Source organism: Patagioenas fasciata, chromosome 21, assembly GCF_037038585.1.
Source record: "Patagioenas fasciata isolate bPatFas1 chromosome 21, bPatFas1.hap1, whole genome shotgun sequence".
Lineage (NCBI taxonomy): Eukaryota > Metazoa > Chordata > Aves > Columbiformes > Columbidae > Patagioenas > Patagioenas fasciata.
The window spans coordinates 8,860,033-8,931,148 of record NC_092540.1 but is presented as its reverse complement, the minus strand read 5'-3'; the positions used below and the strand labels follow the sequence as shown (position 1 = coordinate 8,931,148).

Genomic DNA, 71,116 nt, shown 5'->3' with positions numbered 1-71,116 from the left:
ATGTGGGGTCCTGGGATGTCACAATGGGCCCCAGTGACAAAGGGGCTCCGCTGAATGTCACAATGGGCCCTGGGGACAAAAGGGGTCCCCAGGATTTCACAATAGCACTAGGGACAAAGGGGGGTCATGGGATGTCACAATGGGCTCCAGTGACAAAGAGGGGCCTCATGGTGCCACAATGGGCCCTGGGGACAAAGGGGGTCCCCTGGATGTCACAATGGGCTCTGGGGACAAGGAGGGTCCCCAGGATGTCACAATGGGCCCTGGGGACAAAGAGCGTCCCCAGCATGTCACAATGGGACCTGGGGACAAAGGGGGTCCCCAGGATGTCACAATGGGCCCTGGGGACAAAAGCGGTCCCCAGGATTTCACAATAGCACTGGGGACAAAGGGGGGTCATGGGATGTCACAATGGGCCCTGGGGACAAGGGAGATCCCCATGGTGTCACAATAAGCCCTGGGGACAAAGTGGGGTCCTGGGATGTCACAATGGGCTCTGGGGACAAAGGGGGGTCCTGGGGTGTCAGAATGGGCTCCAGTGACAAAGAGGGTCCTCATGGTGCCACAATGGGCCCTGGGGACAAAGGGGGTCCCCTGGATGTCACAATGGGCTCTGGGGACAAAGAGGGTCCCCAGGATGTCACAATGGGCCCTGGGGACAAAGAGCGTCCCCAGCATGTCACAATGGGACCTGGGGACAAAGGGGGTCCCCAGGATGTCACAATGGGCCCTGGGGACAAAGGGGGGTCCCCTGAATGTCACAATGGGCCCTGGGGACAATGGGGGGTCCTGGGACGTCACAATGGGCCCTGAGGACAAGGTGGGGTCGCCAGGATGTCACAATGGGCCCTGGGGACAAAGAGGGGTCCCCTGAATGTCACAATGGGCCCTGGGGACAAGGGGGGGTCCCCAGGATGTCACAATGGGCCCTGGGGACAATGGGGGGTCCTGGGACATCACAATGGGCCCTGAGGACAAGGAGGGATCCCCAGGATGTCACAATGGGCCCTGGGGACAATGGGGGGTCCTGGGACGTCACAATGGGCCCTGGGGACAAGGGGGGGTCCCCAGGATGTCACAATGGGCCCTGGGGACACGGGGGTGCCGAGGATGTCACAATGGGCCCTGGGGACAATGGGGGGTCCTGGGACGTCACAATGGGCCCTGGGGACAAGGGGGGGTCCCCAGGATCTCACAATGGGTCCTGGGGACAAAGAGGGGTCCCCTGAATGTCACAATGGGCCCTGGGGACAATGGGGGGTGTCCAGGATGTGAGAATGAGTCCTGAGGACAAGGGGGGGTCCCCATGGTGTAACAATGGGTCCCCAGTGACAAGGAGGGGTCCCCATGGTGTCACAATAGGCCCTGGGGACAAAGTGGGGTCCAAGAATGTCACAATGGGCCCTGGGGACAAAAGGGGTTGCCATGGTGCCACAATGGGCCCTGGGGTCAAAGGGGGTCCCCATGGTGCTACAATGGGCCCTGGGGACAAAGGGGGGTCCTGGGATGTCACAATGGGCCCTGGGGACAAAGGGGGTGTCCCCATGGTGCCACAACGGGCCCTGGGAGCAAGGGGGTGGCCAGGATGTCACAATGGGTCCTGGGGAAAATTGGGGGTGCCCAGGAGGTCAGAATGGACTCTGAGGACAAGCGGGGGTCTCCATGATGTCACAATGGGCCCCAGTGACAAAGGGGGTCCCCTGAATGTCACAATAGGTCCTGGGGACAATGGGGGGTCCAGGGACGTCACAATGGGCACTGGGGACAAGGAGGGATTCCCAGGATGTCACAATGGGCCCTGGGGACAATGGGGGGTCCTGGGACGTCACAACGGGCCCTGGGGACAAGGGGGGGTCCCCAGGATGTCACAATGGGCCCTGGGGACAAGGGGGGGTCCCCAGGATGTCACAATGGGCCCTGGGGACAATGGGGGGTCCTGGGATGTCACAATGGGCCCTGGGGACAAGGGGGGGTCCCCAGGATGTCACAATGGGCCTTGGGAACAAGGGGGTCCCCCAGATATCACAATGGGCCCTGGGGACAATGTAAGGTCCTGGGCTGTCACAATGGACCCTGAGGACAAGGGGGGTCCTCAGGATGTCACAATGAAGTCTTGGGACAAAGGGCGTCCCCAGGATGTCACAATGGGGCCTGGGGACCAGGGGGTGTCCTGGGATGTCACAATGGGCCCCAGTGACAAAGGGGGTCCCTATGGTGCCACAATGGGCCCTGGGGACAAAGGGGGTCCCCTGGATGTCACAATGGGCTCTGGGGACAAGGAGGGTCCCCAGGATGTCACAATGGGCCCTGGGGACAAAGAGCGTCCCCTGAATGTCACAATGGGCCCTGGGGACAATGGGGGGTCCTGGGATGTCACAATGAGCCCTGCAGACAAGGGTGGTACCCACGGTGTCACAATGGGCCCTGGGCACAAGGGGGGGTCCCCATAGTGTCACAATGGGTCCTGGGGACAAGTGGGGTCCCCAGGATGTCACAATGGGCCCTGGGGACAAGGGGGTCCCCAGGATGTCACAATGGGCCCTGGGGACAATGGGGGGTCCTGGGATTTCACAATGGGCCCCAGTGACAAAGGGGGTCCCCTGAATGTCACAATGGTTCCTGGGGACAATGGGGGGTCCTGGGACGTCACAATGGGCCCTGGGGACAAGGAGGGATCCCCAGGATGTCACAATGGGACCTGGGGACAAGGGGGTCTCCAGGAACTCACAATGGGCTCTGGGGACAATGGAGGTTCCCCAGGATGTTCACAATAGGCCCTGAGGACAAGGGGTGGTCCCCATGCTGTCACAATGGGTCTCCAGTGACAAGGGGGTCCCCAAGGTGTCACAATGGGCCCTGGGGACAATGGGGGGTCCTGGGACGTAACAATAGGCCCTGGGGACAAGGGGGTTCCCCACAGTGTCACAATGGGCCCTGGGGACAGAGGGGGATGCCCAGGATGTCACAATGGGCCCTGAGGACAAGGGGGGGTCCCCATGGTGTCACAATGGGTCCCCAGTGACAAGGAGGGTCCCCATGGTGTCATGATGGGTCCTGGGGACAAGGGGGTCCCCAGGATGTAACAATGGACCCTGGGGACAATGGGGGGTCCTGGGACGTCACAATGGGCCCTGGAGGCAAAGGGGGTCTCCAGGATGTCACAATGGGTTCTGGGGACAATGCGGGGTCCTGGGACGTCACAATGGGCCCCAGTAACATGGGGGTCCCCAGGATGTCACAATGGGCCCTGGGGACAATGTGGGGTCCTGGGATGTCACAATGGGCCCCAGTGACAAAGGGGCTCCGCTGAATGTCACAATGGGCCCTGGGGACAATGGGGGTTCCTGGGACGTCACAATGGGCCCTGGGGACAAGGAGGGATCCCCAGGATGTCACAATGGGCCCTGGGGACAATGGGGGGTCCTGGGACGTCACAATGGGCCCTGGGGACAAGAGGGGGTCCCCAGGATGTCACAATGGGCCCTGGGGACAAGGGGGTGCCGAGGATGTCACAATGGGCCCTGGGGACAATGGGGGTCCTGGGACGTCACAATGGGCCCTGGGGACACAGAGGGGCCCTAGGACGTCACAATCAGTCCTGGGGACAAGGTGGGGTCCCCTGAGAGTCACAATGAGCGCTGGGAAGAGAGGGGGCTCCCAAGGACATCACAATGGGCACTGGATGTCACAATGGGGGGTCCTGGGACGTCACAATTGGCCCTGGGGACAAGGGGGGGTACCCATAGTGTCACAATGGGTCCTGGGGAAAATGGGGTCCCCAGGATGTCACAATGGGCTCTGGGGACAATGTGGGGTCCTGGGATGTCACAATGGGCCCCAGTGACAAGGGGGGGTCCCCAGGATGTCACAATGGGCCCTGGGGACAATGGGGGGTCCTGGGACGTCACAATGGGCCCCAGTGACAAGGGGGGGTCCCCAGGATGTCACAATGGGCCCTGGGGACAATGGGAGTCCCCAAGGTGTCAGAACGAGCCCTGGGGACAAAGTGGAATCCTGGAATGTCACAATGGCCCCCAGTGACAAAGGGGTTCCCCATGGTGCCACAATGGGCCCTGGGGACAAAAGGGGTCCCCAGGATTTCACAATAGCACTGGGGACAAAGGGGGGTCATGGGATGTCACAATGGGCCCTGGGGACAAGGGAGATCCCCATGGTGTCACAATAAGCCCTGGGGACAAAGTGGGGTCCTGGGATGTCACAATGGGCCCTGGGGACAAAGGGGGGTCCTGGGATGTCACAATGGGGCCCAGTGACAAAGAGGGTCCTCATGGTGCCACAATGGGCCCTGGGGACAAAGGGGGTCCCCTGGATGTCACAATGGGCTCTGGGGACAAGGAGGGTCCCCAGGATGTCACAATGGGCCCTGGGGACAAAGAGCGTCCCCAGCATGTCACAATGGGCCCTGGGGACAAAGAGGGGTCCCCTGAATGTCACAATGGGCCCTGGGGACAAGGGGGTGCAGTGGATGTCACAATGGGCCCTGGGGACAATAGGGGGTGTCCAGGATGTGAGAATGAGTCCTGAGGACAAGGGGGGGTCCCCATGGTGTCACAATAGGTCCCCAGTGACAAGGAGGTGTCCCCATGGTATCACAATAGGCCCTGGGGACAAAGTGGGGTCCAAGAATGTCACAATGGGCCCTGGGGACAAAAGGGCTTGCCATGGTGCCACAATGGGCCCTGGGGTCAAAGGGGGCGTCCCCATGGTGCCACAACGGGCCCTGGGAGCAAGGGGGTGGCCAGGATGTTACAATGGGTCTTGGGGAAAATGGGGGGTGCCCAGGATGTCACAATGGACCCTGAGGACAATGAGGGTCCCCAGGATGTCACAATGGGCCCTGGGGACAATGGCGGGTGCCCAGGATGTGAGAATGAGTCCTGAGGACAAGGAGGGGTCCCCATGGTGTCACAATAGGCCCTGGGGACAAAGTGGGGTCCTAGAATGTCACAATGGGCCCTGGGGACAAAAGGGGTCCCCATGGTGGTACAATGGGTCCTGGGGACAAAGGGGGGTCCTGGGATGTCACAATGGGCCCTGGGGACAAGGGGGTGTCCCCATGGTGCCACAATGGGCCCTGGGAGCAAGGGGGTGGCCAGGATGTCACAATGGACCCTGAGGACAAGCGGGGGTCTCCATGGTGTCACAATGGGCCCCAGTGACAAAGGGGGTCCCCTGAATGTCACAATAGGTCCTGGGGACAATGGGGGGTCCTGGGACGTCACAATGGGCCCTGGGGACAAGGAGGGATCCCCAGGATGTCACAATGGGCCCTGGGGACAAAGAGGGGTCCCCTGAATGTCACAATGGGCCCTGGGGACAAGGGGGTGCAGAGGATGTCACAATGGGCCCTGGGGACAATGGGGGGTCCTGGGACGTCACAATGGGCCCTGGGGACAAGGAGGGTCCCCAGGATGTCACAATGGGCCCTGGGGACAAGGAGGGTCCCCAGGATGTCACAATGGGCCCTGGGGACAAAGAGCGCCCCCAGGATGTCACAATGGGCCCTGGGGACTAGGGGGGGTCATGGGATGTCACAGTGGGCCCTAGTGACAAAGGGGGTCCCTATGGTGCCACAATGGGCCCTGGGGACAAAGGGGGTCCCCTGGATGTCACAATGGGCTCTGGGGACAAGGAGGGTCCCCAGGATGTCACAATGGGCCCTGGGGACAAAGAGCGTCCCCGGCATGTCACAATGGGCCCTGGGGACAAAGGGGGTCCCCACGGTATCAGAATGGGCCCTGGGGACAAAGGGGGGTCCCCTGAATGTCACAATGGGCCCTGGGGACAATGGGGGGTCCTGGGATGTCACAATGAGCCCTGCAGACAAGGGTGGTACCCACAGTGTCACAATGGGCCCTGGGCACAAGGGGGGGTCCCCATAGTGCCACCATGGGTCCTGGGGACAAGTGGGGTCCCCAGGATGTCACAATGGGCACTGGGGAAAATGGGGGGTCCTGGGACCTCACAATGGGCCCTGAGGACAATGGTGGGTCCCCTGAATGTCAAAATGGGGCCCTGGGGACAATGGGGGGTCCTGGGACGTCACAATGGGCCCTGGGGACAAGGAGGGATCCCCAGGATGTCACAATGGGACCTGGGGACAAGGGGGTCTCCAGGAACTCACAATGGGCTCTGGGGACAATGGAGGTTCCCCAGGATGTTCACAATAGGCCCTGAGGACAAGGGGTGGTCCCCATGCTATCACAATGGGTCTCCAGTGACAAGGGGGTCCCCAAGGTGTCACAATGGGCCCTGGGGACAATGGGGGGTCCTGGGACGTAACAATAGGCCCTGGGGACAAGGGGGTTCCCCACAGTGTCACAATGGGCCCTGGGGACAGAGGGGGTCCGCACGGTGTTACAATGTTCCCAGGGGACAAAGGGGGATGCCCAGGATGTCACAATGGGCCCTAAGGACAAGGGGGGGTCCCCATAGTGTCACAATGGGTCCTGGGGACAAGTGGGGTCCCCAGGATGTGACAATGTGTCCTGGGGACAATGTGGGGTCCTGGGATGTCACAATGGGCCCCAGTGACAAAGGGGCCCCCTGAATGTTCACAATGGGTCCTGGGGACAATGGGGGGTCCTGGGACGTCACAATGGGCCCTGGGGACAAGAAGGGATCCCCAGGATGTCACAATGGGCCCTGGGGACAATGGGGGGTCCTGGGACATCACAATGGGCCCCAGTGACAAGGGGGGGTCCCCAGGATGTCACAGTGTGCCCTGGGTACAAAGAGGGGTCCCCTGAATGTCACAATGGGCCCTGGGGACAAGGGGGTGCCCTGAATGTCACAATGGGCCCTGGGGACAATGGGGGGTCCTAAGACGTCACAATGGTCCCTGGGGACAAGGAGGGATCCCCAGGATGTCACAATGGGCCCTGGGGACAATGGGGGGTCCTGGGACGTCACAATGGGCCCCAGTGACAAGGGGGGGTCCCCAGGATGTCACAATGGGCCCTGGGGACAATGGGAGTCCCCAAGGTGTCAGAACGAGCCCTGGGGACAAAGTGGAATCCTGGAATGTCACAATGGCCCCCAGTGACAAAGGGGTTCCCCATGGTGCCACAATGGGCCCTGGGGACAAAAGGGGTCCCCAGGATTTCACAATAGCACTGGGGACAAAGGGGGGTCATGGGATGTCACAATGGGCCCTGGGGACAAGGGAGATCCCCATGGTGTCACAATAAGCCCTGGGGACAAAGTGGGGTCCTGGGATGTCACAATGGGCCCTGGGGACAAAGGGGGGTCCTGGGATGTCACAATGGGGCCCAGTGACAAAGAGGGTCCTCATGGTGCCACAATGGGCCCTGGGGACAAAGGGGGTCCCCTGGATGTCACAATGGGCTCTGGGGACAAGGAGGGTCCCCAGGATGTCACAATGGGCCCTGGGGACAAAGAGCGTCCCCAGCATGTCACAATGGGCCCTGGGGACAAAGAGGGGTCCCCTGAATGTCACAATGGGCCCTGGGGACAAGGGGGTGCAGTGGATGTCACAATGGGCCCTGGGGACAATAGGGGGTGTCCAGGATGTGAGAATGAGTCCTGAGGACAAGGGGGGGTCCCCATGGTGTCACAATAGGTCCCCAGTGACAAGGAGGTGTCCCCATGGTATCACAATAGGCCCTGGGGACAAAGTGGGGTCCAAGAATGTCACAATGGGCCCTGGGGACAAAAGGGCTTGCCATGGTGCCACAATGGGCCCTGGGGTCAAAGGGGGCGTCCCCATGGTGCCACAACGGGCCCTGGGAGCAAGGGGGTGGCCAGGATGTTACAATGGGTCCTGGGGAAAATGGGGGGTGCCCAGGATGTCACAATGGACCCTGAGGACAATGAGGGTCCCCAGGATGTCACAATGGGCCCTGGGGACAATGGCGGGTGCCCAGGATGTGAGAATGAGTCCTGAGGACAAGGAGGGGTCCCCATGGTGTCACAATAGGCCCTGGGGACAAAGTGGGGTCCTAGAATGTCACAATGGGCCCTGGGGACAAAAGGGGTCCCCATGGTGGTACAATGGGTCCTGGAGACAAAGGGGGGTCCTGGGATGTCACAATGGGCCCTGGGGACAAGGGGGTGTCCCCATGGTGCCACAATGGGCCCTGGGAGCAAGGGGGTGGCCAGGATGTCACAATGGACCCTGAGGACAAGCGGGGGTCTCCATGGTGTCACAATGGGCCCCAGTGAAAAAAGGAGGTCCCCTGAATGTCACAATAGGTCCTGGGGACAATGGGGGGTCCTGGGACGTCACAATGGGCCCTGGGGACAAGGAGGGATCCCCAGGATGTCACAATGGGCCCTGGGGACAAAGAGGGGTCCCCTGAATGTCACAATGGGCCCTGGGGACAAGGGGGTGCAGAGGATGTCACAATGGGCCCTGGGGACAATGGGGGGTCCTGGGACGTCACAATGGGCCCTGGGGACAAGGGGGGTCCCCAGGATGTCACAATGGGCCCTGGGGACAAAGAGCGCCCCCAGGATGTCACAATGGGCCCTGGGGACTAGGGGGGGTCCTGGGATGTCACAGTGGGCCCTAGTGACAAAGGGGGTCCCTATGGTGCCACAATGGGCCCTGGGGACAAGGGGGGTCCCCAGGATGTCACAATGGGCCCTGGGGACAAAGAGCGTCCCCGGCATGTCACAATGGGCCCTGGGGACAAAGGGGGTCCCCACGGTATCAGAATGGGCCCTGGGGACAAAGGGGGGTCCCCTGAATGTCACAATGGGCCCTGGGGACAATGGGGGGTCCTGGGATGTCACAATGAGCCCTGCAGACAAGGGTGGTACCCACGGTGTCACAATGGGCCCTGGGCACAAGGGGGGGTCCCCATAGTGCCACCATGGGTCCTGGGGACAAGTGGGGTCCCCAGGATGTCACAATGGGCCCTGGGGACAATGTGGGGTCCCCTGAATGTCACAATGGGCCCTGGGGACAAGGGGGTGCCGAGGATGTCACAATGGGCCCTGGGGACAATGGGGGGTCCTGGGACCTCACAATGGGCCCTGAGGACAAGGAGGGATCCCCAGGATGTCACAATGGGACCTGGGGACAAGGGGGGGTCCTGGGACGTCACAATGGGCCCTGGGGACAAGGAGGGATCCCCAGGATGTCACAATGGGACCTGGGGACAAGGGGGTCTCCAGGAACTCACAATGGGCTCTGGGGACAATGGAGGTTCCCCAGGATGTTCACAATAGGCCCTGAGGACAAGGGGTGGTCCCCATGCTGTCACAATGGGTCTCCAGTGACAAGGGGGTCCCCAAGGTGTCACAATAGGCCCTGGGGACAATGGGGGGTCCTGGGACGTAACAATAGGCCCTGGGGACAAGGGGGTTCCCCACAGTGTCACAATGGGCCCTGGGGACAAAGGGGGTCCGCACGGTGTTACAATGGTCCCAGGGGACAAAGGGGGATGCCCAGGATGTCACAATGGGCCCTGAGGACAAGGAGGGGTCCCCATGGTGTCACAATGGGTCCCCACTGACAAGGAGGGTCCCCATGGTGTCATGATGGGTCCTGGGGACAAGGGGGTCTCCAGGATGTCACAATGAGTTCTGGGGACAATGCGGGGTCCTGGGACGTCACAATGGTTCCCAGTGACATGGGGGTCCCCAGGATGTCACAATGGGCCCTGGGGACAATGTGGGGTCCTGGGATGTCACAATGGGCCCCAGTGACAAAGGGGTTCCCCATGGTGTCACAATGGGCCCTGGGGACAAAAGGGGTCCCCAGGATTTCACAATAGCACAGGGGACAAAGGGGGGTCATGGGATGTCACAATGGGCCCTGGGGACAAGGGAGATCCCCATGATGTCACAATAAGCCCTGGGGACAAAGTGGGGTCCCGGGGTGTCACAATGGGCTCTGGGGACAAGGAGGGTCCCCAGGATGTCACAATGGGCCCTGGGGACAAAGGGGGGTCCTGGGATGTCACAATGGGGCCCAGTGACAAAGAGGGTCCTCATGGTGCCACAATGGGCCCTGGGGACAAAGGGGGTCCCGGGGTGTCACAATGGGCTCTGGGGACAAGTGGCGTCCCCAGGATGTGACAATGTGTCCTGGGGACAATGTGGGGTCCTGGGATGTCACAATGGGCCCCAGTGACAAAGGGGCCCCCTGAATGTCACAATGGGTCCTGGGGACAATGGGGGGTCCTGGGACGTCTCAATGGGCCCTGGGGACAAGAAGGGATCCCCAGGATGTCACAATGGGCCCTGGGGACAATGGGGGGTCCTGGGACGTCACAATGGGCCCCAGTGACAAGGGGGGGTCCCCAGGATGTCACAGTGTGCCCTGGGTACAAAGAGGGGTCCCCTGAATGTCACAATGGGCCCTGGGGACAAGGGGGTGCCCTGAATGTCACAATGGGCCCTGGGGACAATGGGGGGTCCTAAGACGTCACAATGGTCCCTGGGGACAAGGAGGGATCCCCAGGATGTCACAATGGGCCCTGGGGACAATGGGGGTCCTGGGACGTAACAATAGGCCCTGGGGACAAAGTGGGGTCCTGGGATGTCACAATGGGCCCTGGGGACAATGGGGGTCCTGGGACGTCACAATGGGCCCTGGGGACACAGAGGGGCCCTAGGACGTCACAATCAGTCCTGGGGACAAGGTGGGGTCCCCTGAGAGTCACAATGAGCCCTGGGAAGAGAGGGGGCTCCCAAGGACATCACAATGGGCCCTGGATGTCACAATGGGGGGTCCTGGGACGTCACAATTGGCCCTGGGGACAAGGAAGGGTACCCATAGTGTCACAATGGGTCCTGGGGAAAATGGGGTCCCCAGGATGTCACAATGGGCCCTGGGGACAATGTGGGGTCCTGGGATGTCACAATGGGCCCCAGTGACAAAGGGGGTCCCCTGAATGTTACAATGGGTCCTGAGGACAGTGGGGGGTCCTGGGACGTCACAATGGGCCCTGGGGACAAGGAGGGATCCCCAGGATGTCACAATGGGCCCTGGGGACAAGGGGGGGTCCCCAGGATGTCAAAATGCGCCCTGGGGCCCAGGGGGGTCCTGCGATGTCACAATGGGCCCTGGGGCCAAGCAGGGATCCCCAGGATGTCACAATGGACTCTGGGGACAAAGGGGATCCCCACGGTATCAGAATGGGCCCTGGGGACAAAGGGGGGTCCTCGGATGTCACAATGAGCCCTGCGGACAAGGGTGGTACCCACGGTGTCACAATGGGCCCTGGGCACAAGGGGGGGTCCCCATAGTGTCACAATGGGTCCTGGCGACAAGTGGGGTCCCCAGGACGTGACAATGTGTCCTGGGGACAATGTGGGGTCCTGGGATGTCACAATGGGCCCCAGTGACAAAGGGGCCCCCTGAATGTCACAATGGGCCCTGGGGACAAGGGGGTGCCGAGGATGTCACAATGGGCCCTGGGGACAATGGGGGTCCTGGGACGTCACATTGGGCCTTGGGGACACTGAGGGGCCCTAGGAAGTCACAATCAGCCCTGGGGACAAGGGGGGGTCCCCTGAAAGTCACAATGAGCCCTGGGAACAGAGGGGGCTCCCCAGGACGTCACAATGGGCCCTGGGAACAATGGGGGGTCCTGGGACGTCACAATGGGCCCTGAGGACAAGGGGGGGTCTCCAGGATGTCACAATGGGCCCTGGGGACAAAGAGGCGTCCCCTGAATGTCGCAATGGGCCCTGGGGACAATGGGGGGTCCTAAGACGTCACAATGGGCCCTGGGGCCAAGCAGGGATCCCCAGGATGTCACAATGGGCCCTGGAGACAATGGGGGGTCCTGGGACGACACAATGGGTCCCGGTGACAAGGGGGCATCCCCAGGATGTCAAAATGCGCCCTGGGGCCCAGGGGGGTCCTGCGATGTCACAATGGGCCCTGAGGACAAAGGGGGTCCCCTGGATGTCACAATGGGCTCTGGGGACAAAGGGGATCCCCACGGTGTCAGAATGGGCCCTGGGGACAAAGGGGGTCCCCTGGATGTCACAATGAGCCCTGCGGACAAGGGTGGTACCCATGGTGTCACAATGGGCCCTGGGAACAAGGGGGGGTCCCCATAGTGTCACAATGGGTCCTGGGGACAAGTGGGGTCCCCAGGATGTCACAATGTGTCCTGGGGACAATGTGGGGTCCTGGGATGTCACAATTGGCCCCAGTGACAAAGGGGCCCCCTGAATGTCACAATGGGTCCTGGGGACAATGGGGGGTCCTGGGACGTCACAACGAGCCCTGGGGACAGGGAGGGATCCCCAGGATGTCACAATGGGCCCTGGGGACAGTGAGGGGTCCTGGGACGTCACAATGGGCCCTGGGGACAAGGGGGGGTCCCCAGGATGTCACAATGGGCCCTGGGGACAAAGAGGGGTCCCCTGAATGTCACAATGGGCTCTGGGGACAAGGGGGTGCAGAGGATGTCACAATGGGCCCTGGGGACAATGGGGGGTCCTGGAATGTCACAATGGGCCTTGGGGACAATGGGGGTCCCCCGGATGTCACAATGGGCCCTGGGGACAATGGGGTTGCCCAGGATGTCACAATGGGCCCTGGGGACAATGGGAGTCCCCAAGGTGTCAGAACGAGCCCTGGGGACAAAGTGGAATCCTGGAATGTCACAATGGCCCCCAGTGACAAAGGGGTTCCCCATGGTGTCACAATGGGCCCTGGGGACAAAAGGGGTCCCCAGGATTTCACAATAGCACTGGGGACAAAGGGGGGTCATGGGATGTCACAATGGGCCCTGGGGACAAGGGAGATCCCCATGGTGTCACAATAAGCCCTGGGGACAAAGTGGGGTCCCGGGGTGTCACAATGGGCTCTGGGGACAAGGAGGGTCCCCAGGATGTCACAATGGGCCCTGGGGACAAAGGGGGGTCCTGGGATGTCACAATGGGGCCCAGTGACAAAGAGGGTCCTCATGGTGCCACAATGGGCCCTGGGGACAAAGGGGGTCCCCTGGATGTCACAATGGGCTCTGGGGACAAGGAGGGTCCCCAGGATGTCACAATGGGGCCTGGGGACAATGGGGGGTGCCCAGGATGTGAGAATGAGTCCTGAGGACAAGGCGGGGTCCCCATGGTGTCACAATGGGTCCCCAGTGACAAGGAGGGGTCCCCATGGTGTCACAATAGGCCCTGGGGACAAAGTGGGGTCCAAGAATGTCACAATGGGCCCTGGGGACAAAAGGGGTTGCCATGGTGCCACAATGGGCCCTGGGGTCAAAGGGGGTCCCCATGGTGCTACAATGGGCCCTGGGGACAAAGGGGGGTCCTGGGATGTCACAATGGGCCCTGGGGACAAAGGGGGTGTCCCCATGGTGCCACAACGGGCCCTGGGAGCAACGGGGTGCCCAGGATGTCACAATGGACCCTGAGGACAAGCGGGGGTCTCCATGGTGTCACAATGGGCCCCAGTGACAAAGGGGCTCCCCTGAATGTCACAATAGGTCCTGGGGACTATGGGGGGTCCTGGGACGTCACAATGGGCCCTGGGGACAACGAGGGATCCCCAGGATGTCACAATGGGCCCTGGGGACAAAGAGGGGTCCCCTGAATGTCACAATGGGCCCTGGGGACAAGGGGGTGCCGAGGATGTCACAATGGGCCCTGGGGACAAGGGTGGGTCCCCAGGATGTCACAATGGGCCTTGGGAACAAGGGGTTCCCGCAGATATCACAATGGGCCCTGGGGACAATGTAAGGTCCTGGGCTGTCACAATGGACCCTGAGGACAAGGGGGGTCCCCAGGATGTCACAATGGGGCCTGGGGACCAGGGGGGGTCCTGGGATGTCACAATGGGCCCCAGTGACAAAGGGGGTCCCTATGGTGCCACAATGGGCCCTGGGGACAAAGGGGGTCCCCTGGATGTCACAATGGGCTCTGGGGACAAGGAGGGTCCCCAGGATGTCACAATGGGCCCTGGGGACAAAGAGCATCCCCAGGATGTCACAATGGGCCCTGGGAACTAGGGGGGGTCCTGGGATGTCACAATGGGCCCTAGTGACAAAGGGGGTCCCTATGGTGCCACAATGGGCCCTGGGGACAAAGGGGGTCCCCTGGATGTCACAATGAGCTCTGGGGACAAGGAGGGTCCCCAGGATGTCACAATGGGCCCTGGGGACAAAGGGGGTCCCCTGGATGTCACAATGAGCTCTGGGGACAAGGAGGGTCCCCTGAATGTCACAATGGGCCCTGGGGACAATGGGGGGTCCTGGGATGAAACAATGAGCCCTGCAGACAAGGGTGGTACCCACAGTGTCACAATGGGCCCTGGGCACAAGGGGGGGTCCCCATAGTGTCACAATGGGTCCTGGGGACAAGTGGGGTCCCCAGGATGTCACAATGGGCCCTGGGGACAATGTGGGGTCCCCTGAATGTCACAATGGGCCCTGTGGACAAGGGGGTGCCGAGGATGTCACAATGGGCCCTGGGGACAATGGGGGGTCCCCTGAATGTCAAAATGGGCCCTGGGGACAAGGAGGGATTCCCAGGATGTCACAATGGGCCCTGGAGACAAGGGGGTGTCCCCAGGATGTCACAATGGGCCCTGCGGACAAGGGTGGTACCCACGGTGTCACAATGGTCACTGGGCACAAGGGGGGGTCCCTATAGTGTCACAATGGGTCCTGGGGACAAGTGGGGTCCCCAAGTGGGGTCCCCAGGATGTCACAAGGGGCCTAGGGACAATGTGGGGTCCTGGGATTTCACAATGGGCCCCAGTGACAAAGGGGGTCCCCTGAATGTCACAATGGGTCCTGGGGACAAAGGGGGTCCGCACGGTGTTACAATGGTCCCGGGGGACAAAGGGGGATGCCCAGGATGTCACAATGGGCCCTGAGGACAAGGGGGGTCCCCATGGTGTCACAATGGGTCACTGGGTCCCCATGGTATCACGATGGGTCCTGGGGACAAGGGGGTCCCCAGGATGTAACAATGGACCCTGGGGACAATGGGGGGTCCTGGGACGTCACAATGGGCCCTGGAGACAAAGGGGGTCCCCTGGATGTCACAATGGGCCCTGGGGACAATGTGGGGTCCTGGGATGTCACAATGGGCCCCAGTGACAAAGTGGGTCCCCTGAATGTCACAATGGGCCCTGGGGACAATGGGGGGTCCTGGGACGTCACAATGGGCCCTGGGGACAAGGAGGGATCCCCAGGATGTCACAATGGGCCCTGGAGACAATGGGGGGTCCTGGGACGTCACAATGGGCCCTGGGGACAAGAGGGGGTCCCCAGGATGTCACAATGGGCCCTGGGGACAAAGAGGGGTCCCCTGAATGTCACAATGGGCCCTGGGGACAAGGGGGTGCCGAGGATGTCACAATGGGCCCTGGGGACAATGGGGGTCCTGGGACGTCACAATGGGCCTTGGGGACACAGACGGGCCCTAGGAAGTCACAATCAGCCCTGGGGACAAGGGGGGGTCCCCTGAAAGTCACAATGAGCCCTGGGAACAGAGGGGGCTCCCCAGGACGTCACAATGGGCCCTGGGAACAATGGGGGGTCCTGGGACGTCACAATGGGCCCTGGGGCCAAGCAGGGATCCCCAGGATGTCACAATGGGCCCTGGAGACAATGGGGGGTCCTGGGACGACACAATGGGTCCCGGTGACAAGGGGGCATCCCCAGGATGTCAAAATGCGCCCTGGGGCCCAGGGGGGTCCTGCGATGTCACAATGGGCCCTGAGGACAAAGGGGGTCCCCTGGATGTCACAATGGGCTCTGGGGACAAAGGGGATCCCCACGGTGTCAGAATGGGCCCTGGGGACAAAGGGGGTCCCCTGGATGTCACAATGAGACCTGCGGACAAGGGTGGTACCCATGGTGTCACAATGGGCCCTGGGAACAAGGGGGGGTCCCCATAGTGTCACAATGGGTCCTGGGGACAAGTGGGGTCCCCAGGATGTCACAATGTGTCCTGGGGACAATGTGGGGTCCTGGGATGTCACAATTGGCCCCAGTGACAAAGGGGCCCCCTGAATGTCACAATGGGTCCTGGGGACAATGGGGGGTCCTGGGACGTCACAACGGGCCCTGGGGACAGGGAGGGATCCCCAGGATGTCACAATGGGCCCTGGGGACAAGGGGGGGTCCCCAGGATGTCACAATGGGCCCTGGGGACAGTGGGGGGTCCTGGGACGTCACAATGGGCCCTGGGGACAGGGAGGGATCCCCAGGATGTCACAATGGGCCCTGGGGACAGTGGGGGGTCCTGGGACGTCACAATGGTCCCTGGGGACAAGGGGGGGTCCCCAGGATGTCACAATGGGCCCTGGGGACAAAGAGGGGTCCCCTGAATGTCACAATGGGCCCTGGGGACAAGGGGGTGCAGAGGATGTCACAATGGGCCCTGGGGACAATGGGGGGTCCTGGAATGTCACAATGGGCCTTGGGGACAATGGGGGTCCCCAGGATGTCACAATGGGCCCTGGGGACAATGGGGTTGCCCAGGATGTCACAATGGGCCCTGGGGACAATGGGGTTGACCAGGATGTCACAATGGGCCCTGGGGACAATGGGAGTCCCCAAGGTGTCAGAACGAGCCCTGGGGACAAAGTGGAATCCTGGAATGTCACAATGGCCCCCAGTGACAAAGGGGTTCCCCATGGTGTCACAATGGGCCCTGGGGACAAAAGGGGTCCCCAGGATTTCACAATAGCACTGGGGACAAAGGGGGGTCATGGGATGTCAAAATGGGCCCTGGGGACAAGGGAGATCCCCATGATGTCACAATAAGCCCTGGGGACAAAGTGGGGTCCCGGGGTGTCACAATGGGCTCTGGGGACAAGGAGGGTCCCCAGGATGTCACAATGGGCCCTGGGGACAAAGGGGGGTCCTGGGATGTCACAATGGGGCCCAGTGACAAACAGGGTCCTCATGGTGCCACAATGGGCCCTGGGGACAAAGGGGGTCCCGGGGTGTCACAATGGGCTCTGGGGACAAGTGGCGTCCCCAGGATGTGACAATGTGTCCTGGGGACAATGTGGGGTCCTGGGATGTCACAATGGGCCCCAGTGACAAAGGGGCCCCCTGAATGTCACAATGGGTCCTGGGGACAATGGGGGGTCCTGGGACGTCTCAATGGGCCCTGGGGACAAGAAGGGATCCCCAGGATGTCACAATGGGCCCTGGGGACAATGGGGGGTCCTGGGACGTCACAATGGGCCCCAGTGACAAGGGGGGGTCCCCAGGATGTCACAGTGTGCCCTGGGTACAAAGAGGGGTCCCCTGAATGTCACAATGGGCCCTGGGGACAAGGGGGTGCCCTGAATGTCACAATGGGCCCTGGGGACAATGGGGGGTCCTAAGACGTCACAATGGTCCCTGGGGACAAGGAGGGATCCCCAGGATGTCACAATGGGCCCTGGGGACAATGGGGGTCCTGGGACGTAACAATAGGCCCTGGGGACAAAGTGGGGTCCTGGGATGTCACAATGGGCCCTGGGGACAATGGGGGTCCTGGGACGTCACAATAGGCCCTGGGGACACAGAGGGGCCCTAGGACGTCACAATCAGTCCTGGGGACAAGGTGGGGTCCCCTGAGAGTCACAATGAGCCCTGGGAAGAGAGGGGGCTCCCAAGGACATCACAATGGGCCCTGGATGTCACAATGGGGGGTCCTGGGACGTCACAATTGGCCCTGGGGACAAGGAAGGGTACCCATAGTGTCACAATGGGTCCTGGGGAAAATGGGGTCCCCAGGATGTCACAATGGGCCCTGGGGACAATGTGGGGTCCTGGGATGTCACAATGGGCCCCAGTGACAAAGGGGGTCCCCTGAATGTTACAATGGGTCCTGAGGACAGTGGGGGGTCCTGGGACGTCACAATGGGCCCTGGGGACAAGGAGGGATCCCCAGGATGTCACAATGGGCCCTGGGGACAAGGGGGGGTCCCCAGGATGTCACAATGGGCCCTGGGGACAACGGGGGGTCCTAAGACGTCACAATGGGCCCTGGGGCCAAGCAGGGATCCCCAGGATGTCACAATGGGCCCTGGACACAATGGGGGGTCCTGGGACGTCACAATGGGCCCCGTTGACAAGGGGGCATCCCCAGGATGTCAAAATGCGCCCTGGGGCCCAGGGGGGTCCTGCGATGTCACAATGGGCCCTGGGGACAAAGGGGGTCCCCTGGATGTCACAATGGACTCTGGGGACAAAGGGGATCCCCACGGTATCAGAATGGGCCCTGGGGACAAAGGGGGGTCCTGGGATGTCACAATGAGCCCTGCGGACAAGGGTGGTACCCACGGTGTCACAATGGGCCCTGGGCACAAGGGGGGGTCCCCATAGTGTCACAATGGGTCCTGGGGACAAGTGGGGTCCCCAGGACGTGACAATGTGTCCTGGGGACAATGTGGGGTCCTGGGATGTCACAATGGGCCCCAGTGACAAAGGGGCCCCCTGAATGTCACAATGGGTCCTGGGGACAATGGGGGGTCCTGGGACGTCACAATGGGCCCTGGGGACAAGAAGGGATCCCCAGGATGTCACAATGGGCCCTGGGGACAATGGGGGGTCCTGGGACGTCACAATGGGCCCCAGTGACAAGGGGGGGTCCCCAGGATGTCACAGTGTGCCCTGGGGACAAAGAGGGGTCCCCTGAATGTCACAATGGGCCCTGGGGACAAGGGGGTGCCCTGAATGTCACAATGGGCCCTGGGGACAATGGGGGGTCCTAAGACGTCACAATGGTCCCTGGGGACAAGGAGGGATCCCCAGGATGTCACAATGGGCCCTGGGGACAATGGGGGGTCGTGGGACGTCACAATGGGCCCCAGTGACAAGGGGGGGTCCCCAGGATGTCACAATGGGCCCTGGGGACAATGGGAGTCCCCAAGGTGTCAGAACGAGCCCTGGGGACAAAGTGGAATCCTGGAATGTCACAATGGCCCCCAGTGACAAAGGGGTTCCCCATGGTGTCATAATGGGCCCTGGGGACAAAAGGGGTCCCCAGGATTTCACAATAGCACTGGGGACAAAGGGGGGTCATGGGATGTCACAATGGGCCCTGGGGACAAGGGAGATCCCCATGGTGTCACAATAAGCCCTGGGGACAAAGTGGGGTCCTGGGATGTCACAATGGGCCCTGGGGACAAAGGGGGGTCCTGGGATGTCACAATGGGGCCCAGTGACAAAGAGGGTCCTCATGGTGCCACAATGGGCCCTGGGGACAAAGGGGGTCCCCTGGATGTCACAATGGGCTCTGGGGACAAGGAGGGTCCCCAGGATGTCACAATGGGCCCTGGGGACAAAGAGCATCCCCAGCATGTCACATTGGGCCCTGGGGACAAAGAGGGGTCCCCTGAATGTCACAATGGGCCCTGGGGACAAGGGGGTGCAGTGGATGTCACAATGGGCCCTGGGGACAATGGGGGGTGTCCAGGATGTGAGAATGAGTCCTGAGGACAAGGGGGGGTCCCCATGGTGTCACAATAGGTCCCCAGTGACAAGGAGGTGTCCCCATGGTATCACAATAGGTCCTGGGGACAAAGTGGGGTCCAAGAATGTCACAATGGGCCCTGGGGACAAAAGGGCTTGCCATGGTGCCACAATGGGCCCTGGGGTCAAAGGGGGTGTCCCCATGGTGCCACAACGGGCCCTGGGAGGAAGGGGGTGGCCAGGATGTTACAATGGGTCCTGGGGAAAATGGGGGGTGCCCAGGATGTCACAATGGACCCTGAGGACAATGAGGGTCCCCAGGATGTCACAATGGGCCCTGGGGACAATGGCGGGTGCCCAGGATGTGAGAATGAGTCCTGAGGACAAGGAGGGGTCCCCATGGTGTCACAATAGGCCCTGGGGACAAAGTGGGGTCCTAGAATGTTACAATGGGCCCTGGGGACAAAAGGGGTCCCCATGGTGGTACAATGGGTCCTGGGGACAAAGGGGGGTCCTGGGATGTCAAAATGGGCCCTGGGGACAAGGGTGGGTCCCCAGGATGTCACAATGGGCCTTGGGAAGAAGGGGTTCTCCCAGATATCACAATGGGCCCTGGGGACAATGTAAGGTCCTGGGCTGTCACAATGGACCCTGAGGACAAGGGGGGTCCCCAGGATGTCACAATGAAGTCCTGGGAGAAAGGGGGTCCCCAGGATGTCACAATGGGGCCTGGGGACCAGGGGGGGTCCTGGGATGTCACCAATGGGCCCCAGTGACAAAGGGGGTCCCTATGGTGCCACAATGGGCCCTGGGGACAAAGGGGGTCCCCTGGATGTCACAATGGGCTCTGGGGACAAGTGGGGTCCCCAGGATGTCACAATGGGCCCTGGGGACTAGGGGGGGTCCTGGGATGTCACAATGGGCCCTAGTGACAAAGGGGGTCCCTATGGTGCCACAATGGGCCCTGGGGACAAAGGGGGTGCCCTGGATGTCACAATGGGCTCTGGGGACAAGGAGGGTCCCCAGGATGTCACAATGGGCCCTGGGGACAAAGAGCGTCCCCAGCATGTCACAATGGGCCCTGGGGACAAAGGGGGTCCCCACGGTATCAGAATGGGCCCTGGGGACAAAGGAGGGTCCCCTGAATGTCACAATGGGCCCTGGGGACAATGGGGGGTCCTGGGATGTCACAATGAGCCCTGCAGACAAGGGTGGTACCCACGGTGTCACAATGGGCCCTGGGCACAAGGGGGGGTCCCCATAGTGCCACCATGGGTCCTGGGGACAAGTGGGGTCCCCAGGATGTCACAATGGGCCCTGGGGACAATGTGGGGTCCCCTGAATGTCACAATGGGCCCTGGGGACAAGGGGGGGTCCCCATAGTGTCACAATGGGTCCTGGGGACAAGTGGGTCCCCACAATGTCACAATGGGCCCTGGAGACAATGGGGGGTACCCAGGATGTGAGAATGAGTCCTGAGGACAAGGAGGGGTCCCCATGGTGTCACAATGGGTCCCCAGTGACAAGGAGGGGTCCCCATGGTGTCACAATAGGCCCTGGGGCAAAGTGGGGTCCTAGAATGTCACAATGGGCCCTGGGGACAAAAGGGGTCCCCATGGTGCTACAATGGGTCCTGGGGACAAAGGGGGGTCCTGGGATGTCACAATGGGCCCTGGGGACAAGGGGGTGTCCCCATGGTGCTACAATGGGCCCTGGGAGCAAGGGGGTGGCCAGGATGTCACAATGGGTCCTGGGGAAAATGGGGGGTGCCCAGGATGTCACAATGGACCCTGAGGACAAGCAGGGGTCTCCATGGTGTCACAATGGGCCCCCAGTGATAAGGGGGAGTCCCCATGGTGCCACTATACGCCCTGGGGAGAAACGGGTCCCCAGGATGTCACAATGGGCCCTAGGGACAAAGGGGGGTCCGCCGGATGTCACAATGGGCCCTGGGGACAAGGAGGGATCCCCAGGATGTCACAATGGGCCCTGGAGACAATGGGGGGTCCTGGGACGTCACAATGGGCCCTGGGGACAAGGCGGGGTCTCCAGGATGTCACAATGGGCCCTGGGAACAAGGGGGTCCCCAGATATCACAATGGGCCCTGGGGACTAATGAGGTCACCACGGTGTCACAATATGTCCTGGAGACAAAGGGGGGTCCCAAGGATGTCACAATGGGCCCTTGGGACAATGGGGTTCCTGGGATGTCACAATGGGTCCCCAGTGAAAAAGGGGGTCCCCAGGATGTCTCAATGGACTCTGAGGACAATGGGAGGTCCCCATGGTGTCACAATGGGTCCCCAGTGACAAGGGAGGTCTCCACGGTGCCAGGATGGGTCCTGGGGACAAGGAGGTTCCCAGGATGTCACAATGGGCCCTGGCGACAAAGAGGCTCCCCAGGATGTCACAATGGGACCTGGGGACAAGGGGGTCTCCAGGAACTCACAATGGGCTCTGGGGACAATGGAGGTTCCCCAGGATGTTCACAATAGGCCCTGAGGACAAGGGGTGGTCCCCATGCTGTCACAATGGGTCTCCAGTGACAAGGGGGTCCCCAAGGTGTCACAATGGGCCCTGGGGACAATGGGGGGTCCTGGGACGTAACAATAGGCCCTGGGGACAAGGGGGTTCACCACAATGTCACAATGGGCCCTGGGGACAAAGGGGGTCCGTACGGTGTTACAATGGTCCCGGGGGACAAAGGGGGATGACCAGGATGTCACAATGGGCCCTGAGGACAAGGGGGGGTCCCCATGGTGTCACAATGGGTCACTGGGTCCCCATGGTATCACGATGGGTCCTGGGGACAAGGGGGTCCCCAGGATGTAACAATGGACCCTGGGGACAATGGGGGGTCCTGGGACGTCACAATGGGCCCTGGAGACAAAGGGGGTCCCCTGGATGTCACAATGGGCCCTGGGGACAATGTGGGGTCCTGGGATGTCACAATGGGCCCCAGTGACAAAGTGGGTCCCCTGAATGTCACAATGGGCCCTGGGGACAATGGGGGGTCCTGGGACGTCACAATGGGCCCTGGGGACAAGGAGGGATCCCCAGGATGTCACAATGGGCCCTGGGGACAATGGGGGGTCCTGGGACGTCACAATGGGCCCTGGGGACAAGAGGGGGTCCCCAGGATGTCACAATGGGCCCTGGGGACAAAGAGGGGTCCCCTGAATGTCACAATGGGCCCTGGGGACAAGGGGGTGCCGAGGACGTCACAATGGGCCCTGGGAACAATGGGGGGTCCTGGGACGTCACAATGGGCCCTGGAGACAAGGGGGGGTCTCCAGGATGTCACAATGGGCCCTGGGGACAAAGAGGCGTCCCCTGAATGTCGCAATGGGCCCTGGGGACAATGGGGGGTCCTAAGACGTCACAATGGGCCCTGGGGCCAAGCAGGGATCCCCAGGATGTCACAATGGGCCCTGGAGACAATGGGGGGTCCTGGGACGACACAATGGGTCCCGGTGACAAGGGCGCATCCCCAGGATGTCAAAATGCGCCCTGGGGCCCAGGGGGGTCCTGCGATGTCACAATGGGCCCTGAGGACAAAGGGGGTCCCCTGGATGTCACAATGGGCTCTGGGGACAAAGGGGATCCCCACGGTGTCAGAATGGGCCCTGGGGACAAAGGGGGTCCCCTGGATGTCACAATGAGCCCTGCGGACAAGGGTGGTACCCATGGTGTCACAATGGGCCCTGGGAACAAGGGGGGGTCCCCATAGTGTCACAATGGGTCCTGGGGACAAGTGGGGTCCCCAGGATGTCACAATGTGTCCTGGGGACAATGTGGGGTCCTGGGATGTCACAATGGGCCCCAGTGACAAAGGGGCCCCCTGAATGTCACAATGGGTCCTGGGGACAATGGGGGGTCCTGGGACGTCACAACGGGCCCTGGGGACAGGGAGGGATCCCCAGGATGTCACAATGGGCCCTGGGGACAAGGGGGGGTCCCCAGGATGTCACAATGGGCCCTGGGGACAGTGGGGGGTCCTGGGACGTCACAATGGGCCCTGGGGACAGGGAGGGATCCCCAGGATGTCACAATGGGCCCTGGGGACAGTGGGGGGTCCTGGGACGTCACAATGGTCCCTGGGGACAAGGGGGGGTCCCCAGGATGTCACAATGGGCCCTGGGGACAAAGAGGGGTCCCCTGAATGTCACAATGGGCTCTGGGGACAAGGGGGTGCAGAGGATGTCACAATGGGCCCTGGGGACAATGGGGGGTCCTGGAATGTCACAATGGGCCTTGGGGACAATGGGGGTCCCCAGGATGTCACAATGGGCCCTGGGGACAATGGGGTTGCCCAGGATGTCACAATGGGCCCTGGGGACAATGGGGTTGCCCAGGATGTCACAATGGGCCCTGGGGACAATGGGAGTCCCCAAGGTGTCAGAACGAGCCCTGGGGACAAAGTGGAATCCTGGAATGTCACAATGGCCCCCAGTGACAAAGGGGTTCCCCATGGTGTCACAATGGGCCCTGGGGACAAAAGGGGTCCCCAGGATTTCACAATAGCACTGGGGACAAAGGGGGGTCATGGGATGTCACAATGGGCCCTGGGGACAAGGGAGATCCCCATGGTGTCACAATAAGCCCTGGGGACAAAGTGGGGTCCCGGGGTGTCACAATGGGCTCTGGGGACAAGGAGGGTCCCCAGGATGTCACAATGGGCCCTGGGGACAAAGGGGGGTCCTGGGATGTCACAATGGGGCCCAGTGACAAAGAGGGTCCTCATGGTGCCACAATGGGCCCTGGGGACAAAGGGGGTCCCCTGGATGTCACAATGGGCTCTGGGGACAAGGAGGGTCCCCAGGATGTCACAATGGGGCCTGGGGACAATGGGGGGTGTCCAGGATGTGAGAATGAGTCCTGAGGACAAGGCGGGGTCCCCATGGTGTCACAATGGGTCCCCAGTGACAAGGAGGGGTCCCCATGGTGTCACAATAGGCCCTGGGGACAAAGTGGGGTCCAAGAATGTCACAATGGGCCCTGGGGACAAAAGGGGTTGCCATGGTGCCACAATGGGCCCTGGGGTCAAAGGGGGTCCCCATGGTGCTACAATGGGCCCTGGGGACAAAGGGGGGTCCTGGGATGTCACAATGGGCCCTGGGGACAAAGGGGGTGTCCCCATGGTGCCACAACGGGCCCTGGGAGCAAGGGGGTGGCCAGGATGTCACAATGGGTCCTGGGGAAAATAGGGGGTGCCATGGATGTCACAATGGACCCTGAGGACAAGCGGGGGTCTCCATGGTGTCACAATGGGCCCCAGTGACAAAGGGGCTCCCCTGAATGTCACAATAGGTCCTGGGGACAATGGGGGGTCCTGGGACGTCACAATGGGCCCTGGGGACAACGAGGGATCCCCAGGATGTCACAATGGGCCCTGGGGACAAAGAGGGGTCCCCTGAATGTCACAATGGGCCCTGGGGACAAGGGGGTGCCGAGGATGTCACAATGGGCCCTGGGAACAAGGGTGGGTCCCCAGGATGTCACAATGGGCCTTGGGAACAAGGGGTTCCCGCAGATATCACAATGGGCCCTGGGGACAATGTAAGGTCCTGGGCTATCACAATGGACCCTGAGGACAAGGGGGGTCCCCAGGATGTCACAATGGGGCCTGGGGACCAGGGGGGGTCCTGGGATGTCACAATGGGCCCCAGTGACAAAGGGGGTCCCTATGGTGCCACAATGGGCCCTGGGGACAAAGGGGGTCCCCTGGATGTCACAATGGGCTCTGGGGACAAGGAGGGTCCCCAGGATGTCACAATGGGCCCTGGGGACAAAGAGCATCCCCAGGATGTCACAATGGGCCCTGGGAACTAGGGGGGGTCCTGGGATGTCACAATGGGCCCTAGTGACAAAGGGGGTCCCTATGGTGCCACAATGGGCCCTGGGGACAAAGGGGGTCCCCTGGATGTCACAATGAGCTCTGGGGACAAGGAGGGTCCCCAGGATGTCACAATGGGCCTTGGGGACAAAGGGGGTCCCCTGGATGTCACAATGAGCTCTGGGGACAAGGAGGGTCCCCTGAATGTCACAATGGGCCCTGGGGACAATGGGGGGTCCTGGGATGAAACAATGAGCCCTGCAGACAAGGGTGGTACCCACAGTGTCACAATGGGCCCTGGGCACAAGGGGGGGTCCCCATAGTGTCACAATGGGTCCTGGGGACAAGTGGGGTCCCCAGGATGTCACAATGGGCCCTGGGGACAATGTGGGGTCCCCTGAATGTCACAATGGGCCCTGTGGACAAGGGGGTGCCGAGGATGTCACAATGGGCCCTGGGGACAATGGGGGGTCCCCTGAATGTCAAAATGGGCCCTGGGGACAAGGAGGGATTCCCAGGATGTCACAATGGGCCCTGGAGACAAGGGGGTGTCCCCAGGATGTCACAATGGGCCCTGCGGACAAGGGTGGTACCCACGGTGTCACAATGGTCACTGGGCACAAGGGGGGGTCCCTATAGTGTCACAATGGGTCCTGGGGACAAGTGGGGTCCCCAAGTGGGGTCCCCAGGATGTCACAAGGGCCCTGGGGACAATGTGGGGTCCTGGGATTTCACAATGGGCCCCAGTGACAAAGGGGGTCCCCTGAATGTCACAATGGGTCCTGGGGACAATGGGGGGTCCTGGGACGTCACAATGGGCCCTGGGGACAAGGAGGGATCCCCAGGATGTCACAATGGGTACTGGAGACAAAGGGGGGATCCCCATGGTGTCACAATGGGCCCAAGTGACAAGGAGGGTCCCCACGGTGCCACGATGGGTCCTGGGGACAAGGGCGTCCCCCAGATGTCACAATGGGCCCTGGGGACAATGGGGTTGCCCACGATGTCACAATGGACCCTGGGGACAAAGGGGGGTGCACAGGATGTCACAATGGGCACTGGAGACAAAGGGGGGGTCCCCATGGTGTCACAATGGGCCCAAGTGACAAGGAGGGTCCCCACAGTGCCACGATGGGTCCTGGGGACAAGGGCATTCCCCAGATGTCACAATGGGCCCTGGGGACAATGGGGTTGCCAAGGATGTCACAATGGGCCCTGGGGACAATGGGAGTCCCCAAGGTGTCAGAACGAGCCCTGGGGACAAAGTGGAATCCTGGGATGTCACAATGGCCCCCAGTGACAAAGGGGTTCCCCATGGTGCCACAATGGGCCCTGGGGACAAAAGGGGTCCCCAGGATTTCACAACAGCACTGGGGATAAAGGGGGGTCATGGGATGTCACAATGGGCCCTGGGGACAAGGGAGATCCCCATGGTGTCACAATAAGCCCTGGGGACAAAGTGGGGTCCTGGGATGTCACAATGGGCCCCAGTGACAAAGGGGGTCCCCATGGTGCCACAATGGGCCGTGGGGACAAATGGGGTCCCCAGGATGTCACAATGAACCCTGGGGACAAACGGTGGTCCTGGGACATTTCAATGGGCCCTGGGGACAAAGGGGGTCCCCTGGATGTCACAATGGGCTCTGGGGACAAGGAGGGTCCCCAGGATGTCACAATGGGTCCTGGGGACAAAGGGGGGTGTCGATGGTGTCAAAATGGGCCCTGGGGACAAAGGGCGTCCCCAGGATGTCACAATGGGCCCTGGGGACAAAGAGGGGTCCCGTGAATGTCACAATGGGCCCTAGGGACAAGGGGGTGCCGAGGAGGTCACAATGGGCCCTGGGGACAATGGGGGGTCCTGGGACGTCACAATGGGCCCTGGGGACAAGAGGGGATCCCTAGGATATCACAATGGGCCCTGGGGACTAATGAGGTCCCCACGGTGTCACAATATGTCCTGGAGACAAAGGGGGTTCCCCAGGATGTCACAATGGGCCCTTGGGACAATGGGGTTCCTGGGATGTCACAATGGGTCCCCAGTAACAAAGGGGGTCCCCAGGATGTCTCCATGGGCCCTGAGGACAATGGGAGGTCCCAATGGTGTCACAATGGGTCCCCAGTGACAAGGGAGGTCTCCACGGTGCCAGGATGGGTCCTGGGGACACAGAGGGGCCCTGGGACGTCACAATCAGCCCTGGGGACAAAGTGGGGTCCTGGGATGTCACAATGGGCCCCAGTGACAAAGGGGGTCCCCATGGTGCCACAATGGGCCGTGGGGACAAAAGGGGTGCCCAGGATGTCACAATGGGCCCTAGGGACAAAGGGGGGTCCGCCGGATGTCACAATGGGCCCTGGGGACAAGGAGGGATCCCCAGGATGTCACAATGGGCCCTGGAGACAATGGGGGGTCCTGGGACGTCACAATGGGCCCTGGGGACAAGGCGGGGTCTCCAGGATGTCACAATGGGCCCTGGGAACAAGGGGGTCCCCCAGATATCACAATGGGCCCTGGGGACTAATGAGGTCACCACGGTGTCACAATATGTCCTGGAGACAAAGGGGGGTCCCAAGGATGTCACAATGGGCCCCTGGGACAATGGGGTTCCTGCGATGTCACAATGGGTCCCCAGTGACAAAGGGGGTCCCCAGGATGTCTCAATGGACTCTGAGGACAATGGGAGGTCCCCATGGTGTCACAATGGGTCCCCAGTGACAAGGGAGGTCTCCACGGTGCCAGGATGGGTCCTGGGGACAAGGAGGTTCCCAGGATGTCACAATGGGCCGTGGGGACAAAGAGGCTGCCCAGGATGTCACAATGGGACCTGGGGACAAGGGGGTCTCCAGGAACTCACAATGGGCTCTGGGGACAATGGAGGTTCCCCAGGATGTTCACAATAGGCCCTGAGGACAAGGGGTGGTCCCCATGCTGTCACAATGGGTCTCCAGTGACAAGGGGGTCCCCAAGGTGTCACAATGGGCCCTGGGGACAATGGGGGGTCCTGGGACGTAACAATAGGCCCTGGGGACAAGGGGGTTCCCCACAGTGTCACAATGGGCCCTGGGGACAAAGGGGGTCCGCACGGTGTTACAATGGTCCCGGGGGACAAAGGGGGATGCCCAGGATGTCACAATGGGCCCTGAGGACAAGGGGGGGTCCCCATGGTGTCACAATGGGTCACTGGGTCCCCATGGTGTCACGATGGGTCCTGGGGACAAGGGGGTCCCCAGGATGTAACAATGGACCCTGGGGACAATGGGGGGTCCTGGGACGTCACAATGGGCCCTGGAGACAAAGGGGGTCCCCTGGATGTCACAATGGGCCCTGGGGACAATGTGGGGTCCTGGGATGTCACAATGGGCCCCAGTGACAAAGTGGGTCCCCTGAATGTCACAATGGGCCCTGGGGACAATGGGGGGTCCTGGGACGTCACAATGGGCCCTGGGGACAAGGAGGGATCCCCAGGATGTCACAATGGGCCCTGGGGACAATGGGGGTCCTGGGACGTCACAATGGGCCCTGGGGACAAGAGGGGGTCCCCAGGATGTCACAATGGGCCCTGGGGACAAAGAGGGGTCCCCTGAATGTCACAATGGGCCCTGGGGACAAGGGGGTGCCGAGGATGTCACAATGGGCCCTGGGGACAATGGGGGTCCTGGGACGTCACAATGGGCCTTGGGGACACAGAGGGGCCCTAGGAAGTCACAATCAGCCCTGGGGACAAGGGGGGGTCCCCTGAAAGTCACAATGAGCCCTGGGAACAGAGGGGGCTCCCCAGGACGTCACAATGGGCCCTAGGAACAATGGGGGGTCCTGGGACGTCACAATGGGCCCTGGGGACAAGGGGGGGTCTCCAGGATGTCACAATGGGCCCTGGGGACAAAGAGGCGTCCCCTGAATGTCGCAATGGGCCCTGGGGACAATGGGGGGTCCTAAGACGTCACAATGGGCCCTGGGGCCAAGCAGGGATCCCCAGGATGTCACAATGGGCCCTGGAGACAATGGGGGGTCCTGGGACGACACAATGGGTCCCGGTGACAAGGGGGCATCCCCAGGATGTCAAAATGCGCCCTGGGGCCCAGGGGGGTCCTGCGATGTCACAATGGGCCCTGAGGACAAAGGGGGTCCCCTGGATGTCACAATGGGCTCTGGGGACAAAGGGGATCCCCACGGTGTCAGAATGGGCCCTGGGGACAAAGGGGGTCCCCTGGATGTCACAATGAGCCCTGCGGACAAGGGTGGTACCCATGGTGTCACAATGGGCCCTGGGAACAAGGGGGGGTCCCCATAGTGTCACAATGGGTCCTGGGGACAAGTGGGGTCCCCAGGATGTCACAATGTGTCCTGGGGACAATGTGGGGTCCTGGGATGTCACAATTGGCCCCAGTGACAAAGGGGCCCCCTGAATGTCACAATGGGTCCTGGGGACAATGGGGGGTCCTGGGACGTCACAACGGGCCCTGGGGACAGGGAGGGATCCCCAGGATGTCACAATGGGCCCTGGGGACAGTGGGGGGTCCTGGGACGTCACAATGGGCCCTGGGGACAAGGGGGGGTCCCCAGGATGTCACAATGGGCCCTGGGGACAGTGGGGGGTCCTGGGACGTCACAATGGGCCCTGGGGACAAGGGGGGGTCCCCAGGATGTCACAATGGGCCCTGGGGACAAAGAGGGGTCCCCGAATGTCACAATGGGCTCTGGGGACAAGGGGGTGCAGAGGATGTCACAATGGGCCCTGGGGACAATGGGGGGTCCTGGAATGTCGCAATGGGCCTTGGGGACAATGGAGGTCCCCAGGATGTCACAATGGGCCCTGGGGACAATGGGGTTGCCCAGGATGTCACAATGGGCCCTGGGGACAATGGGAGTCCCCAAGGTGTCAGAACGAGCCCTGGGGACAAAGTGGAATCCTGGAATGTCACAATGGCCCCCAGTGACAAAGGGGTTCCCCATGGTGTCACAATGGGCCCTGGGGACAAAAGGGGTCCCCAGGATTTCACAATAGCACTGGGGACAAAGGGGGGTCATGGGATGTCACAATGGGCCCTGGGGACAAGGGAGATCCCCATGGTGTCACAATAAGCCCTGGGGACAAAGTGGGGTCCCGGGGTGTCACAATGGGCTCTGGGGACAAGGAGGGTCCCCAGGATGTCACAATGGGCCCTGGGGACAAAGGGGGGTCCTGGAATGTCACAATGGGGCCCAGTGACAAAGAGGGTCCTCATGGTGCCACAATGGGCCCTGGGGACAAAGGGGGTCCCCTGGATGTCACAATGGGCTCTGGGGACAAGGAGGGTCCCCAGGATGTCACAATGGGGCCTGGGGACAATGGGGGGTGTCCAGGATGTGAGAATGAGTCCTGAGGACAAGGCGGGGTCCCCATGGTGTCACAATGGGTCCCCAGTGACAAGGAGGGGTCCCCATGGTGTCACAATAGGCCCTGGGGACAAAGTGGGGTCCAAGAATGTCACAATGGGCCCTGGGGACAAAAGGGGTTGCCATGGTGCCACAATGGGCCCTGGGGTCAAAGGGGGTCCCCATGGTGCTACAATGGGCCCTGGGGACAAAGGGGGGTCCTGGGATGTCACAATGGGCCCTGGGGACAAAGGGGGTGTCCCCATGGTGCCACAACGGGCCCTGGGAGCAAGGGGGTGGCCAGGATGTTACAATGGGTCCTGGGGAAAATAGGGGGTGCCCAGGATGTCACAATGGACCCTGAGGACAAGCGGGGGTCTCCATGGTGTCACAATGGGCCCCAGTGACAAAGGGGCTCCCCTGAATGTCACAATAGGTCCTGGGGACAATGGGGGGTCCTGGGACGTCACAATGGGCCCTGGGGACAACGAGGGATCCCCAGGATGTCACAATGGGCCCTGGGGACAAAGAGGGGTTCCCTGAATGTCACAATGGGCCCTGGGGACAAGGGGGTGCCGAGGACGTCACAATGGGCCCTGGGGACAAGGGTGGGTCCCCAGGATGTCACAATGGGCCTTGGGAAGAAGGGGTTCCCCCAGATATCACAATGGGCCCTGGGGACAATGTAAGGTCCTGGGCTGTCACAATGGACCCTGAGGACAAGGGGGGTCCCCAGGATGTCACAATGGGGCCTGGGGACCAGGGGGGGTCCTGGGATGTCACAATGGGCCCCAGTGACAAAGGGGGTCCCTATGGTGCCACAATGGGCCCTGGGGACAAAGGGGGTCCCCTGGATGTCACAATGAGCTCTGGGGACAAGGAGGGTCCCCAGGATGTCACAATGGGCCCTGGGGACAAAGGGGGTCCCCTGGATGTCACAATGAGCTCTGGGGACAAGGAGGGTCCCCTGAATGTCACAATGGGCCCTGGGGACAATGGGGGGTCCAGGGATGAAACAATGAGCCCTGCAGACAAGGGTGGTACCCACAGTGTCACAATGGGCCCTGGGCACAAGGGGGGCTCCCCATAGTGTCACAATGGGTCCTGGGGACAAGTGGGGTCCCCAGGATGTCACAATGGGCCCTGGGGACAATGTGGGGTCCCCTGAATGTCACAATGGGCCCTGTGGACAAGGGGGTGCTGAGGATGTCACAATGGGCCCTGTGGACAAGGGGGTGCCGAGGATGTCACAATGGGCCCTGGGGACAATGGGGGGTCCCCTGAATGTCAAAATGGGCCCTGGGGACAAGGAGGGATTCCCAGGATGTCACAATGGGCCCTGGAGACAAGGGGGTGTCCCCAGGATGTCACAATGGGCCCTGCGGACAAGGGTGGTACCCACGGTGTCACAATGGTCACTGGGCACAAGGGGGGGTCCCTATAGTGTCACAATGGGTCCTGGGGACAAGTGGGGTCCCCAAGTGGGGTCCCCAGGATGTCACAAGGGCCCTGGGGACAATGTGGGGTCCTGGGATTTCACAATGGGCCCCAGTGACAAAGGGGGTCCCCTGAATGTCACAATGGGTCCTGGGGACAATGGGGGGTCCTGGGACGTCACAATGGGCCCTGGGGACAAGGAGGGATCCCCAGGATGTCACAATGGGTACTGGAGACAAAGGGGGGATCCCCATGGTGTCACAATGGGCCCAAGTGACAAGGAGGGTCCCCACGGTGCCACGATGGGTCCTGGGGACAAGGGCGTCCCCCAGATGTCACAATGGGCCCTGGGGACAATGGGGTTGCCCACGATGTCACAATGGACCCTGGGGACAAAGGGGGGTGCACAGGATGTCACAATGGGCACTGGAGACAAAGGGGGGGTCCCCATGGTGTCACAATGGGCCCAAGTGACAAGGAGGGTCCCCACAGTGCCACGATGGGTCCTGGGGACAAGGGCGTTCCCCAGATGTCACAATGGGCCCTGGGGACAATGGGAGTCCCCAAGGTGTCAGAACGAGCCCTGGGGACAAAGTGGAATCCTGGGATGTCACAATGGCCCCCAGTGACAAAGGGGTTCCCCATGGTGCCACAATGGGCCCTGGGGACAAAAGGGGTCCCCAGGATTTCACAATAGCCCTGGGGACAAAGTGGGGTCCTGGGATGTCACAATGGGCCCCAGTGACAAAGGGGGTCCCCATGGTGCCACAATGGGCCGTGGGGACAAATGGGGTCCCCAGGATGTCACAATGAACCCTGGGGACAAACGGTGGTCCTGGGACATTTCAATGGGCCCTGGGGACAAAGGGGGGACCCCAGGATGTCACAATGGGCCCTGGGGACAAAGGGGGTCCCCTGGATGTCACAATGGGCTCTGGGGACAAGGAGGGTCCCCAGGATGTCACAATGGGTCCTGGGGACAAAGGGGGGTGTCGATGGTGTAAAAATGGGCCCTGGGGACAAAGGGCGTCCCCAGGATGTCACAATGGGCCCTGGGGACAAAGGGGGGTCCCGTGAATGTCACAATGGGCCCTAGGGACAAGGGGGTGCCGAGGAGGTCACAATGGGTCCTGGGGACAATGGGGGGTCCTGGGACGTCACAATGGGCCCTGGGGACAAGAGGGGATCCCTAGGATGTCACAGTGGGCCCTGGGGACTAATGAGGTCCCCACGGTGTCACAATATGTCCTGGAGACAAAGGGAGGTCCCCAGGATGTCACAATGGGCCCTTGGGACAATGGGGTTCCTGGGATGTCACAATGGGTCCCCAGTGACAAAGGGGGTCCCCAGGATGTCTCAATGGGCCCTGAGGACAATGGGAGGTCCCCATGGTGTCACAATGGGTCCCCAGTGACAAGGGAGGTCTCCACGGTGCCAGGATGGGTCCTGGGGACAAGGAGGTCCCCAGGATGTCACAATGGGCCGTGGGGACAAAGAGGCTGCCCAGGATGTCACAATGGGACCTGGGGACAAGGGGGTCTCCAGGAACTCACAATGGGCTCTGGGGACAATGGAGGTTCCCCAGGATGTTCACAATAGGCCCTGAGGACAAGGGGTGGTCCCCATGCTGTCACAATGGGTCTCCAGTGACAAGGGGGTCCCCAAGGTGTCACAATGGGCCCTGGGGACAATGGGGGTCCTGGGACGTAACAATAGGCCCTGGGGACAAAGTGGGGTCCTGGGATGTCACAATGGGCCCTGGGGACAATGGGGGTCCTGGGACGTCACAATGGGCCCTGGGGACACAGAGGGGCCCTAGGACGTCACAATCAGTCCTGGGGACAAGGTGGGGTCCCCTGAGAGTCACAATGAGCCCTGGGAAGAGAGGGGGCTCCCAAGGACATCACAATGGGCCCTGGATGTCACAATGGGGGGTCCTGAGACGTCACAATTGGCCCTGGGGACAAGGGGGGGTACCCATAGTGTCACAATGGATCCTGGGGAAAATGGGGTCCCCAGGATGTCACAATGGGCCCTGGGGACAATGTGGGGTCCTGGGATGTCACAATGGGCCCCAGTGACAAAGGGGGTCCCCTGAATGTTACAATGGGTCCTGAGGACAGTGGGGGGTCCTGGGACGTCACAATGGGCCCTGGGGACAAGGGGGGGTCCCCAGGATGTCACAATGGGCCCTGGGGACAAGGGGGGGTCCCCAGGATGTCACAATGGGCCCTGGGGACAACGGGGGGTCCTAAGACGTCACAATGGGCCCTGGGGCCAAGCAGGGATCCCCAGGATGTCACAATGGGCCCTGGACACAATGGGGGGTCCTGGGACGTCACAATGGGCCCCGTTGACAAGGGGGCATCCCCAGGATGTCAAAATGCGCCCTGGGGCCCAGGGGGGTCCTGCGATGTCACAATGGGCCCTGGGGACAAAGGGGGTCCCCTGGATGTCACAATGGACTCTGGGGACAAAGGGGATCCCCACGGTATCAGAATGGGCCCTGGGGACAAAGGGGGGTCCTGGGATGTCACAATGAGCCCTGCGGACAAGGGTGGTACCCACGGTGTCACAATGGGCCCTGGGCACAAGGGGGGGTCCCCATAGTGTCACAATGGGTCCTGGGGACAAGTGGGGTCCCCAGGATGTGACAATGTGTCCTGGGGACAATGTGGGGTCCTGGGATGTCACAATGGGCCCCAGTGACAAAGGGGCCCCCTGAATGTCACAATGGGTCCTGGGGACAATGGGGGGTCCTGGGACGTCACAATGGGCCCTGGGGACAAGAAGGGATCCCCAGGATGTCACAATGGGCCCTGGGGACAATGGGGGGTCCTGGGACGTCACAATGGGCCCCAGTGACAAGGGGGGGTCCCCAGGATGTCACAGTGTGCCCTGGGTACAAAGAGGGGTCCCCTGAATGTCACAATGGGCCCTGGGGACAAGGGGGTGCCCTGAATGTCACAATGGGCACTGGGGACAATGGGGGGTCCTAAGACGTCACAATGGTCCCTGGGGACAAGGAGGGATCCCCAGGATGTCACAATGGGCCCTGGGGACAATGGGGGGTCCTGGGACGTCACAATGGGCCCCAGTGACAAGGGGGGGTCCCCAGGATGTCACAATGGGCCCTGGGGACAATGGGAGTCCCCAAGGTGTCAGAACGAGCCCTGGGGACAAAGTGGAATCCTGGAATGTCACAATGGCCCCCAGTGACAAAGGGGTTCCCCATGGTGTCATAATGGGCCCTGGGGACATAAGGGGTCCCCAGGATTTCACAATAGCACTGGGGACAAAGGGGGGTCATGGGATGTCACAATGGGCCCTGGGGACAAGGGAGATCCCCATGGTGTCACAATAAGCCCTGGGGACAAAGTGGGGTCCTGGGATGTCACAATGGGCCCTGGGGACAAAGGGGGGTCCTGGGATGTCACAATCGGCCCCCATGACAAAGAGGGTCCTCATGGTGCCACAATGGGCCCTGGGGACAAAGGGGGTCCCCTGGATGTCACAATGGGCTCTGGGGACAAGGAGGGTCCCCAGGATGTCACAATGGGCCCTGGGGACAAAGAGCGTCCCCAGCATGTCACAATGGGCCCTGGGGACAAAGAGGGGTCCCCTGAATGTCACAATGGGCCCTGGGGACAAGGGGGTGCAGTGGATGTCACAATGGGCCCTGGGGACAATGGGGGGTGTCCAGGATGTGAGAATGAGTCCTGAGGACAAGGGGGGGTCCCTATGGTGTCACAATGGGTCCCCAGTGACAAGGAGGTGTCCCCATGGTATCACAATAGGCCCTGGGGACAAAGTGGGGTCCAAGAATGTCACTGTGATACACAATGGGCCCTGGGGACAAAAGGGCTTGCCATGGTACCACAATGGGCCCTGGGAGCAAGGGGGTGGCCAGGATGTCACAATGGACCCTGAGGACAATGAGGGTCCCCAGGATGTCACAATGGGCCCTGGGGACAATGGCGGGTGCCCAGGATGTGAGAATGAGTCCTGAGGACAAGGAGGGGTCCGCATGGTGTCACAATAGGCCCTGGGGACAAAGTGGGGTCCTAGAATGTCACAATGGGCCCTGGGGACAAAAGGGGTCCCCATGGTGCTACAATGGGTCCTGGGGACAAAGGGGGGTCCTGGGATGTCACAATGGGCACCGGGGACAAGGGAGTGTCCCCATGGTGCCACAATGGGCCCTGGGAGCAAGGGGGTGGCCAGGATGTCACAATAGGTCCTGGGGACAATGGGGGGTCCTGGGACGTCACAATGGGCCCTGGGGACAAGGAGGGATCCCCAGGATGTCACAATGGGCCCTGGGGACAAAGAGGGGTCCCCTGAATGTCACAATGGGCCCTGGGGACAAGGGGGTGCCGAGGATGTCACAATGGGCCCTGGGGACAATGGGGGGTCCTGGGATGTCACAATGGGCCCTGGGGACAAGGGGGGGTCCCCAGGATGTCACAATGGGCCTTGGGAACAAGGGGTTCCCCCAGATAACACAATGGGCCCTGGGGACAATGTAAGGTCCTGGGCTGTCACAATGGACCCTGAGGACAATGGGGGTCCCCAGGATGTCACAATGGGCCCTGGGGACAAAAGGGGTCCCCTGAATGTCACAATGGGCCCTGGGGACAATGGGGGGTCCTGGGATGTCACAACGAGCCCTGCAGACAAGGGTGGTACCCACGGTGTCACAATGGGCCCTGGGCACAAGGGGGGGTCCCCATAGTGCCACAATGGGTCCTGGAGACAAGTGGGGTCCCCAGGATGTCACAATGGGCCCTGGGGACAATGTGGGGTCCCCTGAATGTCACAATGGGCCCTGGGGACAAGGGGGGGTCCCCATAGTGTCACAATGGGTCCTGGGGACAAGTGGGGTCCCCACGATGTCACAATGGGCCCTGGGGACAATGGGGGGTACCCAGGATGTGAGAATGAGTCCTGAGGACAAGGAGGGGTCCCCATGGTGTCACAATGGGTCCCCAGTGACAAGGAGGGGTCCCCATGGTGTCACAATAGGCCCTGGGGACAAAGTGGGGTCCTAGAATGTCACAATGGGCCCTGGGGACAAGGGGGTATCCCCATGGTGCCACAATGGGCCCTGGGAGCAAGGGGGTGCCCAGGATGTCACAATGGACCCTGAGGACAAGCAGGGGTCTCCATGGTGTCACAATGGACCCCAGTGACAAGGGGGAGTCCCCATGGTGCCACAATACGCCGTGGGGAGAAACGGGTCCCCAGGATGTCACAATGGGCCCTGGGGACAAAGAGGGATCCCCAGGATGTCACAATGGGCCCTGGAGACAATGGGGGGTCCTGGGACGTCACAATGGGCCCTGGGGACAAGGGGGTGTCTCCAGGATGTCACAATGGACCCTGAGGACAAGCAGGGGTCCCCATGGTGTCACAATGGGTCCCCAGTGACAAGGAGGGGTCCCCATGGTGTCACAATAGGCCCTGGGGACAATGGGGGGTCCCCAGGATGTCACAATGGGCCCTGGGGAAAAAGAGGGGTCCCCTGAATGTCACAATGGGCCCTGGGGACAAGGGGGTGCTGAGGATGTCACAATGGGCCCTGGGGACAATGGGGGGTCCTGGGACGTCACAATGGGCCATGAGGACAACGGTGGGTCCCCTGAATGTCACAATGGGCCCTGGGGACAACGGGGGGTCCGCAGGATGTCACAATGGGCACTGGGGACAAAGGGTGGGTCCCCATGGTGTCACAATGGGCCCAAGTGACAAGGAGGGTCCCCACGGTGCCACGATGGGTCCTGGGGACAAGGGCGTCCCCCAGATGTCACAATAAGCCCTGGGGATAAAGTGGGGTCCTGGGATGTCACAATGGGCCCTGGGGACAATGGGAGTCCCCAAGGTGTCAGAACGAGCCCTGGGGACAAAGTGGAATCCTGGAATGTCACAATGGCCCCCAGTGACAAAGGGGTTCCCCATGGTGCCACAATGGGCCCTGGGGACAAAAGGGGTCCCCAGGATTTCACAATGGCCCTGGGGACAAAGGGGGGTCCTGGGATGTCACAATGGGCCCTGGGGACAAAGGGGGTATCCCCATGGTGCCACAATGGGCCCTGAAAGCAAGGGGGTGCCCAGGATGTCACAATGGACCCTGAGGACAAGCGGGGGTCTCCATGGTGTCACAATGGGCCCCAGTGACAAAGGGGCTCCCCTGAATGTCACAATAGGTCCTGGGGACAATGGGGGGTGCTGGGACGTCACAATGGGCCCTGGGGACAACGAGGGATCCCCAGGATGTCACAATAGGCCCTGGGGACAAAGAGGGGTCCCCTGAATGTCACAATGGGCCCTGGGGACAAGGGGGTGCAGAGGATGTCACAATGGGCCCTGGGGACAATGTGGGGTCCTGGGATGTCACAATGGGCCCCAGTGACAAAGGGGGTCCCCTGAATGTCACAATGGGTCCTGGGGACAATGGGGGGTCCTGGGACGTCACAATGGGCCCTGGGGACAAGGAGGGATCCCCAGGATGTCACAATGGGCCCTGGGGACAATGGGGGGTCCTGGGACGTCACAATGGGCCCTGGGGACAAGGAGGGATCCCCAGGATGTCACAATGGGCTCTAGGGACAATGGGGGGTCCTGGGAAGTCACAATGGGCCCTGGGGACAAGGGGGGGGTCCCCTGAATGTCACAATGGGCCCTGGGGAGAAAGGGGGTCCCCAGGATGTCAAAATGGGCCTTGGGGACAAAGTGGGGTTCTTGGATATCACAATGTGACACAGTGACAAAGGGGGTCCCCATGGTGCCACAATGAGCCCTGGGGACAAAGGGAGGTCCCCAGGATGTCTCAATGGGCCCTGAGGACAATGGGAGGTCCCCATGGTGTCACAAAGGGTCCCCAGTGACAAGGGAGGTCCCCATGGTGCCAGGATGGGTCCTGCGGACAAGGAGGTCCCCAGGATGTCACCATGGGCCCTGGGGACAAAGGGGGTCCCCAGGATGTCACAATGGGCCCTGGGGACAAAGAGACTCCCCAGGATGTCACAATGGGACCTGGGGACAATGGAGGTTCCCCAGGATGTTCACAATAGGCCCTGAGGACAAGGGGTGGTCCCCATGCTGTCACAATGGGTCCCCAGTGACAAGGGGGTCCCCAAGGTGTCACAATGGGCCCTGGGAAAAATGGGGGGTCCTGGGATGTAACAATAGGCCCTAGGGACAAAGGGGGTCCCCACGGTGTTACAATGGTCCCGGGTGACAAAGGGGGATGCCCAGGATGTCACAATGGGCCCTGAGGACAAGGAGGGGTCTCCATGGTGTCACAATGGGTCCCCAGTGACAAGGAGGGTCCCCATGGTGTCACAATGGGTCCTGGGGACAAAGGGTGTCTCCAGGATGTCACAATGGGCTCTGGGGACAATGCAGGGTCCTGGGACGTCACAATGGGTCCTTAGGACAAAGAGGGGTCCCCAGGATGTCACAATGGGCCCTGGGGACAATGTGGGGTCCTGGGATGTCACAATGGGCCCCAGTGACAAAGGGGGTCCCCTGAATGTCACAATGGGCCCTGGGGACAATGGGGGGGTCCTGGGACGTCACAATGGGCCCTGGGGACAAGGAGGGATCCCCAGGATGTCACAATGGGCCCTGGGGACAATGGGGGGTCCTGGGACGTCACAATGGGCCCTGGGGACAAGAGGGGGTCCCCAGGATGTCACAATGGGCCCTGGGGACAAAGAGGTGTCCCCTGAATGTCACAATGGGCCCTGGGGACAAGGGGGTGCAGAGGATGTCACAATAGGCCCTGGGGACAATGGGGGGTCCTGGGACGTCACAATGGGCCCTGGGGACAAGGAGGGATCCCCAGGATGTCACAAAGGGCCATGGGGACAATGGGGGGTCCCGGGACATCACAATGGGCCCGGGGAACAAGGGGGTTCCCCAGGATGTCACAATGGGCCCTGGGGACAAAGAGGGGCCCTACAACGTCACAATCAGCCCTGGGTACAAGGGGGGATCCCCTGAAAGTCACAATGAGCCTTGGGAGCAGAGGGGGCTCCCCAGGATGTCACAATGGGCCCTGGGAACAATGGGGGTCCCTTGAAGGTCACAATGGGCCCTGGGGACAATGGTGGGTCCCCTGAATGTCAAAATGGGCCCTGGGGACAAAGCGGGGTCCGCAGGATGTCACAATGGGCACTGGGGACAAAGGGGAGGTCCCCATGGTGTCACAATGGGCCCAAGTGACAAGGAGGGTCCCCACGGTGCCACGATGGGTCCTGGGGACAAGGGGGTCCCCCAGATGTCACAATGGGCCCTGGGGACAATGGGGTTGCCCAGGATGTCACAATGGACCCTGGGGACAAAGGGGGATCCCCAGGATGTCACAATGGGCCCTGGGGACCAGGGGGGTCCTGCGATGTCACAATGGGCCCTGGGGAGAAAGGGGGTCCCCTGGATGCCACAATGGGCTCTGGGGACAAGGAGGGTCCCCAGGATGTCACAATGACCCTTGCGGACAAGGGGGGTGTCGATGGTGTCACAATGGGCCCTGGGAACAAGGGGGGTCCCCATAGTGTCACAATGGGTCCTGGGGACAAGTGGGGTCCCCAGGATGTCACAATAGGTCCTGGGGACAATGTGGGGTCCTGGGATGTCACAATGGGCCCCAGTGACAAAGGGGGTCCCCTGAATGTCACAATGGGTCCTGGGTACAATGTGGGGTCCTGGGACGTCACAATGGGCCCTGGGGACAAGGAGGGATCCCCAGGATGTCACAATGGGCCCTGGGGACAATGGGGGGTCCTGGGACGTCACAATGGGCCCCAGTGACAAGGAGGGGTCCCCAGGATGTCACAATGGGCCCTGGGGACAAGGGCGTGCCGAGGATGTCACAATGGGCCCTGGGGACAATGGGGGGTCCTGGAATGTCACAATGGGCACTGGGGACTATGGGGGTCCCCAGGATGTCACTATGGGCCTTGGGGACAATAGGAGGTTCTGGGATGTCACAATGGGCCCTGGGGACAATGGGGGGTGCCCAGGATGTGAAAATGAGTCCTGAGGACATGGGGGGGTCCCCATGGTGTCACAATGGGTCCCCAGTGACAAGGAGGGGTCCCCATGGTGTCACAATAGGCCCTGGGGACAATGGGGTCCCCTGAATGTCACAATGGGCCCTGGGAACAAAAGTGGTTGCCATGGTGCCACAAGGGGCCCTGGGGTCAAAGGCGGTCCCCATGGTGCTAAAATGGGCCCTGGGAGCAAGGGGGTGGCCAGGATGTCACAATGGGTCCTGGGGACAATGGGGGGTGCCCACGATGTCACAATGGACCCTGAGGACAAGGGGGGGTCTCCATGGTGTCACAATGGGTCCCCAGTAACAAGGGGGGGTACCCATGGTGCCACAATGAGCCCTGGGGACAAAGGGAGGTCCCTACGATGTCACAATGGGCCCTGGGGACTAATGAGGTCCCCACGGTGTCACAATGTGTCCTGGAGGAAAAGGGGGGTCCCCAGGATGTTACAATGGGTTCTTGGCACAATGGGGTTCCTGGGATGTCACAATGGGTCCCCAGTGACAAAGGGGGTCCCCAGGATGTCTCAATGGGCCCTGAGGACAATGGGAGGTCCCCATGGTGTCACAAAGGGTCCCCAGTGACAAGGGAGGTCCCCACGGTGCCACGATGGGTCCTGGGGACAAGGAGGTCCCCAGGATGCCACAATGGGCCCTGGGGACAATGGGGGGTCCTGGGACGTCACAATGGGCCCTGGGGATAAAGGGGGTCCCCAGGATGTCACAATGGGACCTGGGGACAAGGGGCTCCACAGGATCTCACAATGGGCTCTGGGGACAATGGAGGTTCCCCAGGATGTTCACAATAGGCCCTGAGGACAAGGGGTGGTCCCCATGGTGTCACAATGGGTCCCCAGTGACAAGGCGGGTCCCCAAGTGTCACAATGGGCCCTGGGGACAATGGGGGTCCTGGGACGTAACAATAGGCCCTGGGGACAAGGGGGGGGTCCCCTGAATGTCACAATGGCCCCTGGGGAGAAAGGGGGTCCCCAGGATGTCAAAATGGGCCATGGGGACAAAGTGGGGTTCTGGGATATCACAATGTGCCACAGTGACAAAGGGGGTCCCCATGGTGCCACAATGAGCCCTGGGGACAAAGGGAGGTCCCTAGGATGTCACAATGGGCCCTGGGGACTAATGAGGTCCCCACGGTGTCACAATAAGTCCTGGAGACAAAGGGGGGTCCCCTGGATGTCACAATGGGCCCTTGGGACAATGGGGTTCCTGGGATGTCGCAATGGGTCCCCAGTGACAAAGGGGGTCCCCAGGATGTCTCAATGGGCACTGAGGACAATGGGAGATCCCCAGGATGTCACAATGGGCCCTGGCGACAATGGGGGGTCCTGGGACGTCACAATGGGCCCTGGGGACAAAGGGGGTCCCCAGGATGTCACAATGGGCCCTGGGGACAAAGAGGCTCCCCAGGATGTCACAAGGGGACCTGGGGACAAGGGGGTCCCCAGGACTCACAGTGGGCTCTGGGGACAATGGAGGTTCCCCAGGATGTTCACAATAGGCCCTGAGGACAAGGGGTGGTCCCCATGGTGTCACAATGGGTCCCCAGTGACAAGGGGGGTCCCGAAGGTGTCACAATGGGCCCTGGGGACAATGGGGGTCCCGGGACGGAATAATAGGCCCTGGGGACAATGGGGGTCCCCATAGTGTCACAATGGGCCCTGGGGACAAAGGGGGTCCCCACGGTGTTACAATGGTCCCGGGGGACAAAGGGGGATGCCCAGGATGTCACAATGGGCCCTGAGGACAAGGGGAGCTCCCCAGGGTGTCGGAATGGGTCCCCAGTGACAAGGAGGGTCCCCATGGTGTCACGATGGGTCCTGGGGAGAAGGGGGTCCTGGGACATCACAATGGGCCCTGGAGACAAAGGGGGTTCAGGAAGGTAGGGAGGGCAGGATTAGGGGGTGCAAGGTTTCAGTTGTAGGGTTTAGGGGTGCAGACTTTGGTAGGGCCGAATTTGGGGGTGCAGGATCTGGGGTGCAGGGTTTGGGAAGACAGGATCGGGGGTGGAGGATTTGGGGGTGCAGGATTGAGGGGCAGCGTTTTGGTGCAGAGCTTGGGGTCAGGATCTGGGGTGCAGGTTTGGGAAGAGTATTTTGGGGTGCAGGATTTTGGGTGCCGTGTCTGCGGGGCAGGTTTGGGGTGATCACTGCTGATCCGCACACGCTCGCTCTCTCTGGTATTCACCTCCACTCCTGCTCCTCCACCTCCCCACTGTTCTCTCCACCTCCTCTCTTCTCATTCCCACCACACTCTGCACACAGACGCAACCACTGAGAATGTTCCAGAACACGCTGATCCAAACCCCGCTGGGACCTCCGGGCTCCATGGCAATGTGAAAATTGAGTGTGCCACAGAATCCCTTTGGGTGTCAAACACCTTGAAGGTGCTGGAGTCCAAGCACAACCCCCCGGCACTGCCCACGGCCCTCAGGAGCTCCTGTGGAAACCCCTCCAGGGATGGCGGCTCCAGCCCTGCCCTGCCCTGCGCAGCCCGTTCAGTGCCCGACAGCCCTCGCTGGGAGGAACAGCTCCCAGGCTCCAGCCAGAAGCTCACCCGGTACCGCTGGGGCCGTCTCCTCTCCTCCTGCCGCTCGTTCCCGGGCAGAGTCCCCGAAGCCCGCTCTCCGCGCGCTCTGCGGGCGGCTCCTGGCCCGGCCGCCCCCCGCACTTCCGCTCTGGCTCCGCCCCAAGGCTCAGGCGGGAACGGCCGCTGCGTCCCGCCCGGCCAATCGCAGCTCGCCGCCTCAGCCCCGCGCGCCGCCGGCCGGTGGCCCCGCCCCCTCATCCCCCATCCCCTCAGGAGGGGCCGCACCCGCTGGTGTTGAGCGCGGAGCTGCTGGCGCCACTCGGAGAGGCTCCAGGGTACACCCCCAAAGGCGATGGAGCCCTGCCCTGTTGGGCAGAGGGGGAGGACCTGAGACAGCCCCTGCCCTGTCGCTGTCGGGCACCGCTAGGGGACCGAAAAGATGACGAGGGTTGGAGGCGAGTTCCAGTTCGGCGCCACGGGCATCCTGGGAAAAATATGCAGGCTGACCCAGAAAGGTACAGCGACCGAGAAGAGCTTAGCTGAGAGAAAATCACTGAAAGAGACCCGGTCTGGTTTGTGACATAACCAGGACACCCCCAAATTGTGTACTTTGCCCAAAAAATGGGCCCCAAAAATGCTTTTTCCCCATAAAAATGGGTTCCCCGCAAAACTGAGTGTTTTCCCCCAAAAATGGACCTCAAGTATTGGAAGTATTGGTTTTTTTCCCAAAACAATGGGTCTTGTTCCCTCCAGAATGGGTACTACCCCACGAAAAATGGGACTGAAAATGGGTGTTTCATTCCAAAAATGTGTCCAAAAAATGGTGTTTGCCCACAAAATGTGGGCCCAAAAGTTGTTTTTCCCCCCCAAAAAAAATGAGTGCACCCAAAACTGTGTGCACCCTCCAAAAATGGGTCCAAAGATGGGTGTTTCTCCCCAAATATGGCCCTAAAATTGGGGTTTTCTCCAAAATATGCACTTGTTTCTAATAAAAAAATGTGTTTCCTCTGAAAAAATTGATCAAAAAATGAGTGTTTCCCCCAAAAAGGTTATAAATTTTTTTGCAAATTTGCCAAGTTTGGGCAAAATTACGGATTTTCTTGTCAAGATTTGTAGATTTTGGCGCAAAATTGCAAGGTTTTGGGGCAAGATTTGCAATTGGGGGGGAAATTAGTATTTTGAGGCAAGATTTGCGCATTTTTTGGTTAAATTACAAATTTATTTGCGAGAGTTTGGAAGATTTGCAATTTCTTTTTGGCAAAACTACTCAGTTTGGGGGCGTTATTGTGCAAGATGATGAGAGAGGTTCTCCTGCCCCCCTGCTCTGCCCTGGGGAGACCACCCCTGGAATGTTGTGTCCAGTTCTCCCTCAGCTCCAGAAGGACAGGGAACTGCTGCAGGGAGCCCAGCGCAGCCACCAAGATGCTGGAGGGAGTGGAGCATCTGCCGTGTGAGGAAAGGCTGAGGGAGCTGGGGCTCTGGAGCTGGAGAAGAGGAGACTGAGGGGGGACTCATTCCTGGGGATCAATATGGAAAGGGGGGTGTCCCGGAGGCACCCCAGGTTCGTTTAAGGGACAACAGGGTCCAAAACAACTTCTGTTAAACCGGTGAGAAACAGGGTTTTAGCATCCAAAAGTGACTCGAATACAGGTTCGGATACCAGTTGAGGAAAATGATGAAGGGGCAGCAACCAATACGACAGGCGGTGCACAGAGTGCATGCACGTGGCTTCACCAAAACAGTGCCGGAGCCGTCCCTGAGTCCGGGAGGAGTCCGCACTTGCCTGAACACGGTGTGGGGTTATTTTGAAGAGATACACGTACTGTAGTGAGTACGGAAAGTGCACACTCGCGGTTCTGCGAGGGTAAATTTATAATACACTCGCAATCCTGCGAGGGTTAATACACGTGCAGATGTGCACGGAAAGTTACACGTGCTTGTGCGGAAGCAGGGGAGGAAAATACACCCGCGATTGTGCGAGGAAATAATTGATACACGTGCTTGTGTTAAGCACGGAAAGTACGCGTGCAAACGTGCACGGTGTTACAGACGATCACGATAAACAGCACGCACTCGTCGGAATAAATTGCTTAGAATTTATTGCAGCAAGCGGGCAAAAGAGCGCTGGGCGGCCGGGGAGCCTGCGCTGCACCACGGCGCCTTTCCAGGAGCGGCCAGCTTGGTTACATGTGGCAAAGGATTACATATTCATGGTTATTCCAGGAACGCCTATACACATTCATAACTTTTCCTCAACAAGGCCGTTCTTATTAAAATGAGTTCCAAGGAATTATATCTATAGTCTTCAGCTCTGGCTCTTTCCTGTTGCGCCTGCGCAGTGTCTGCGGGTGGTCACGGGCGGGGGTCTTTTGGATGAAGGCTGCGGTCCGTTTCTTTGTGCATTTCTTATCCTTGGCCTAGCACGCTGGGTTTGGCCAGGGCTCCAAGGCCTTGAGCTGGTTTTCCTCCCGCTTTGTGCTGAAGACCCCGTTATCCCGTTCACACAAGGATGCAACTGGGCCCTTCTCTCTGTCAGTCTCTTCCTGAATGTTCTGCAGGGTACGCTAAATTAGGTTTTTACACATATCTGTGGAACAAGTTTTTTACAAAGACTACATACAGGCTGCATTGTTTAATGGCAGCATATACTAATATCACACGCTCAGGTTTCACAGCCACTGATAACATACCCATTTAGACTGGTTTGATTAACAAATATATCGTTAAGTCTATTACAGTCCCTAACCCCAGGAAAAATACATCCATGTGTTTAGAGAGAAATTATCTTACGGATATACGCTTGCCTGAATCTGGCAAGGAATTCTTCAAGAAAATCCACAGGTCCACAAGGCAGAAAGGCCGGGGCACTGCCTGTGCGGCCCCAGGGATGGGTCCCCAGCTTGGTGACCTGCAAACCACGTTTTTGTGCAGACGGGGAGGAATGGGGACTGAATCATTGTCAGGGAGGACGAGACAGGAGGGTGCTGGGGACCCGGAGGGTTCTGAGAAAAGGATTGTCAGCGTTGTGCGATGAGGAACGATTCACACAGACGCAGAGGGGGCGCACAGGCACAGAGTTCTTGTTGGCAGCAAGAGCAGAGCCGGGCAGAGCTGAGCTCTCTTTTATTAACGGTTCTCCATTTATAGTTTTACAGGGATGAGCTTGGGCTAAGAGGTTAGACAAATGACTTTATTCAATAATTGTTATTCTAAACACACCACACTCCTATTGTGACTGGTTTCAGTCACGTTCCCATGCGTATCTTGTGGGCGGCATTCCGACCCACTCGTTCACACGCGCAGGCCCAACATTCACACATCGCACACACGGGGGTGGTTTTCTGACCCGAGATATCGTTCTCACTGGTCTGGGCCATCACGTCTTACACCCATAGAAAACACTTCCGTGTAACCTGTCCAAGGCCCTTTAGCTGGAACCGCACACCCTGCCATTCCCGCAAGAGTCATCGACCCTGAGCCCTTCGACGGCCCGTGGGACCAGGCGGGCGGCCTGGAGCCGGGCGACCTGTGGCACGGAGCGTTAATGAGCCCTAGGGCACCGCGAGTGCTGCTGCATGGACCAGGCCTCTCTCCTGGGAACACCAAGGGAGCAGCGGCCATCCACCACCACCCTGTTTGGTTCGGCAGCCTGAACCCCCTCCCCGAGTTTGGCAACGGCACCCCCCTCAGCACCTTCAGCAAATCAGAGCAGTCCTCTCCATGGCACTGGGAACCGTGAGCAGCGGGAGCTGCAGCGGGACCCGTGTGGGAGCAGGTCCGGTGCTGCCGGGGCCGGTGGGAGAGGGGTGCAGCCGGCTCCAAAGCCGGTGTGAGCAGCCATCGCCTGCCAAAGCTGCGCCAGGCAGGGCAGCCGCGCTCCCCGCTGCAGACACGTTGGGTGAGAGGGGCAGGAAGAAGCGGGGAAGGGTGGAAGGAAGCCCATCGGCCCTTGCAGCCCGGTGTCCCCATGTGGGGACATGGCAGGGGTGGCCTGGGGAAACCCCTCCCACTCAGGAGACAGTGGGTGGGGGCAGCTCCCGGAAGCCCCTGCCCACTGCAGAGCCCCTGGCAGGGCCTGGGGGGCAGGTGTGTGCAGCCCCTCTGTGACACGGTCCGGGGTCACAGTGGGACAGCCACACGTCACAGTGGTGACAGCCCCCCTGTCCCTGTCGTGACCAGCGTCTGCCCCACTCACCCGGTGAGGCCGAGTGGACTCCAAGTGCTGAGAGCTGCTCTCGCACCGCTCTGCTCTGGAGTAGCTGCTCTGCAGTGAGGAGGAGAAGGCGGAGAGAGGGAGCAGGACAGCACCAAGGAGGGTGAAGGGTGGAGAAGGAGAAGGAGGAGGAGGAGGAGAGAAAAAGAAGGAGGAGGAGGAGGAGGAGAAGGAGAAGAAGGATCAGGAGAAGAAGGAGGAGGAGAAGGACGAGGACAAGGAGAAGCAGTAAAGCCATTGTCCAGCCACTCTCTGCAGTTGTTGACTTGAAGCAGGAGTGGAACTAAGATGGCAAGACAGCTCTTCTTGCAGCCTCACCTGAGCCCAACTATTGAGAAGCTGGAGCGTTATGGTAAGGCCTTCAGGCCCAATTTCACATGTGTGTCTGGGTCAAGGACATCTCTGAAATCAGGCATGGAAACCCGAGGACTGTGGGGGGTGGTTGCTCAGGAGTGGTGAGTGCAAGGAGGGACCTGCTTGACCATCCCAAAGGGCTGAGGGGCTGATGTGGCAGCCAGGGCTCCTGGTTCCCTCCCTGACGTGGCCCCTGCCTTCCTGGGGCAGCCCAGGCAGAAGCCCCTGACCCCAAGGGGCTGCCCTTGCCTGGCGCTGGGCATTGCCCACGCTGAGCTCACGTCTGAATGGAAGAGCTGAAGGTGCTCGTGGGCCACGTGGGCTCTGTGTGTTCAGAGATGTGACCCGGCAAAACCGGCCCCTGCTGGGGAGACACCAGGGCCTGCCCTGAGCCTCCGAGAGCCGCGTGGAGCGCAGCCCCGTGCCCCCGCGGGCAGGGCAGAGCACTGCCGGCTTCCCGTGGGAGTGGGTCACACCCTGGAGAGCTGCACCCGCAAGGAAAGGAGCCCCTTGGAGGCAGCAGGAGGTGTCCCTTGGTTCTTGCCGGGCTGGAGAGAGACCACCTGAAATGCCTGAGTGAAAGATGCATCGCTCCTTGGACAGGAGTGGGCCGAATGGTCTTGAGCTTGCTGCCTCAGAGCATGACGGGTCTTTCCCTTGTTCTTCCAGAGTTCGCTAAGATTTGGGCCAGCACATCGTATCACCTCAGCCTGCAGCTGGCTCTCCACCAGGTGGGCCTCGCCTCCTTCTCCCCTCACACCCTGATGAACGCTGATCAAGTCCTGACAGCCCTTTGCCATCGGGTGCAGCTGTTCTTCCCCTGCGTTGAAAGCAGGAGCAACGCCCCAGCACAACACTGCAATGCACACCGTGACATGGACACCTTCTCTGTCCATTCAGATGTACAAGAAGGTCCCCCCGTCAGAGTTGCATGTGAAAACCTGGAAGCCTGGGACACATCTGGATTTATTCCAAGCGTGGGAACCCCCTGCCTTCTATCTGATTGAGCCAGAGGGTGTTTGTCAGCTTTCCCTCACCTATTTGGTTCTTCGTAGCTGAAGGGGGGTGCGAGGGAAAAGCGCAGCCCCTGTTTGTGTTCTCCCAAGGAGCCCATCTTGCTCCTTTGTACCTCAGGCCAGGGCAGGGCACTAAGCACCATCAGCCTCCTCTGACAAGTCACCCGTCTGCCCCTCCAAGGCTTCTTCCCATCCGCCATCTCCTCTGTTCCAGGCTGTCCGCGTTCCCGGAATCGGGACTTTTGCGGTTGTCACGCAGCGAGTAGCCCTCAGCGAGCAGGATCTGGTGATCGTGGAGAGACCCGTGTTCCAACCTGAAAAGGCTGTTGCGCAGGACCGTGAGCTCCGCTGTGCTTGCACAGACTTTCCTGGTGAGCAGCGTGAAAGCGGCGCTGGCCTTGAGCAGGGTGGGAGGGGTGCTGTGCTCTCCAGAGGTGACTGAGGGGAGCACCAACCACCCACCGCGGCCCTGCCAAGAGCTCCACTCGACAAAGCCAGCTGGCTGTGGAAGGACCCTGCCCAGCTGTTTGTTTTAAAGAATCACCAGAGGACAATGCAGCTAAGAGCGCACTCTCTTTGTCCTGCTTCAACAACAGGGTCCCTCACAGCTTCCTTGGTGTGGTGTCTTCTGGTTCCATGATGCTTCAACTCTTGCTCCCCCTTTCCGCTGCTCTAGACCTCGTCCAGGCAAATGCCGGGGCTCTTCCAGCTCCCTCAGCCTCCTTGCACAGGGGAAAAGCAGGGGAAACCCAGGGGGGAAAGACGGTTCCTTCCAAAAGCCACTGGCGGGACACCTGCGCCTTCTGGTCACTGCTGCCTTTGGGGCAGCTGTTGTGGGACCCCGGGGAGCACCAGGAGCTTGGGGCTGTGTTTGGGGTGCGTTTCTCTCTAAAGACAAAGACAGCACCGAGTGTGGGCTGGCACCCTCCAGCTGCCCTGGGACCTGGCGCCTATCTCCCCACTTTGTCCCGCAGTCACTCTTCTTCCCACCAAGTGCCTAAGACTCTTTGTTTCCCTTTCTGTATCAGAGAAGCCACCGCTGTCTGCTCCGCACCTCACTGTCCGCTTTAAGAGGAAGGGACAAGCCGAGCGTCTCCTCAGAGGCGCTGGCCCAGCCAGGCAGCCCAGTACCAAAGTGTTGCCCGAGGGCCTGGAGGCTGCAGACCTTTGATTGTAGCCTGCCCAGCAGGTCTGCAAGCTCATGTGTTCCTCTTCTCTCGTCTTTCAGGCCACCAAGATTTCGAGCAGCTGCCGTATGCTCAGATAGCCTCAGAGAACGCTGTCTCTGAGGGCACCGTGCAGCTCTACATGGAAAGGACCACGCACCTTTTCCATGCCTGCGTAGAGAACGGGCAGAACGTTGCCATCATCTGGAGGGACGTGGGCATGCTGATTGTCCAGGGAAAAGACGTGAAAATGAGATTTTACTTAGACTTTCTGGAAAGGCTGAATGGCGCTGGCAAGATGCTGCAAGCTCTTCTCGAGGTAGGATTTTCACTTTCCCAGCGCCACTCCTGCTGCTTCTGAAATGCTTTCTGGGGGCTGCTTTCCCCTGGCCGGCCATGCCTCGTTCAGCCCCTGGGCTCCTGGAGCTCTAGAGCACAGCAGGCTCTCTGCAGAGCACCTCCCTGGCGTGCAATGGCCCGGCTTTGCAAGAGCCGCCCCCAGAGGAGCTGCCCTTTGCGAGCAAAGGCCGGCGTTGATGGCGGGGAGCGCTGCGTGCCCCACTCTGGGGGCCGGGAGCAGAGGCACAGGCAGGGCAAGGCTTGCTGAGCCCAGAGCCCTTGGGCGGCTCTGGCTCTTTGCTGGCGCTGGGCTGAGGCGGAGCGAGCAGCCGGCCCTTCCCAGCGTCCGCTCCTCCCGTCATCCGCCTCTGTCCTCGTTGCAGATGCCGGAGATGAGGGACTCGGTCATCTCACGCCATGACACCGCTGCTTCCCAGACCTCTTCTGGACGTGTTGTCATCCTGCCATGGTACGTTTGACTTCACTTGGAGGAACGGGGGACAGTGGCACAGCTTCTGCATCTGTCCTGCTGTGGACCTAGAGACGCATTTAGGCAACATTTCCCGCTACGTTTCTCCTGCTCCTTTTCTTTCCTCTCTGGGAGAGACTGCTCTTAGGTCCGGAAACGTTAATCTGCAAGGCTCTACGAGGAACTCGGAGGGCAAGATCAGAATTCAAAGGCATCTTAGAAAACCAGAGCACTAGATAATACTCTGCTCTCCATGTGCGCGATGAGCAGAGTCATTTCCCCAGCAGCAGCAAGGGGGTTTTGTGGGAGGACGGCCATTCTCAGGGAGGGATGGAGAAACGCGGGCACAGGCTGACGGGGCCTCTCCCGGCACTGGAGCTTCTGCTGCGTCCCTCCGGGTTGGGCTGCGGTGGGAAACAACGTGGTGTCCTTTCTTCAGCCTGCTGCCTTCTTCCTCTGCCAGGTACCAACTTGAGACCGTGCCCAAAGTGCCAGCGCTGATAGACCTGAACGGATGTGTGAAGGGAAAAGGTGATGGCCTGTGGTGTGAACCTGCCCCAGCAGCAAATCTGTGTGCGCGGGACCAATGCAGAAACCCCAGAGCCGGGTTCCCTTGAGATAAATGATTCCCCTCCCCAGAATGACTCCTGGACAGCACCAGTATCTGCCATGGAAGCCCCCGTTTCAGCACACGGATGAGAGAAAGCCATGCAAACAGTCTTCCCCAGGGAATAACGGTGCACTGTGGGCATGGGGCGTTGGATGAAAAAACAGTGTCAGAAGAGGCCTAAGACCTCCCAGGAAACATGGCTTTCCCCCAAAGGGATGAAAAGGACCACCTTCCCCAGTGTTACCACAGCCCTGAGCAGACCCGCACGTCACTCTCCTTGGAACTGGCACACGAGTGGCACCCAGTTCCCAGAACAACACCGAGATGCTGTTCTGAAGAACCGTCTCCTTTCCCGTTTCTAGAGGATGCTGCCGGGAAGCGCCTCCTCCGTCGAGCCAGGCTTCCTCCACATCGGTTACCTGCCCTGACTGTGACGCCGGAGCAGGGTCAGAAAGCCGAGGGGAGTGAGCCTCACGCCAGGTGAGACACTCGCACAAACGGGTGAGCGTGGCCCCCTGCTCCGGTCTCTGTGGGAGCGAGACGTTTCTCCCGGAAACACCCCACGTGCGCTTTGCCCACGTCCCACTGACTCACGGTTTCTTGCTCATGGCAGTGTCTGCAGCTTCTTGGCAGACTCTGCTGGCACCACCATTTCTTTCTTCCCTTCCAATGTGCAGATCTCTTGAGTAGCCAAGTGCAAAGGCTCGTTCCAGGAGCAGAAGGTCATTTTGGCGTTCCCTTCAGGTTGAAATGAGCCTGGCCTTTCTGTTTGCTGAGAACAGAGTTCTGCAGTTAGTTACTGCAGAGGATTGCCCTGAGCAACCAGGAGCCTCTTCTGCGCTGACGCCTGTCTTACGGAGAGCTCAGTGGCAGGATGGCTTTTCCGTGGGGTTGTGTCCTCCTCCCTTTGACACTGTGTCCCCAGCGCCCACCCTGCCCGTACAGGGCGTAGCGCTATCTCCGGGCACAGGACCCTGTTCCTCTGGGTGCTCCAGCAAGAGAGGGCCGAGACCTGGGCATCCTGGGTTGCAGGGGGGCTGTTGGGCACATCCGAGGCTGACAGCTTGGGGTCTTCTCTGTGCCTGGGGACTTGATCACAAGGATGTGAGCAGAGCCCGTTCTGCTGCAGAAGCAGGGGCGCCACCTGGAAGCACAGGATGCAGAACCAGCTCCTCCTGCGCTCCTGCCAACACGCCCTGTTGTGTCTTTGCAGGCAGCTACCGGTCATCCAGAGGAGCTGCTTGAAGGAAAAGGAGGAGAAAGGAAAGCTACCGCCTCTGGTTGCACCCAGAGAAGTGGACTTCATAGCCAGAGCCATTGAGAGGAGAGAAAAGGTACCCGACACCGGATGCTGCAGGAGCACATCCTACTGGACTGTAGAGCAGCGTTGCTCCACACATGCCAGTGCTCACAAGATTCTCCACTGGGTGTTCACGGGACCACTGACCGGTTGCTTTGGTGTTTGCTTGGAGAGAGGCGGGTCACTGTCAGTTGAGAATATACTTGTCACTTCCAGCAGCCTGGAAACACCCCCAGAGCCCTCACGTGGGGCTGTTTCTGTCGGCCCGGTGGCTGCAGGGCTGGTCTGGGCTCGCCAGCTGCCGGCTGGTTTGTAGCCCGGTGGTGGCTGATCTCCCTGGTCATCCCAGACGGGCTCCTCGGTGGAGCCTGCGGGAACCTGGGAGCAAACCAGCGTGGACAGCGAGGCAGAAGAGAAGGGAGGGAAGGGAGGGAAACAGCTCAGCCGTGGCAGGACAGACTGATGCTGCCTGCTATTGCATTTCATTCGGCCTCCAGAATAAACGGCAGAAGAAGAAAGAGGAGAAGCTTCCACAGTATATCCAGAAATTCCTGGAAGGAGAGGAAAAGAAGAAAAAAGAGGCGGCGGTAGGGGAAAAAAGTAAACGGCCGTCAGCCGGAGCAATGAAAGCAAAGGCCGAGGCAGAAAAGGAGACACCCGGTGTGGAAGGAGAGGCAGAAAACCCAGAGGAGATGCAGAGGAGCCAGGTACTTGGGATTCCTGCAGAAGAAGAGCACTTTCTCCCGCGGGGCGGCTGAGACCGCAAAGTACCCTGGCACCCAAGCCGTCACAGCAGCGTTGCTGCAGCAGAGCCGGGCGGGTGATGCTGCCCTTCCTGAGCAAGAAGGGGGACACAGAGTTGCAGTGAAACCCTGGTGACACTCAGAGGTCACCCCAGGGCCTGCTGAGCTCCTTCTCCCGGTTCTCCCCGTCCCCTGTGGTCCATCCAGAAGTGTTCTGGGGTCTGCGTGCTGGGAAGCAGCACCCTCCGGGTGCGGGGCTGTTGTGTGAGAGTCTCCTCCTGTGCAGGAATCCAGCTCCCCTGAGTGCTCCTCAGACAGCTCCCCGAGCAGCGTGGAGTCAGACGAGTCCAGCTGTGACCTGCTGGAGATCAGGACCATTATGGAGGACTGGGAAGAGGCCGGAGAAGAGCCCCCCACAGTCCCTGAGGACAACAGCGTCCCCCCGAAGCGGTACGAGTGTGTCCGCTCCAGCCGAGCCCTGGGGCCGTGGGGGGTGAGCCAGAGGTGGTGGGTACAGGGAGCCAACACCTGAGCCACGGGGCTGCACAGGGCGCCCGGGGATTTCTGCAGCCACGGGAACGGGCTGGGTTAGACCCCACGGCAGGGGCCAGAGCAGGGGCTTGAAACCCCTCCTGCCTCCAGGGGGCTGTGGGGCAGAACGGGGCCGCATAGCTGTGGGGTGAGTGTGGGAAGAGGCAGGACGGTCCCAGCTGCAGAGTCAGGGAGACTTTGTCCTTGCTGTTGCAGGAGCCTTTCCCCACGGACAGACCGGGCCCTGCGGGAGGTGGTGACCTGCATCCTGGGGCAGGTGGCCCGCAAGAGGAGAGGGGAGAGGGATGAGCAGCTGGATCTGCAGGACAAGCTCCAGTGGTAAATCTCTCCGGACACGGGCAGCGCTTCCTCTCCCGCAGTCCCTTCCTCCTGCTCCCCGCAGCCCCGCGGGAGAGAGCCGCTTCTCCTGGCACCGGCCTCTCGGCAGAGCCGCTCCTGCGGCCGCGGCTGGCGCCCAGCTGGGAGCCCGGCTGGAGCGCGCTCCTGTGCTCACACCACCTCCTCCCGCTGTGTGTCTGCAGCGAGCTGGCCGTGCTGCGCTGGGAACGGTCGGGGAAAGAGGCAGGCAGCAGCCAACACCTGCGGGAAGCTGCACCCCAGGCTGCACTCCCTGCCAAGGCGGGGGAGAGGAGGGCAGGACCGGTACGTCCCCAAGGCTCGATGTGGTGGCGTTTGTAATGGCGACGGCGCAACGGTGCGGCCAGGCTGGTCTGGGACAGCAAGCAGCCGGGTTGCTTTCAGCCCCGCGCTCCCTTGGCTCAGGGGTCGTTGCAGAAAGGCTCTGCAGTCGGGACCGTGAGCAAAGCAGGGCTGATGGAGAGGCTGAAAAGAAGGGGCAGGAGGGAGGGGGGGCGCTGAAATCCCCCCAGCCCCTGCCAGGGACACCAACACTGCCTGCTGCTGCATTGCCGTGGTCCTGCAGGCGCAGCCCCGCGTGTGCACGGAGGAGGAAACACGCAAGCTCTGGGAGTCCTTGTGCAGCAAGATAGAGCAGAAGCGCAGCAGTGGCACCGCCAAAGGCCTGGAGAAAAGAGCCAGAGCAATGGGAGGCCCAGGTACCGCAGGCCGTGAAAAACAACTGGGGAAAGAGCATTCCCAGTTGAGTGTTTGCCTTTTGGAGTGCTCGCCTCTGAAAAAGGGGCTGTGGGCCAGCTTCAGGCCAGAGCTGGGCAAAGAGGGTGTTTTCCTGACAGCCCTGGGGGCACGGAGAGCAGCAGGGTGGGACTGCACCCCAGGGACCTGAACCTGCTCTCTCCAGACAGCAGCAGATCCCACCACAGGTGTCCTGACCAGACTTGTTGCTCTGCACCTCTGTGCATACAAGACTGCAGAGCTTTGTACTCAACTCCGCAGCTCTGGAGAGCGGATCTGCTCCACGTCGGCCAGTGCCAGGAGACCGTCTCAGGCGCTGAGGCTCGCGAGAGAGACGTCCAGCAAGAGCCTTCTCCGGCGTGACGAGCGCCAGTGCCGGCCAGGCTGCTGGCACCAGCTCTTGCCCCCATCAGTAAAGCCCCCCCTGCAAACCGCTGGGTCTCACGCTGTGGGTGTTTCCTTGGTGGCTGTGAGGCTGCGCTGGGCAGTGGGTGAGCGCTGGGGGGGCAGGGAAAGGCCTGCAGGGAGAGGGCTGGAGCTCCGGCCCTGCTCCAAGGGCAGCCCTCCCCAAGGCTCTGCTGGACCCGCTCGGCTGCGGCCCCGCTCTTGGTGCCCCTGCACCTTGTGGCCCTGGCACTGAGCCTGCTGCAGCTGCACATCCCGGACAGGAGCGGGAGGAGGAGGAGGAGGAGGATGTGAAAAATGCAGTTGTGATTTGTGCTAATGTCAGCAATCAGGACACAGAACCACGGGCACAGTTCCATGCGGTGCTTTATTCCAGCGCTGGGAAACCAGGGGTTCGCACCCAAAGCTTCCAACAGCTGATTCAGACCATACCTTATTATACAAGTCAGCCACATACATATTCATTACACCCCTGACAACCATTAGAATATTCCACACCTGTAATAACACAAACTTCCTATCTAAAAGATGCTACAATTATCAGTTATTTTCTACGGTACCAACTTTAAAAGAATATATCGTAAATCTATGTCCACCTTAAGAATAAGGCTCGGTTACAGTTACCTGCCTTGTAAGAATATACCATAAATCTATGTCAGCTTTAAGAACAGAGTTTGGTTACTGATCACAAGAGTTCTATGGCTACAGGGCTGGTTGCCATCCTAATATTAATCCAACTGTAACAGATCCAGCGATATTCAGGGAAGACCCATCCTGTCCTGTTCCATGGAACAAAACCTCTTGTCAGGTTGATTCCTCTCAGCCGCAGGCCCTGCCGGCCGCCCTCACGCATCCCGGGGGCGCCGGGGGCTCCCGCCCCGCGTTGCCCCGCACGCAGCGCTCCCGCAAGGCCCCGCACACCGAGGGAGCGGGGGGGGGAGGCGGCTGCGGGGGGATTCGAACTCGGCACCCGGAGCACAGGGGGGGCGGGGGGGGAGGAGAGGGACGGAGCCCGCTCGGCTCCGGGGAGGCCGCGCGGTGCAGGGGCGGAGGGGGCGGGGCCAAGGAGAGGGGGGCGGGGTGATGGGGAGGGGGCGTGGCCACGCAGCGGGATCGCCCGAACGCCTGGGTCCTCTCTCCCGAACTCCTGGGTCCCTTGGGGCACTCCTGGGTCCCCCCCCAACTACTGGGTCCTTAGGGGTACCCCTGGGTCCCCTTTCCCGAACTCCTGGGTCCCCTCTCCAGGACTCCTGGGTCCCTTTCCCAAATTCCTGGGTCCCTCCCCAACTACTGGGTCCTTAGGGGTACTCCTGGGTCCCTCCTGAACTAAATCCCCACCTGAACTCCTGGGTCCTCTCTCCCGAACTCCTGGGTCCCTTTCCCGAACTCCTGGGTCCCCTTTCCTGAACGCCTGGGTCCCTTTCCCGAACTCCTGGGTCCCTTTCCCGAACTCCTGGGTCCCTTTCCCGGACGCCTGGGTCCTCTCTCCAGGACTCCTGGGTCCTCTCTCCCAAACTCCTGGGTCCGCATTCCTGAAAACCTGGGTCCCTCCTGAACTGAATCCCCGCCACTGGAGTGCAGCCATCAGACTCACAGAACAGTTTGGGTTGGAAGGGACCTTCACAGTTCATGCAGTCCAACCTCTGCCATGAGCAGGGACATCTTCACCCAGATCAGGTTGCAGTTGGTAGAAATGATGACCTTTCAGAGCGTGCTGGTGGTACTTTGTCCCTTGTGCCCTGCCCTGATGTGCAGAGGAGACAGAAGGGACACTGGGAAGCTTTGGGGAAGACCCCCCGTATGCTGAGGTGTTGCGTCTCCTTCCTCTTCAGCCTCTAAAAGGTATGTGGTAAAGAGTAGAGCTGGAACCGGGGGTTCCCATCATTTGGGATAAACCCTAAAAACTCATTAATCATTTTGGTTGGAAAAGACCCTCAAGATCATGGAACCCAACCATAACCCACCCCTGGCACTGACCCATATCCCTGAGACCCTTGTCTAAGGCTTGACAGGAGCTCCAGCGCAGTTGTCTGCAGCCAGTGCCGGCGAGAAACCTAAAATAGGACATGGGAGAATTTGCATGGGAGCGTTCACCACGCGGAAATATCTCTGCCTTGGGAGGGCTGAGATTGAGTGGGTTGGAGGTTCTTTTTGTTTTCAAGGATGTGATCAAAATCACATGAAATGACACACAACGAAGGGTAGGCACAGGCTGGGACTGACACCGGAGCCTCAGCACCGCGTTTTATCCTTCATGGAGAAAGGGAACCAGGCTAAATCAGCCAGTTGGAGGCCAAAACAAGCGGCTCCTTTGGCTGTTCTGGGACGGGAGATGCAGGCAGGGCCACCAGTGTGGGGTCTGTCCTGGAGCTGCAAGGGTGGGATGCGGGACGAGGCAGCCAGAGCTGCATCCACACAAGGAGGCATAAACATCTGCCATTTCCATGTTGGTTTTAGGAGGGTTAATACATGTGATGGTGATTTTTGACCCACACATCGCCTGGGTTGGCATCACCAGCCACAGGTTGGGTTTTAGCATCGTTCTAAAATGCTGGAGGGAGCAGGGTGGGACTGAGGCAGCACTGGTGACAGAGGGACAGAGCCCCTGGGGTCCATGTCTGTCTTGTGCCAGACAACCCAGAGTTGGACTCGGTTCTCTGGGGGGCCCCAGGAGAGCAGAGCAGAGGGGGAGCATCCCCTCCCTCCACCTGCTGGTGATGTGGCCCAGGAGACACTTGGCTCTCTGGGCTGCAAATGCACATTGCAGACTTATGTCCCTTTTGTCACCCACCAGCCCTTCTCCACAGGGTTGCTATCCATCCATCCATCCATCCATCCATCCATCCATCCATCCATCCATCCATCCTCCCCCAGTCTGTGCTGGTACTGGGTATTGCCCTGACCCAGGTGCAGGACCTTGCACTTGGCCTGGTTGAATTTCACGAGGTTCACATGGACCCCCCAGCCTGTCCAGGTCCCTCTGGATGCCACCCCTTCCCTCCAGCGCATCGACAACACCACTCAGCTTGGTGGAAAAGCAGAACTGAAGTGTCTTGGGTGATGCAGAGGCCAGGGAAATGTGCCTGGCTTTAGCTCTCTGCCAAGAACACCTGGGGAAACCCTTTGAAATGCTTCAGCCACTTTAGCAGAGAAAAATAACACCCCCACACAGCTGCCAGGCTTTCACTGCTCACGCAGGGACAAAGGACAGCGCGGGGACAGCACAGCGCTCACTCTGGAGCTCGCCGGCTCTGACACCCGTGCCTGTTTGGGAGAAATCTCAATAGGAAAGATTTTGTGCTCTGGGATTCAGGTCATCTGGAGAACACCAGCAAGGAGAACGACTGCCAAAACCTGCACAACGATGTGACCAGCTCCAGCTCCCCTGGGGAAGGAGGCGGCTGGTGCTTGTCCCAGCCCAGCCACGCCATGGGCGACCCAGAGCGGATGACAGCAAAGCCTCTTTCCAGGCTCTATTCGCTGTGAGACCGTGGGGCAGGGTCCCATCCAGGGGGAACACGGGGAGCACATCCTGCCCGAGCTCTCACAGGCCGCTCTGCTGCACGGGGAGCAGAGGAAGGGACAGAGGGGTCTGGGTGGCCCCAGAGGAGCTTGGAGCAGAGCAGGGGGCACAGAAACCCAGGGAGGGTCTTGGAGACGGGTTCAGAGAGGATCCAAGTGTATATGGGGAGGGGGAAAGGGATGGGACGGTGCAGGGGGTGTCACACAGGGTGGGAGTGAGCATGCAGGGACCAGAGCCAAGCTGAAGGTGCTCGGTGGGGATAGAGGTGATTGAGCAGGGGACAGGAGCAAAGCCCTGCGGAGGGCAACGGAGCTGGAGGGGATTTGGAGGGGTAAAGAGGAATCGGGGAGACCCAGGAAAGAATCTGGGGCATGGGGGGTGTGAGGGGGAAGCACAGGAGCTGTGATATTTGGGATCAGAGGAACTGGAGAGAGGATGCAGAGGGGAAGAGGGATGGGGAGAACCTAGAGTGCACAGAGAGGGGGGCAGAATGGGTGCCCCCAGGGTGGGGGGAAGGCTGGTTTGCCAGTCATCACCCCCCAAATGAGCTGGGGCTGCAGGTGGTCCCAGCACCCCCACCCTGGGCAGCAAAGGGGGACCATGGCAACAGCAGCAGGTCCCACTGCACATCCAGCATCCATCAGGGGGAAATAAAACACCTAAGTGGGGGCAGATAAAGCAGGAAACCCCCAAAGTGGGCACAGGGAACAGAGCTGAGCACAACACATCCCAGCACTGGGGCTGCTGGGCTTAAATTGGTGTCCAGGAGCATGGGGGTGCAGGTGAGGATGCTCAGGGTGATAAAGGCATCAGAGTGGGGATGCCTGTGGGAGGGGGTGGTGGGGGCTCTGAGGTGCTTGGGTATGTGTGTGTGTCCCCAGCCCTGCAGGGGACAGGGGGACAAGCACAGCCCTGTGACACACACGTAGTGGCTGCTGCTGGGTGTCATGGTGTGGGGACCCAGGATCACCCCAACACGCTGCCCTGGGCTGGGGCCAGGCGGGTGCTCCCCCAAACTGTCAGCACCCACTCCTGGGCACCCCCCACTGGCTGCAACCCCCTGGGCAGGCACAGTGGTGCTGGGCTGTACTGGGACCTGCTGGTTCACAGCAGGATTTGGGGGGGGCCCAGGAAGAGCAGTCGGGCACCCCACCCTGTGCTGAGCTGGATCCATCCACCAGCACCACGTGGAGGACATTGGGGTGCAGGGGGGTAGGGAGGGGGTATGCAGGGTGAAGGGGCAGTATAGTGGGGTACAGGACAGGACAGTGGGTGTGGCAGGGTGCAAACCCCCCTCTCTCCCCCTCCCTCCTTCATCATGGAAGGAGTAGACACATCTCCCTCTCTCTCTGCTACAGCTTCTTTTGTTTGGCCCCAGAGCCCCTGGCCAGGGCCGTTAGGAGAAGGGAGCACCGAGGTGCCAGGGAGCCACTGGGCGCCCGCAGCCAGTGTGGGGGATGTTTGGAGGCTTCAGGGGCACCCACAGCCAGAGTGGGGGTGCAGAGAAGCTTCTGGAATGCCCACAGTCAGATGTGATCAGCCAATAAAAAACGGGACTCTCGTCAAGACTCCGCCCATTTGTCGCGGGTCTCTCGCAGCACGAGCGAGATGCTGCCGCCGAGAGCCCCCCCGGGATGGAGACTCCGCTGCCTTGCCGCCGCGGGTGTGAGTGAAACTGCCCATCGCAGGATTGCGAGTGTATTATAAATTTACCCTCGCAGAATCGCGAGTGTGCACTTTCCGTACTCACTACAGCACGTGTATCTCTTCAAAATAACCCCACACCGTGTTCAGGCAAGTGCGGACTCCTCCCGGACTCAGGGACGGCTCCGGCACTGTTTTGGTGAAGCCACGTGCATGCACTCTGTGCACCGCCTGTCGTATTGGTTGCTGCCCCTTCATCATTTTCCTCAACTGGTATCCGAACCTGTATTCGAGTCACTTTTGGATGCTAAAACCCTGTTTCTCACCGGTTTAACAGAAGTTGTTTTGGACCCTGTTGTCCCTTAAACGAACCTGGGGTGCCTCCGGGACACCCCCCTTTCCATGTTGATCCCCAGGAATGAGTCCCCCCTCAGTCTCCTCTTCTCCAGCTCCAGAGCCCCAGCTCCCTCAGCCTTTCCTCACACGGGAGATGCTCCACTCCCTCCAGCATCTTGGTGGCTGCGCTGGGCTCTCTCCAGCGGTTCCCTGTCCTTCTGGAGCTGAGGGGCCACAACTGGACACAATATTCCAGGGGTGGTCTCCCCAGAGCAGAGCAGAGGGGCAGGAGAACCTCTCTGACCTACTGACCACCCCCTTCTAACCCACCCCAGGTACCATTGGCTTCCTGGCCACAAGGGCCCAGTGCTGGCTCATGGTCACCCTGCTGTCCCCAGGACCCCCAGGTCCCTTTCCCCTTCGCTGCTCTCCAACAGGTCCTTCCCCAGCTTAGGCTGGAACCTGGGCTTGTTCCTGCCCAGGTGCAAGCGTCTACCAGTGCTGCCCAGCGCTGATGAAATAAAGAATGCCGCCGAACAGCGGCATTGCCTCTGCTGTTCACTCCATCTCTTCGCTGCCAGAGAGTTCCCGCTTTCACCAGAGCGCAAGAGACGAGGCCGAGAGAGCCCGGGAAGAGCCGGAGCCACCCCCGCCTCCCCGAGCCGGCCACGCCAGCAATTCAGCCGCCCGAGCGCTCTCCCCGCCACGCCCCAAGCGGCTCCCGCTGCCCGCGCAGGGGAAACGGGGCTCCCCGGCCCGGGACTCACCGGCCGTGCCGAACGCCCGCCCGCTCCGGACGCCGCTCAGCGCCGCGCTCGGCAGGGGCACCGCCATGCTGCGCGCCGCCCGCACTGGAAGGGCCCCGTTCCCATAGCGACGGGGGCCGCGCCGCGCGGAGTCCGGCCTGGAAGGCCCCGCAGCCGTAGCAACGGGTCTGTCTACCGCAGCGCCGGGCTGGGAATGCCCCCCTGCCCTAGCAACGGGGCTGTTTAGCGCGGAGCCTGCCTAGAAACGTCCCCGCAGCCCCGCGGGACGGGCTCTGCCCTCCCCGGGAACCCCTCCCCATCGCCGGCCTTGCTGCTCCGACCGGGCAGAGCCCGCGGAAGGACCGGAGAGGCCCCGCTGTCACCCCGGGGTACCCGGACGGGAGGTTAAGCCCAGCACAAGAGCCAGGGGTTTTTCAGAAATCGGCCCGAAAAGGAAAAGCTGCAGTTGCCTGTGGGCTGTGGAACATCCTGGGGGTGCTGGGGAACCGCAGTGCAGAGTCACAGAGCCACAGAATCCCAGCCTGGTGGGGCTGAAGGGGCCTCTGCAGACCCCCAGTCCAACCCCTGCTCACGGGGGGGTCACAGAGCAGATCACACAGGGAAATGCGCGGGGAGGAAAACACAGCCTGGACCCTTCACTTGGCATCGTTGTGTTCTGGAACATGGCCTTTAAAAACCAGAAGAACATCCCAGAGCAACCTCCAGACCTAAGGACCTGGGGCAACTGATTTCTGCCCTCAAATTCTGGCTTCGTCCTTCCAGGTCAAACTGGCAGTTTCTCCAACCACCGCGTGTGGTTTTTTGGCTCCAGAGAAGGACGAGGATTTCCTTCCCAGCTCCATCAGCAAAGCAGTGCCACACGCGGATTCGTGTGCACAAAACTGCCACAGGAACGTTCTTGTCCCCAGGTTCCCTGTATCAGAGTCTCAGGCGTTTGCATTTTAAAAAGATACTTGAATTATAAGACAAAATACAACTTAAAACGTACAGCAAAGAAAAGTCCAGACTGGGGGCCTCTCAGGGGGAGGGAACACAAGGCGAAAGAGACTTGGGCTTTTAAACCCAAAGCGGCCAGAGGAGGAGCAGGTCCCGCAGCAGCAGCAGGAGCAGCTGGAGCAGCAGCAGCAGCGTCTGCATCAGGGAGGTGTCTCCTCACCCTCCCCACTGGGCCTGGGGCCACAGTGCCCAAGCCCTGAAGCTTTTCTGACAGCTTCTCTCTCTCCCTTTCTCCCAGAGACCGCGCAGCAGCGGCTGAGCACGGCTCACCAGAGGAGACGGCGTGAACAGCCCCGCCAGGAGCTGCCCAACCACCCTGTGACACCGCTGACCGCAGCCCAGGACCTCGGTGCCCCGACCGAGGGTCTCTCCAGCACCCTGGGTGAGGCTTCCACGAGCTGCGGGTGGGAAGGGACTCGCCAGGGGAAACTGCGCTTGTACCAGTGTATCCAGAGGCTTGGGATGCTCCTGGGGGCTGGTTTAGTGTTCCTGTATGTAAACCTCAGGTGTGAATTGGCCTCCGCGTCCTCTGCAGGGGCTCAGCGGAGCTCTCTGAGCCAGGGCAGTGCCTTGCTCGTCTCCCTGAGATCCCCAGGCAGAGCCCTCAGCCCTGCTGCGTGTGCAGAGGAGCTGCTCCTGGGCAGAGCTGTCTCTCTGCAGCGCTGCCGCTTGCCATGAGCTCCCTCTGTCCCAGGAGCCCAGCCCAGCTCAGCAGCACAGGAGCAGCCCAAGGGGCTTTAATGACCCCTCTGGTGGGTTTGGTGCTGAGTCCATGGACCTCAAACCCTGAGGGGACGCTGATGAAACCTCTCAAGAAGTTAGATTCAAACTCCAAATTTTCTTGCAATGTTAATGAGTCCCACTGAGGGACACTACTGAGGAACTGACCCCATGGTCCGGTTAGAGAAGAAAACGGGATGCAGTGACAAGAGGTCAGGAAAAGCAAGGTGAAGTTCTCTTAGATGCTGAGTAAACCTGAATGTGTTTCATTAACCAAAGGGACAAGCCCTGACCCCCAGCCCTGGGAAGGCAGATCCTGTCCCTCCCACATTGCCCAGTGCCCTTCCTGGACAGTGTGATGTGGGGCTGTGCAAGGCCAAGGGCAGGACTATGGTCCCACACCTCCCAGGGTCCTGGCTGGGGACAAGGAGGCCATGAGGCCCCTGTGCTGGAAGGACAAGGTGTCTCCTCACAGGCATCAGAGGTGCAGACAACAGCCATAGCCAAGGGGAGAAGGAGCTCATGTCTGTTGGGGCTTTCAGCCTCTTTACATCCCGTGATCATCTCCACCACAGCCTGTCCTGTGCTGTGGCATCCCCTGCACCTCTCTCCCTGCAGGCTGCAGACATCCCCCCTGCTGCCCCACCTTGCTCTTGTCTGAGCATCTTCCTTCCTTTGCTGAGATCTCTGCATCCTCCCCAGCTGCTCCTTGAAGCACAAAGCCTTGGGCTGATGCAGACTCCCTCTGATGACCTGCTCCACCACAGCACTGCCCTTCCAGTCACATTACTTTCTGCTCATGTCCAGCCTGGACCTCCCCAGCTGCACTTTGTGCCATTATTTCTTTCTCATGCTGTTTCCCACTATGCAGAAAAGTTAGGGCTGAAATTGGGCAAGAGGAGAGTGAGCAAGCCCTGCTGTCCCCAAGGACAGGGAGAAACAGGGCTGGGAATGACAGACCCGGAAGGACACGTGTGTTTAGTCAGTGGTGTCTCTGCTGCCCCTGAGGTACTTGGGCAGACGTGTCACTGATCTCTAGGAATGACAAGGTGCTGCTGACAGGCCCAGTGTGACAATGCTTTGTCTGTGCCTTGATTGTGTTATCAAGGGGATGAGAACAAGATGGTGAAAAGAGGGAAAGGAAATTCGGCAGTGTAGCTATACCCATGGACACCCCGGTGTAATGCACTTCCTATTCATGGGCTGCCCTACATCTACTGGATAGAGAAGGGACAGATCTTGTGATGCTTCAGAGGTGGGAATGAGTTTCTTGCACAAAGGCACCGAATTTGTCTGCAGTGCTGTCTGTGTGTCTGTCCCACACTCACTGTGAATGGGGATGGCTGCCCTGGACAGGACCATCGCTGACCCTCCCAATGCATGTAGGGGTGTGTGAGAGCCTTGGCACCTCACGTAACACTGCAGGCCTATAACGCATATTAAAGGGAATAACTGTCCTGAATTCCATTTGTCAATAGAATTATAGAATAATTTCAGCTCTAAGAGACCCTCAGGATCATTGAGTCCAACCATAACCCAGCTCTAGCACTAAACCATGTCCCTAATAAATCCATCTAAACATCCTTTAAACCCCTCCAGGGATGGTGACTCCACCACTTCCCTGGGCAGCCTGTTCCACTGCTTCACAACCTTTTCCATGAACAAATGTCTCCTAATATCCAGTCTGAACATTCCCTGGCACAACTTGAGGCCATTTCCTCTTGTCCTATCACTTGCTACTTGGGAGAAGAGACCAACACCCACCATGCTATAACTTCCTTTCATGTAGTTGTACAGACCAATAAGGTCTCCCCTCAGTCACCTGGGCACACGTTGCCTCATGTGCAGGTGCTGTCAACCAACACCCCCAGGTCGCTCTCTGCGAGGCAGCTTTCCAGCCACTCTTCCTGAACCTGTAGAGGTTGTTGTGACCCAAGTGAAGTGCATGGCCGTGTTAAATCTCAGACAATTGGCCTCAGACCAACAATCCAGCTCATCCAGATCCCTCTGCATGGCCTTCCCACCCTCCAGTGCATCAACACTCACACCCAACTTGGTGTCATCTGCAAACTTGCTAAGAGTGCACTTGATCACCTCATCCAGATCATTGATAAAGAGATTGAACAAAATTGACCCCAATACTGAGACCTGGGGACACCACTCATGACCGGCCACCAACTGGATTTGTCTCCTTGGGCCCGGCCCTCCAGCCAGTTCTTTACCCATCGCAGATCCGTCATCCAGGCCATGAGCTGCAGCTTCTCCAGGAGATGCTGTGGGATACGGTGTCAAAGGCTTTACTGAAGTCCAAGGACAAAACATCCACAGCCTGTGTGGTGGATTCACTCCCCCATGACAGACTTTCCCTCATCTGCTCAGCCGGTCACCTTGTCATAGAAGGAGATAGGTTGATTAATCAGGACCTGCCTTTCACAGGCCCATGTTGACTGGGCCTGATCTCTTGGTTGTCTTGTATGTGCTGCCTGATGTCACTCGGGATGATCTGCTCCATGACCTTCCCCGGCACCGAGGGCAGACGGACAGGTCTGTAGTTCCCTGGATTGTCCTTCTGGCCCTTCTTGTAGATGGGTGCCACATTTGCCAATTTCCGGTCAATTGGGACCTCCCCACTTAGCCAGGGCTGCAGCTGAATAATTGAAAGTGGCTCAGTGATCACCTTGGCCAGCTCCCTCAGCATCCTTGGGTGCATCCCATTTGGCCCCATAGACTTGTGGGTGTCCAAGTGGTGTAGCAGGTCGCCAACCATTGTCCCTTGCGCTATTGGGGCTTCATTCTGCTCCCCATCCCTGTCTCCTGTCTCAGGGGGCAGGGTACCTGGAGCACAACCGCTCAGACTCTTAAAGACTGAGGCAGAGAAGGCATTTAGCACCTCAGCCTTTCCCTCATCTCTGTCATTGTGTTTTTCCACACACACCAGAGGGTGGAGATGCTCCTAAATTATCCTTTCCTTGCTGATGTATTTATAGAAGTATTTCGTCTTGTATTTTACCGCAGTAGCTGGCGTCAGGTCTAGTTGGGCTTCAGACCTCGTTTTCTCCCCGCATAACTTCACAGCATGCTTGCAGTTCCCTTGAGTTGCCTGTCCCTTCTTCCAAGAGTTACTGTTTGATTCCCAAGTTGCAGCCCCAGCTCTCTGTTCAGCCAGGCCAGCCTTCTTCCCCACCGGCTCACCTTCCAGCACACGGGGACAACTGCTCCTGTGCCTCTGAGATCACCTTCTTGAAGAGAGACCAGTTTTCCTGGGCTGCGTTGTCCTTCAGAACTGCCTCCCAAGGGACTCTGCCAACCAGCCTCCTGAACAGGTCCAAGTCTGCCCTTGAAGGCCAAATAGCAGTTCTGATGACCACGCTTCTAACTTCTCCAAGGATAGAACACTCAATTATTTCATGATCACTACACCCAAGGCAACTTCTAATGAGCCCTTCTCTATTGACAAACAACAGATCCAGTGGGGCTCCTTCCCTGGTTGGCTCACTGACCAGCTGGGTCAGGAATTGTCTTCCATACACTCCAGGAGCCTCCTGCACTGTTTCCTGTCTGTGGAGTTTTACTTCCAGGAGACACCTGGTAGGCTGAAGTCCCCCAGAAGAACAAGGACTGGTGATCGGGAGACTTCTCCCAGCTGTCTGTAGAATATTTCATCTGCCTGTTCATCCTGGCTGGGTGGTCTGTAACAGACCATCCCCTAGGATGTCCACCTTGTTGTCCTTCTCCTTAATTCTTACCCATGGAGACTCAACCCTATCATCACCCTCATAAAGTTCCAGACAATCAAAACCCTCCCTAACATACATGGCCAGCCCACCTCCTCTCCTTCCTCGCCTATCCCTTCTGAACAGTTTACTGTCATCCATTGCAGTGCTCCAGCTCCGAGAGTTATCCCACCATGTTTCTGCGATGACAATTAAATCACAGCTTCTCTGCCTCACAAGGGCTTCCAGCTCCTCCTGTTTGTTGCCCGTGCGGCGTGCATTCGTACAGATGCACTTCAGCTGGGCCATTGATAGCACTGGGTGGCAGACCGAAGGGCACCATTAGCACTGCCCTCAGATGCCAGCATGTCACCCTTGGCTGTGCCTCTGCCACATCTGGTTTCGTCCCCCTCTCCCTTCAAATCTAGTTCAAAGCCTCTCAATAAGTCCTGCTAACTTAATATGGTGATCAATGGGAGTCAATGGGGGTCATTGGGGTCAATTGGGGGCAATGGGAGTCAATGGGGGTCAATGGGGGGCAATGGGAGTCAATGGGAGTCAATGGAGATCAATGGGAGTCAATGGGAGTCAATGGAGATCAATGGCGGTCAATGGGGGTCAATGGGAGTCAGTGGGAGTCAATGGGGGTCAATAAGAGTCAATAGGATTCAATGGGAATCAATGGGGATCAATGGGGGTCAATGGGGGTCAATGGGGATCAATGGGGATCAATGGGGGTCAATGGCAGTCAATGGGGTTCAATTGGCATCAGTGGAGGTCAATGGGGATCAACGGAGATCAATGGGAGTCACCCTGCCTGTATCGGTTCAGGGTGCACAGTGACCTCCCAAAGATATTTGAGATGTTCCTGTTTCTTCTATCAGTAAATTCCGTTAATGTTCACCCAGTCGAGTTCCCGTCTGCTTTGCCTGTGATGCTGCCGGGTCCTTCCTGAGCTCACTGGAGTTCCCCATCCTTCTCTAAACCCACCAGCCTATGGGAGACTTCAGGACTTCACAGCAAGATTGTCCGGGTTACGGGAAAACAGGAAAACTCAGTCACAAATCTGCAGAAAGCCTGACATCCACACTCTTACTGTGACACAGGAACATCAGCAAGGCCCTGCCTATACACCAAAGATTAAATTAACGGACAGTTTTCCTGTGAAGGAAACAACTAAGGATCGACTGAATGGAACCATCTGTTGTTACCTGTTTTCACAAGAGGCGGATGCTGCTTCAGCTCCCATCTTTCAGTCTGTTGCCGATGAGAAAATAGAAGTGTGGTTTTTTGTAAGAAGGAAACCTTAATTGGAAAGTTGGTTCATGGACATATTTGCCTCTCTGGCACATATCGAGTTAAGAGCCCAGGAAACGTTACAGAGTGATCAGCAAAGCAATCCCAGGACACTTAAGAGATCCCATACCCACACCAGTCTGTCTTTCCTTTTGACCCGAGTTCCCCAAGCCCCAAGGCCATAGAGACCCACAGGGATCCATAGAGACCATAGAGACCCATAGAGACCCATGGAGACCCATAGGGACCCATGGAGACCATAGAGACCCATAGAGACCCATAGAGACCCATGGAGACCACAGAGACCCATAGAGACCCATAGGGACCATAGAGACCCATAGAGACCCATAGGGACCCACAGAGACCATAGAGACACATAGAGACCCACGGAGACCATAGAGACCCGTATGGACCATAGAAACCCATAGAGACCATAGAGACCCATAGGGACCCATAGAGACCCATAGAGACTCATAGAGACCCACAGAGACCCATGGAGACCATAAAGTCAAATAGAGACCCATAGGGACCATAGAGACCCATAGAGGCCACAGGGCAGTCGTGCACTCGGGTCGCACCAGGGAGGAGAGAGCAGGACCAGCGCTTGGCACCCAGGGTTGGTAACAGCAATTTGTGCTCTGAGCTGGGGCTCAGTCCATGTGCAAGCCCAGCCAGCACGGGTCCAGATACCAAACTGAGGGTGTCAGTTCATCCCTGATGCCACACACACAGCACCTTCTCCCATCGCCTCCTCCTGATGAACTGTTATGCAGCCCCTTCCAGCTCAGCCCAGCTCAGGCACCTGCACTCTGGCTCAGGGCTGCCTGGGGCTGGTGACCCTCGGGGCAGCAGCAGGAACCACTCTGCCCCTGGTTGTGGGGCTGTCCCTGCACTGAGCCCTCCGGCCCAGGGCTGCTGAACTGGGCCATGGTGGAGCCCAGGGGTGCTGAAGTCCACAGGTCCCCCTGTTGATTTTCCCATAGAGACCCACAGGGATCATAGAGACCCTAGAGACCCACAGAGACCCATAGAGACCCACTGGGACCATAGAGACCCACAGAGACCCATAGAGGCCACAGAGAGCCATAAACACCCATAGGGATCCATAGAGACCATGGAGACCCATAGAGATCCATAGAGACCCATAGAGACCTATAGAGACTCATCAAGACCCATAGAGGCCACAGAGAGCCATAAACACCCATAGAGACCCATAGAGACCTATAGAGACCCATAGGGACCATAGAGACTCATAGAGACCATAGAGACCCATAGAGACCCATAGGGACCATAGAGACCCATAGAGACCATAGAGACCCATAGAGACCCATAGGGACCATAGAGACCCATAGAGACCATAGAGATCCATAGAGACCCATAGAGACCCATAGAGGCCACAGAGATCCATAAACACCCATAGGGATCCATAGAGACCATAGAGACTGGCAACAACCACCCAGAAGTCTATGGGGAGTCAGTGGACCCAGGACAGCCAATCACATTTAAGGAGGTGGGGCAAGTCAAGTGATTGATATGTAACCAGCCAATCAAGCTTTGAGGTCTGCAGGAAAGGTAGGAAGAGGTGAACAAACTGGGCGGCGTTCAGGGGTGGGCTGTGCTGGCTGCGCCAATCACGTGTGGTGGAAGTGAAGCACATGGATGATTGACAAGTGGCCTATCCATCACTGGATGGGAGGAGCTGGGGGAAATCCTGGACAGCCAATCAGAGGAAACATCACCTCAGGGCAGGGTGGGCCCCAAACCAGGGCAGAGTGACAGCCCAGGCAGCCAATCCCAGGCAGCGTCACCTCAGGGTGGGAGACTGACAGCCCTCCCAACCAATGGTGGTGAGGAGTCATGAGAGCAGAAGGGGGCTCCGCGGGAGCCCAGGCAGAGCTCTGACATGGCGCACGTCAGGCTGCCCTGAGCTCCAGCAACCATCGTGGCCCTGCTGTACCGTGGGCCACAGCCCCCGCCGTGGGGCAGAGGCCCCACCAGACCCAGCACCCGCCATCCTGACAGGGCTTGAAGAGGCCCCAGCGTCTGAGAAGCTCCATCTCTGCTCTCTCACGGATGGTGGGAAATGCCCCGTGGCGCTGGTTCCAGCAGTGGAAGAGGAGCCGCTGGCCGCGCAGAGCCCAACCCGTCTGGGCTGCTCATGGAGATGGAGATTTGCACTGGCAAGATGAAGGTGAATTATTGGGGGCCCATTGGGCCCACGATGCCCCAGGTCATCGAGGAAGGGATGCAGC

At 59.9% G+C, this 71,116-nt stretch overlaps 3 long non-coding RNA genes across 3 annotated transcripts; 2 read left to right on the top strand and 1 right to left on the bottom strand.

The window, feature by feature from the left end:
* The first annotated feature begins 52,937 nt into the window (after positions 1–52,937).
* LOC136110748 (uncharacterized) lies at positions 52,938–56,134 on the top strand. The gene is made up of 3 exons (XR_011742082.1): positions 52,938–53,111; positions 53,575–54,270; positions 54,568–56,134. It is a non-coding gene; the product is annotated as an uncharacterized lncRNA (long non-coding RNA).
* An 83-nt stretch (positions 56,135–56,217) lies between these two features.
* Positions 56,218–62,254, bottom strand: LOC139829548 (uncharacterized). Its single transcript, XR_011742080.1, has 3 exons — positions 62,140–62,254; positions 57,464–57,704; positions 56,218–56,648 (listed from the first exon to the last, which is right to left on the bottom strand). It is a non-coding gene; the product is annotated as an uncharacterized lncRNA (long non-coding RNA).
* Positions 62,255–62,533: 279 nt separating this feature from the next.
* On the top strand, positions 62,534–70,023 carry LOC136110749 (uncharacterized). The gene is made up of 2 exons (XR_011742081.1): positions 62,534–63,517; positions 68,453–70,023. It is a non-coding gene; the product is annotated as an uncharacterized lncRNA (long non-coding RNA).
* The last annotated feature ends 1,093 nt before the right edge of the window (positions 70,024–71,116 follow it).